The sequence below is a fragment of the Anopheles nili genome, chromosome X (assembly GCF_943737925.1).
Source record: "Anopheles nili chromosome X, idAnoNiliSN_F5_01, whole genome shotgun sequence".
Taxonomy (NCBI): Eukaryota; Metazoa; Arthropoda; class Insecta; order Diptera; family Culicidae; genus Anopheles; species Anopheles nili.
Window position 1 is genome coordinate 4,051,342 of NC_071293.1, and position 58,583 is coordinate 4,109,924.

Consider the following 58,583-nt stretch of genomic DNA (forward strand, 5'->3'; position numbering starts at 1 on the left):
ACTGTAGGGTCCTCTGACGGTAAAAAAAAGTCTTCCAGAAAGTAGCGGATCGTCGTTCTAAGGATGAATATGTTTACAGTACACTTAAAGAGCTATTGTGAGTGTTAAATTGTATCAAAATAATATAAACACGTTAAATCAGCAAATCCGCACAGTTAACAATGAGTAAAATTTGCTATCAATAAGACGTTATTGCTCGTTCAGTAAGAGAGAAAGCGTGGTCACCACGTGCCTTTGAACATAATTTGAATGATTTGACAGTTTGGCGTTTTCGCCATTTTGAATTTTTAGCGTCATCACGTTGCGGCGGATCATGAACGGAGCATTCAGAGACAAACCATTGGAGATGTTTTCAATCTTAATTTCGATACGAATTGATGGAGAAAGGCAGCAAAAGCTGCTGTTTCGGTAAAAGATATGATTAGCGCGAAAAATCAAAGAAATTCAGAAAAAGATCGATCCTTGTAGGCCTTCCAACACCGATCGAAATTGGTTCAGATGTATTGGAATAAAATACATTGAAATCGTCGTGAACGGCAGCAGTACAAGTATTTAAAACCAAGCAAACAAAATCGAAGAGATAATTTCACGAGTACTTACATGTTGAGGGCCCGATCGTTGGAACCGCTCTGGCTCTGGGTGTTGTCGTGACGACGCTCCTTGTGCACGATCCCCATCAACTTCATCCACGGGTTGTTTTGGGACCCGTGGCCCATACCTCCACTCTGCCACATCGTCATCCTGGCGCCGGTTGATGCGCCCGGTGCCGGGCGGCTTCGATTCTACCGTGCTGCCTCCCCCGGATTGGTCACCTGGATGACAATTTGATCGGCGCGGAATTGACACTCTTGCCGCGTCACAGGAAGTGGCTGCCCACCAAAAAGCACACTACACACTAGCCTCTTTGTTGCACAATTGCACTCTCTCTCTCTCCCTCTCTCTCTCTCTCTCTCTCGCGCGCGCTTCTTCTCGCACTCTCTTTCTTTTTGCTTTGGCTACCGGAACACGCACGAACGAGAGTTACATTCGCGCGCGGTAACCACCGGAACCACCTCTGCACGGGAAATAACCTTAACGCACCTGCACAACACCCACACTCACGCACCGCACACACTACTGCCGCCCGGTACGATTCACCCCCTGGACGCACGTCACTCGCGGGCGGCACGCACCCAAACCAGGCCGGCAACCGTGGACGGTAAGGACGGAGACAGCACGCACGCACGGCATCCCCAGATCGGTTTCTATCGCCTGCGGTTGATCGTCGGACCGGACGCCATTTTCCACGCCATCTTCGGCATCGTCGGTGCCGCTGCCAACGATGCTATTGCCGCCATTGCACACGCTAGTCGTCGCTTCCGGCTAAGCCTCCATTCGTTAACGCACTCACTATCTACTGAAGGTTTATTATTATTTTTTTCTTTTTCTCTCGCTGCTCCTTTTGCGAGGGCTAGTTCACCTCACGGATTCTAGCAAGCACGGGCAGGAAGTTCAACCTAGCCCATGTGTATGCTGCATTGTGCGATCACCATCAACTCACGGGGTCTGTCTTGCTTCTCGCGCACACTAGCCACTCTGGAGCGTCTCTGCTGCTAGGAACATGACACCACAATGGAGAAGAACGCAAATAAGACAAGAGATAAAATAGAAAAAAAGAAAGAAAATGCCAATCACTATCACAGCCACCAAGCGGGGCCTATAATCGATCACTGTTGAGTTCATGCAGGGTGTGTATTTGCTCATCTCTAATGTATAAAAGGTCGCTGGACGTGGCTCATCAAGGAAGAAGACTAGTGTTTGTGTGAGACCCGCTGGGATATCCTGACGAGGTATAGGGAGGTATTACGTCCAGAAATCCCGCTATATCTAGTATCCGGACATCATTAGTGAATTTGTGCACGTCATGGGATGCTGCAGCAATTTGCAGCACAGGTTGGTGCATGATCTTTCACATATCTGAGCTGAATCTATCGATCTTCTCGGTATTCATTCTCGTTTAATTTGGAACCGGTAGAGAGACAAGACCGAACCAGTAAAGTCCTGATAATGCAATATATAGCATAGTGCAACCGGATGATTGGGGAAGCAAACGTCTCTGGAGCTATTGTTTCTCGTTTCTAACATCTCTCTCTTCCCCATTTGTACACGTTGCAATCACTCAAAATTCCGCAGCAGCATTAAGCACAGCACCAAGAAGCTTTAGTACCACCGATAGCGTTTCCAACATCTCTTTCACACTCCGTCAGGTCGGTGAGACCTTTCAAATCAATTCCAACATATGCGACGGGACATTCCCACGGCTTGTATTTAAGCACACGAAAACACACACACACTCTAGCACAGCTTCACATAACCTAACGAGCGTTAGACGTTCAGGTCCCAGCGCCCAGCGGTACCTCGGTTGATTGCGTCTTGGATGCGAGTTTGATTGGAGACCAAGGATCCATCGTCCGTGTGAAGGTTGGTTGGAGTCACCGGATGGCTGCTCTGGAGATTTTTCCCAGGAACACCGCCGTTGCTATGCGTCAACACCAGACTCGGCTCGGTACCACACGCTTCCGTTCGCTCAGTCAATCTGCTTCACAATGCCACGGTAGTACGTCAAGCGGCCCCTATAAGTCGCTGTGCACTTGCACGCCCTCCAGCTCTCCTGAGGAATGCAACAGGAGGCGACGTTTTGTGTAACTATAATTGCCTCTTCGCCGCAAGAGCGATTAACCAACCGTGTGCTTCGGTTGGGGCAGCCCAGGCGACAATTTTAAAGGCCCACGTGTGATGGCGTTGCTGTCGAGCGCCCTTTTAATCAACCTCCCTCTCTTTCTCACTCTCTCACTCTCCCTCTCTCTCTCTCTCTCTCTCTCTCTCGTCTCTGAGCTCGAAGGTACCCGGGGGCAACAATTATTCCATTTCAATCAACGCGGGCGAAATCGCGCTCACAACCAACTGAAAAGGGGCAATTATTCTGCGTCCCGGTCGCACTTCAATCCCACCTCCCAAACGCGTTATGTGGCACGTGAGGGCGTCCTGCTGACCCCAAAAAAAAAGGAAAGAGGTGGGAAAAGAAGGATATATAGCATCATTCACCCGCAAGCGCGAGCTCCCGAGCGGCTGGATACACTCAACAGGTTCCATATAGCCTCGCAAATGCGCCTCACTACCGGTGACAGGATCTGTCACTTGATGCGGGTGATTGTTTGTTTGTTTGCTTCTCTGCTTATCTCTCTTGTGGGGGTTTTAGCTTTTATTCGTTTGTTTATTTGCTAATTTATGGTGTGGTTGTTTTATTTAGCACTCATGTTAAAATGTGTGTTTTTTACTCCATTCTTTTTGCTTTTTAATCAACGTTGTGCGTGTTACTGAGCACGCATCAGAGTCCAGCGCACAATTGGCACATCTGGAAACAATCAGGACCCACGCGGTCACCCTAATGGGCCCATCGTTCGTCACCTCCGATCGGGAAGCGGGCTCAGTTTGTGGCCCTCCCAGAAGATCAACACCGGGTTCGTTGCGAGCAACGCACAGGTTCGCCAACTAACGCACCAACTATTTATAGTCCGCCCTCGCCGCCATTGCTGCTGCACCGTCGCGTCCGAACCCGAACCGTCTATAGAACCGTAATAAATCTAGCCAACCGGCCCGGGGCCACTTTTCGGGGCTGTCCTACGCAATTTCGACGGCGAAATTGATACATTCCGCGCCCGCAGCAAGGCGACAGGCGAAATAGCCAAAGCGACCCCGCAGGCAATAACACTTCTAATGATGATGAATCGTTTACTAGCCGCCACCCCAACAACGAGTGGTGCAAAGCACACAGACACACACGCGTACTCATAAACCAACACCACTCGTAGCAGAATAGCCAAAACAAAACAAAAAAATTGTAAACAGCAACCCCCAACAAACGATCCCGTGCACGGTTAGTGACGCTGGTGGAGCATACGCACACGTACCGTCCCGAGTAGGAGTTTGCTCGCGAGAGGGAGAGTGAGAGAGGGAAAGAGGGAGGGGGGTTGGAGGGGTCACCCACACGCGGGGCGAAGGCGACAGCTTGAAACAACAAAAATGGCACAACAGCATTCCTTCACACGCGCGCTACACCTCTTTCCAAGACCCGCTCACAAAATTGGGGGGCTGAGCATTTGACGGCGACAAAAAAAGGGGGGAGGAGTGCTTTGGATAAATTTATTTGACAGATCGAAAAGAGCACGCACTCGATCGGTTCGTGTTGAGCGCGTTAAGCACACGTACAAACACACTAACGCGTGCGAGTAAGTCTCTCCGTTCTGCTGCTCCTTCACCTGACACTGTCGCGTGGCGTTGGGTGTGTTAATGATGAAACGATGCTGTTCTGTCGCGATCGTGCAACGATCGGCACTACACCACTCTTGCTCCTGAAAGGACTGTCAAATCGGGACGCCACCAGGATGCCGGGATGTCACCGTGACAGGCTCGCAAAGGGTAATGGACGCAAACGGTTCAACCACGTACTGATCACCTACACTGGAAATGGCAAACGAGAAAGAAAGAGAGGGAAAATTTGAGTAAAATGTCAGCCCTGCATGCGTGATGGCGGCATCCCTTTCGCGGTGAGGGCCGGCTTTTCCGGAGCCATCGACCGTGAGTGTGTGCGTGTGTGGGTTCGAAATCAATAAAGGTTTTTAAAAGCAGTCATTAATGAAGCGCTACATGTCCCTGACGAGTAAATGGCTTCAGCACGCGCATGTGAAGAGGTAAGAACATCACTCGACAATGACGCTCGCCATCATATGCGAGTGTATGTGTGACTGTATGTGCCTGTAATCCAGCATCCATTCTCACTCGCCGTTCTGTGACCGGATTTTTAATCAACTTGCAATCCAACGATTTCCTCTCATCATCCCTCGGATCGCGCCTGCTCTCGCTGTCTCGTTCGCTTCGCTTTTCCACTTGAGCGTGATGAAAAACGGCCCGACGATGGCCGGCGAGCGTTCGATCTTCTGGGGGGGCGAATATTGGCACACAAACGGGTTAATGGGAGTGTTTGATTTTTGTTGCTCGCGTTCTGGCTGCTTTTCGCGCTCTAAAAATTCACGCTCGACGAGCGGTGCATTTATTTATTTATTTGTTTTTTTTACACACACTCCTGCCAGCCCTTCATCATCCGCGGATGCTTCTCTCTGCTTCGCTTCTGGCAGCGGTTGTGGCATTTATTCGAAATGAATAAAATAAATCGGCGACACGTCAGCGGTAGCCGGTCCCGGCAGGTGTTTGCGGCCTTCGCCTCGCGGACCCGGTGGACAATGGTAGCGTACGACAATCGTACATATGCAATCGTAATTAAATATGATAAACTCAACCCCCTTCCCGGCAGCCCCATTACCCCCAACAACCCCCGTCCCATTCGGCCCGAGGCGCTGTGGAAAAGGTTTTCCCGGGCAGAGATGGCACATTTATAGCCCTCACGCGCCAGGAACGTCGCAATCGAGCACCGGTGAAGGGTGCAGGAGGGAGCAAGGGAGATGAGCTTCTCTTTCCACTCTTCCCCCTCCCCCTGCAGCTGCAGGAGGTAATATGATATTCATTACGGAATTGGAATATGGAACAATTACTTCCCCAAGCCCGTTGGAATGTGAAATACCGCAGGAGTCGCCGTATCGAGTGGTGGTGATTTAAAATACATAAAACAATGCACTACCAAAGCCACCTACCCCCCCTCTCTCACCCCTTTACCATCTCTCACCCCCAGCATTGGTGATACCCCCTCCGGTTAAGCCAGACAAATAATTAACTGCATCCATAATTAAAGCACTCCCAGTGTTCCCTTTACGGCCATGATGCTTGACGTCAGTGTGCGTGTGTGTGTGTGTGTGCCAGCGTGCGTGTATGTATGTTTGCTTGGCCACGTTTCTGTTTCTGTTCCATTTTCGGTTTGGTTTTTGTTTTATTTGCGTGAAATCTAAAATTTATGCCAGCAAATTAATTAGCCGCACCGAGCCCGTCTGTTTTCGCGCCGTTTCGAGCGCGATGGTTGGGTTCCATCTTTTTTTTCGCCTCCTCTTCGCCTTCTTCTTCTCCTCCATTTTCTTCTCCGCCCCTGGGTACACCCGTTTTTGGACACGCAGCTTAAGCATCTCGCCCCGCTCGGGTGCAATCGTCTTCAAGGGCGCATTAAAACAACACCCCAGCTGGAGGCCACCCTTCGTCCGGTGACAACCCACTCCGTGTTCGTGGGATCGTGGTCGGGAAAACTGTCCCTCGTTCAATCCGCTTCCGGCAATCGGCCGGGCTGCTTGAAATATTCAAAACCACGCGGCCCCGTGCCAGGCGTTTCGGTGAAAGCGGCCTCGTTTGAGCGGCGCAACTGCCTGGCAAATGGTTGCCATTGCGATTGTGTTCATTAATTAGAGCCGAAGGGGCATGCAAGGGAGGAGTGAGGAGGAGAGAGAGAAGGAAGGAGATCCGGTGAAGGGACGAAAACAGCCACGATGCCTGATGTCTCGGCGAGCGTACCGAGATTAGATGTTGTCTTTGCCACCGGTACCACCGCCGTGGGCGGATGAATTCGCAATGAAATGGTAGAATAAGATATGCCCGTGATAATAAGCGCGCCCAGCCCGGGGGGGGGGGGGGGGCAGTAAGGGGAGGTTTCAAGTTTCGGCACAATTTTCCCATCTTTTGATGCCTCCCACCGGAGCGCGTTTTCCATCCACACCGGTCCGGCTCCCAGCCGTTCCGAACGATGTGCGTATTTCGTTGCCTAAGACCTTAATCTGAAGACTGCTAGCTCAATCAGCTCCGCTCTGGGACCTGCGCTCAGAATGCCACCCTTGAGGGAGTGGAGGAGGGGACGCCTGCCACCTCACTCCCAAGGCGCGAGAGTAAATGCTTGCAGCTCCGGGTACACGTGTGCCTGCGTGTGACCGGTGAACCGTTGCCCAAATACTCCGGCAAGGACCTAAAGGGCCGACTGGAAGGGATGCAGAAGGGTCGGAAGGGCTATAACGTGTTCGCTACACATTTGCGGCACCAACGTTTGGGCAGTTTTCATTTTCCCTCTCTGAAGGACGTCCATTCGAGCGGATTCCGCCACGGTTGGACAGGAATGGTCTTTTCAAAGCGTGCCGTACATCCCGCCGGTTCTGTTCGCGAGTGGTTTCTGGTTGCGACATTGCAGGGCAGGAGGTTCCGGAAATGGTTGCAAAGAAGCGAACAGGAATTCGCAATTAGAAGTGCCCGCTTTTTTTGCCGCTTTATTTTTGGTTTGCTTGACAGCTGAGCTCAGTACCTCGGAAGGGATTACGAGTCCAACTGAGCGCATGTTCCGCTAGATGTCAATACGGTTAGACGAGAAATACGACTCGGAAATAGGATCTAAAGTTTAGAGCTGTAACGTGTTGCAGCAGAAAACTTATTTGACTTACGAGCTACGTAGACAACGGGCGCCATTTTGCTGTCAAACGCCGTTGTTCTACTTCCCCGTTTTATCCGTATGCTGCTCGCTAAAGCAACACCGTTTCCTATTTATAAGCCACGATTTATAAAGGAAAAACAACTTCAATACCCAATTTCATTTGCCGTCAAACCAGTACTCAAACCAAACCGTTCCCGTCACCGGGATATCGGTGGTGCAACTGCAACGTGACAGAAAGGAAGACGATTAGCAGCGCAATCGGTCACGCTTCGAAGGCTGCCTGCCTATCCTGCCGACCTACCAGACGTCGAAACTGATGCGACCACGTAGCGTACTCTGGTTCGTGACTACTACCGACTACGGACAGCACTCGTCACGCCCGGGACGCTTGTTTGTGCGTTTGATCTCGACCCGCTTCACGGGACGCTGATGTGCTGCCACTGAATCAAAGACCTTACACTCGCAGAAGTTGAGCGAGCAAAGAAAAAACCATAATGGCACGATTCGATGCGTATCCAAACACCGGCACGTGAACATCGCGAGCGTTGATGTACGCACAACCAGCTCGGTTCAGTGCCTGGTGCGTTTCCCAGCGATCCTGCCGTGTCATGTGCTTTTGTGTCGCCGCCGTGACATTTGATCCAATTCGGCATGTGTCACTCGCTACTGTCAAAAATGCAAACTAAGCGCCGGTGTGGAGCACTCTCGAGGCCATTTGAAAAATGAAAACCTACCTCACCGCCACGCACACGCACAGTTTTGACAAATTATCGCACCAAACATCAAACGACGGGGCCCCCGATGAGCTCAGCGGGTGAACCTTTCAACGCGGCGCGCTAAACGACTGGTGTTGACCTGCCCCGTTGAAAAAGGCGAAAAGGAGGCGCGAGGATTGATAATTCAATCGATCGTCTACGACGCGGGAATACAACACCGAAACGCCGAAGAGCGTCCTCGACGGGCCGCTCGAAAACAATCAATTCGTCACACTTTCACATCTTCCATTTCGGTCGACGGTTCTCATCGCAGCATAAACATCGTCTTCGGCAAATGGAAACATCTCTCCACTCCTTTACGGGTGCTGTGCTATTTTATTGATTGCCCGCCAGAGGGACGCCCTGAGGTGGGTTCTAAAATTAAGCGAACCTGCCGCAGGTCCGGAAGCTCGCTAACCCGGAAGGGTACGGCTCCGAGCGAGCTGTTCGGCCAGGTTCGCAGGTTGTTTATTTTCCCCACCAACCGATCGAAGGTCGATCGAACAGTGCGGGCGTGAAGCAACACTAGACCGTGGGATTGCGATCAGGTTCGAATTGAGACCATCGAAAAGGGCACCGTCCGGGTCCATATGGTGGAGTGAGAAAACAAAAAAAAAAATAGAGTTGGCCACGAGAACAGCGGTTCCCGCTTTCGACACTTGCCGGCGTTGGCCCGTTTTGATTCCACATAAATAAACAAACAAATACTAAACACTGTCGAAAGACCATCGACGATGCTCAAGAATACCCAGAAAGACAACGTGTGTATTATTGGAGGGAAGTTTTGGGACTACCAGAAAGAGCTCGGTACATCTTAATTACATTCAAACGAGGTTCAACGATGAGCGTCCTAATTTTATCGTCTACAATATATCAGCAAGGTATATCATTAGGCTATGTTAGGTACTTCAAATATAGCTCTTCTAAAAGGAATACCAGGAACAAAGGAATTGCATTCAGTTCCTTTTTCAGGCTAGCTCTTGTTTCTCTGCAAAAAAAAACCCAAGTGAATAATTTCTGAGAATCGACTACATCACGCCCTGGTTGTAAACCATTAGAATATGTTATACCTTTTCAAAGATGTCACTAAGATCCCGGATGACCTGCAGTTAACAGATCAGCGTATGTTATTGGCCATTGTCCATGTTCTCCGCATCATCACGTACATCAAGTACTCTCCAGTCCCAGCTCTCTGGATTACATGCACTTTTCAGGCTCGTTTGTATCCCAACCGAACCCTAGCGGTCTTTGTGGCTCTCCAGAATTTGCAGACTTGTCGGGCTTCAAAAATATCGCCCTAATACACGAACACTAACCGATGCACCTTGTGTACCGGTTCCCGTAATTGCTCGCTCAATTCGAAGCAACCTTTTGTTACCGGTTGTACCGAATAAAATGTGTCACGTCAGGAGAAACAGATCCAGCACGAACGCTTCCGAGCCACATTAAAGCGAACCGTGCGCTTTAATCGGGGTAAAAATAAAAGAATAAAAAACAGCCACCTCTGGGAAAACGATTGTCACTGGCCGGGATGCCCGGAAGCAACGCTCGTGTTGGAAAAGTGTTGCAGCTAGATGCAATTCGGCACATTCCCACCCTTTGAAGCGGAAGTGAAGGGCCAGCAGCTTGTTCTCTCCTCCACCGCGTATGGTGGACCAACATTCCACTCGAGTGCACACCGGCGACGTGGTTCGAGAGGACCAAACCGTTAAGCCACCCTGCCCAGGGATCCATCGCTGGCGAACCGAGGCCAGGCCCTTACGACCCATCGATGGTGCTTTGGGAGATGCTGGAGTGGATGTTATTTCTATTAACTTCTCCAAACCGGTGCTCGAACCCGTGGACCGAGTGGCTTCCCCACTCGGCAGCTTTATGGTCTCGCAATCATTAACGGATGATTATGTCCCTTTTTGCCTTCGGTCGGTTCGCCCGGTGAAGATGACACTCTATTTTTTTTTTTATTGCCCACCCCACCGGGTGTCGGGTTTATACGTATCCTCGAGGCATTTATTGCTTTCAGACGGGGTCGCCCCTTCGGGAAGGGAGCAAATTATACATTAATGTGGGACCATTTTCAGCGATATATGCTCCCGGGCTTGAGCCCTGCGAAAGAAAGCCACCCACTCCACGGTGCGGACGGTTCGCGTTACTGTTTCAATATTCAATTTCAATTAAAGCCTGCAGACGTGACCCTCGGGGCTTTTGAGCAGGTCGGTGAAGCTCATTTACGTCCAACGTTCTCGTAACACGACCGTACCTCGTTACAACGCGCGGGCATCACCCGGATACAAGATGGCGGACACCGCCATGTGTGACATCTCGCATCGACCACGAATACCCTGGCGAATGCACGCTGACGATGAGATCGTAATCTCCGCACGTCGGCGATTTATCGCAGTGGGTGTGAAACAGGATGATGGCAAGGATCTGGTCGAACCAGAAGGCACATCACAACCGGGCCGTCACGTGCAGCCGGGTTGCGGTTGGTGAAGATATTTCACGCAAAACAGGACGAGTTGCAACACGGAAGACGTTTCGTTTCATCACGCATCGCGCAGTTTCGCAATTTGGCGGTATTTTCGAAGCAACAAACACACGCCTGGCACTGGGCCGTTTGGCAGCCTCTTCTCGATCGGTTTTGACCGTGAAACGGATCGCACTCATGGCAGAACGCCAAACCATGCTCTGTGTTGAACCTTTTCTGAGGTCTTTCGGTTTGGTTAAGACCCAATTGAGCCACCCGGGTGTTGCACCTGTGACAACCCTAACCCGAAGGTATGCAACATGCATGACATCGGACATGGAGGAAGAATCCTGGCACCGGAAGTGCCACCGGAAGCAACTACTCTGCTTTCGGAGGGCACAAAACCAGCCTCACTCGCACGACCCACGGCAGCCACTTCTTGTTAAGGGCTAGTAATGGTACAAGAAGAAAATAGGACACAGAAGCAAAAAAAAAAACGAAACACAACAAGAAAAAGGATGAGGAAACGAAAACGATGACAGATAAGAAGACACCGAGGACTGCCGTTTTCTCGACACATCGGGGTAAGGGACATTGAGCACAACAACATCGGCCCTTCGAGTACCGGGAAGCCATGTCAAGATGGCGTCTCCTGAGCGACTCCTCGCTCGCACCACCCCCTCCCCCCCCCCCCTCCACACCAGGGACATCCGGTAACGGCGCGAGAAGATGACGAAATAATTCGCCACCGAGGACGAACGGAAAGACCACGGAATAATGGTAACAAATTACATCCGCTCTTATCAAAATCTGAAGGAAGGAAACGAAAAACGTTTCCACCCGCTGGGCGCTTCCCCGTTCGCTTGGGTTTGACGGTGGAGGATTTTATTTTATTTATTTCTTGCTCTCGCTCTCTCTCTCTCTTTTTCTCTCTCTCTCGCTTCCACTGTCCCTTTCACTGGCTCAAGCAGGGCAGGCTTTTGGTTCGTTTCCGCTGACCAGAAAAGCAAACTGAGGGCTTTGGGCGTCATTCCCTAGAGAATGGCGATATTTATTTGCTCTTCTCGTCCTGCCAAGACCTGCCGAGGATCCGATCGAGTGCCACCCGGACCTGAACCAGGATCGATAGCCGAAGGTGGACGAGTGAGTGAAGCAGCAGGGAAAGGACGAAAAACATCAACAACAGCAGCGGACGAAGGAAAAAAAAGCACTGAGCAAAAAATAAATAAACAAAACACGAGTAAGTCACGGGACGCCACGGGTTTCGTCCTGAAATCGGACTCCGAGAGGACTCCAGCCTAGCCACGCCACGGGGGTGAGCTGCAGGTATTGGAATCCTGGCGCGTGCACCCCCACCCCTTTCCTCCCGCCCAGCACCCTGCCCCAGCCGTAACAAAGAACACCGGCAAAATCGGATTTCATCCGGAAAGGATTTTTTTTGTTCGCTCTCGCAGCCCTCGCTTTGCCTGCTTCGAAACGGTGGACGAACGAAAATTAAGCCAAGCGCAAAAAAGTTCGCCTTTCGACCTGAAGCGAACCCTCCCCTGAACATTCCCTCTTCGTTCGCTAGCATTTCACCCCCTTTCCATGGGGAAGGGCGCTTTAAGTGGTTCGCAATTGAATTCGCGTACCGGCTCCTGCTTTACGGCGTTCCTCGCCAGGTCGTGGCGATGACAGCACGGAGCGTGAAATATATGAAGCAGCGTGAATAAGGAACGCAATAAAGAACGAACGAACGTCAGCATAAAGGGAGGGTTAGGAGAAGAAAAAAGGTTAGGAAAGAAAAGACGCGGCACAATTTCAATGTAAAACAAATCGAGAAATTATGCTCTCGCCGTGGGGATTCTTTGCTTCGTTTTTTTCGGGCCTGCCGGAAATAGCCTCCAGCCAGTAGGCGGCAAAGGTTAAGCTAGCTGGCTCGTTTCCGGCAGCACCGTGCGTGGTGGCTCGTATTGTTGCTTGCCACCTTTCCCTGGCCCGCTGTTCGTGCTTATTCGAAGCAATTTCAATCAATTCAGCCCCACCGAAGAGTTGGAGCCTATTTTGCGATGAAATGGTGATTTCGAAAAGGACGCCACCACCGAGCGCATCCTAACGATCAGCCCAACGATGCCGGAGTAGGCTCGTTTTCGCATTATAATTGGGATCGCACACACGCGCACGCACACGTACACACCGCGAATGGCTAGTGGAAATCGAAGGTTGGAAAAATCACGAGGAAAAGCTCGAAGGCTCGAAGCAAACGGAAACACCTGTTACGAAGGCGATTGGGGCGAATCGGATCGGTAACTCAACACCTACCCCGCTTTGGTGATTGTTCTCTCGTTTCGCACCCATCCTCGCCCCATCCCCCATCCCCCCTTCTCCCATTCATCGCCCTCAACCCCTCTTGGGGAACACATCCAAGCGCCAGTGGCGCTATTTATCTTTCATTATTTCAATCAAACCTACCGGAAACGATCCAATACCAGCCACCGGATACGGGAAACAAGGGGTTTGCAAGCATTCCTCTTCTACCCCGTATCCCTGTTTCCCCCCACCATACAACCCACCCCGCTCAGGGTGTGGATGTAAATCAGTTTTTTAATTAATTGAGAAACCGTACCGTTGCCATCGCGATCGATCCGGATGTGGAGGGTTTTATTTCATTTTTTTTTAGTTTTGTTTGCTTCATACCCCATTCCAGGCCGCTTTCCATCGACAATGTGTGTGTGTGTGTGTGTGTGTGTGTGTGTGTGTGTGTGTTGCAGCGAATGTGGAAAGGGAAGCCCCATAATTTTTCATTCGCGTCAGCATCTCGTACCGCACAGTCCTGAAGCCCCTCAAGGAAGGCGTTGCGTGCCCAAGAGAGAGAGAGAGCGTGCAAGAAGTGGCTGTGAGGTTGAGGAAAGGCATGGAATGGAGAGATAGAATAACACACATACACACACACACACGCACACACAATGGCGTCAAGTAATAAATAAACGGACCTGAATGGCGCAGCTGAAGCCCGACTCCATTTTCCCTTCTCAACCGATCATCGACGGTCGAAGGAAAAACGGATAACGAACGAAGAAAACGAGCAAGAGAGAAAGAGAGAGAGAGAGCGAGTGTGTGTGAAAGGGAGAGAAGGCAGCGTGGTTGGCTGGCTTGGGGGGGGGGGAAGAAAACAAATGAAAGTAAATGCCACCGACAGCAGCTTCGCTTTTCAATTTTCTCCGATCCTCGAGCCCGGCGAGATCTCGGACCCGGCGGAAAACGATGGGAAAGCCCTGAAAGGGGACAATGGGTGGGGTTGGTAACTGATGCCTTTTGTTTCATATGAGCGCATTTTCCTGCGTTACCTCACCTCCTCCCCCCTCCATGCCGCCATAAAGTTCGATTCCGATTCGGACGAAATTTGCAGCAAAAAGAAAATATTCATCCGTAGCACCGGTGCTTGAGTTGGCCCTCCCCCTGGGCGGGTGGAAAAACTGAGCCTTTCCCTCACCCGCTGCGGGTATTGGCCGGCCTCAGTAGGGAAATATTTGCTCTTCCTCAACCGCAATCTCGGGCCGTGCAAATTGCTAAAAGCCCGCGTCCCGAAGCTGAGCCGGAAAATAAAACGCCCAAAAGCTGGGGAAAAAAAAACTGGGCCGCAAGAAAATCCGACACGCGCCCGCTTTGTTGCCGTGGGTTTCCCAGCACCCCCCCCTCCCCTCCCCTTCTCACACCGGTTGGGAATTTGTACTAACAGATGAAAGGGACAAAAAAATTGAGCCTCAGCTTTCGAGTGGAAAACGGAATTTTGTACAAAACAAATGAAAAACGAAGCGCGGAAAATAAGCCGCCGGTGCAGTCGGTGAAAGCCGACGTTTGCTGTGCGCATTATTTGCCAGCCCTTTGGTGTGCCCTTCTCGCCTGTCCCATTCTGGCCTGCAAGAGTGCGGGCTGGGTGCGTTTTTTGGTCAGCAAATGCAATGTTAGCAATGTGGCGCGTCGGTTTCGACTATCCTTACGGGAAGTTTGCTAGAAAGCTGGCATTCTGCCCACCCCAAACCACGCGGAGTACTTCGTCCGAAGGGTTTTCAAGCCCCTCCGCGAGGAGAGGGCGCATATTAATCATTATTAATGATTTCGCATTTCCCAGCGCGGAGTGTAAACATAAATGGCGCTTAAATAGGCGCACTTTTCTCTTTTCCCAACCGATGTCGGCACCCTGGAGTGTTCCGTGATGGGGAAGTGAAACCCATGGGAAAAAGGGACACAACCAAATGCTAATTGACGGTGAAAGAAAATTCATTTTCCCACACCCACCCACCCAGCTCTACACCGCCCTTTGTTCCTTGGTTCATCTGCTCGTCGAGCGAATTTGGGAGGTCGTCGCTGAACTTTTCCAAAACAATAAATTAATATTTCATCGGAGAGAAGAGCGCGATCGTCATCCCCATCCTCTTCACCCCTATTCCGTTCAGCTCATCCTCCTGGAGAAGAGAAATTTTCCGAAGTTCCGCTTCCGGCAGCATTTCAGCACACATACACACCGCTTCGCTTAGAAAGTGATTAGCGACGCAACCATGCTGGACGGAGCAGTAGAATAAAAAGTGAATGGCATCGAGGCTGCTTCAAAAAAAAAAAGAAGATGGACGGGCTTTCCTGATCCTTCGTCCTTGCAGCATCCCGCACCATCGCAGCACGACGAATTCTGACGAAATAATCCGCCCCGAACCAGAAGGCGCGTGAGGTTTAGCCCGAGATGGGCAGGTGGGTAGTGGGGGGGGGGGGGGGAGAGGAGCAGAGAGTTAAAGAATACATACGTATAAAAAAAAGGTACGTTATCGTTTCGCATCTCCTGCAGCGTCCTCTGTGCGCGCGTCTCGGTACCATTCGGTTTCGTCTTCATTTGCATTTTTATGTGCCAACCACCGGGCGACCCTCCGGGAGGACGGCAAAACGGGGGGAAGGCGGAGGCGGGGGAAGTGGGAGTATGAGGAGAAAGGAACCGGGATCGTTGGTCGACGTCTGGTGACCTTTGCCGGCAGGCGATAGTGCCCCGGTAGCCGGTGCTGAGTCTCACGCATTTCTGGCCCAGCAAGCAAGGACTCGTGGGACTAAGTTTCCTTCGAATCCTGTGGCTTGGAGGGTGGAAGGTACGAGGAAAGGACGGGACGCCTCAGACGATTGCTTGCTCGGGTGGCCCGGGGAAAATTTACATCCCTCCAAAACACCTCCCAACACCCGAGATGGGGGAAAAAGAAAGCAACGGCACCCGGAACAAGCGGGAAGGTCCTTATTTGTGTTGCATTTGGCTGCGTACGCTTTTCCGTTTGCGTTGGTGCGAATGTGCCTCTCTTTTTTTTGTGTGTGCTTCCGTCCCACTCAAACAAACATCCCGGTTGCCTTTCTTGGGAGTTCGTTGGGAAAGCGTTCTCAACGAGCCTTTTGAAGGATTGAAAATCGAAGAAGAAATCATCTCAACGGCTCTGCCAGCGAGCAAGCAACCCGTGTGGTGGTAGAGCCGTTTCGTTGACGGCGAAACGTCGAAAAGTTTGTTAATCAAAGCGACAGGAAGCGAACGAGAAAAAAGCGCCTCCCCCCCCCCCCCCACCATTCCCTTTGCCTCGAAAAGAAAAACGCAGGCTCAAGCCAAAAGTCTTAACAAAGACCAAATTATAATCGCTGGAAGTTTGAGGCTTGAGCTGGTGTGGAACAGTGGATGTATATGGCCGGAGGCGATACCTTCTCGACGCCCAACAACCCTGAATTTTGACTCTACCCAGCCACCTGAGGAGTTGGAAGGAGTTGTTCGGGTGGCTTCTGGCAGGTTGTACATCAGGAACCGGCGATGTACAAACCATCGGCGGCAGGTCGAGTCAGCCCTCCTCACTGCTCGAAACAGGTATGGCGTTGTTCAAAAAGTTAACGTACTCAACCTCAACCAACCGACGATTAGACATTAGAGGGAAGCCTTTGAGAGGGTGGAAAAAATTCCAGGAATTTCCCAACCCAAGCGCCACGATACACACATTTACTCGCATCCATGCTCACCCTCGTACACATTTGGCGATGTTCAACGCGAACACCTGCACCATGTTCCGGTCTAACAGGCGCCCTATGGATGGGTGGATTGAAGGAACACCGCAATAATGCGGACGGTTGATTGCTACCGAGAGCGTCCTGATCGATCGTGAAACTCGATCGAGTAAAGGCTCGTACAAGCACTTCTATTTGACGTTAGGGATCGTGCGGATTCAAGCTCATACTCACTCCAACAACGATCCCCAGCGTCACGGAGCTGCTGCTAGATGATGTCTTATTGGCTCGTGAAGAACAACCCTCACAACATCGATCAAAGCTGACGAATGGCGTTGTAACACAAAACAAAAAAACAATAGAAAGTAAAAGAAGCTAGCAAAGCACGAAACGAAGCACTCAGAAGAAGTTTAGAAACTGCGTGCAACAAATGGAAAATCAAAAAAAAATGAAAGCGAACTCCATTACAAACTGACTGAACACGGGTCGCCGGGACATACCCTCTACACACACACAAACACGCACTTAGTATACACACCTACGCACGCACGCACGGCCACAGGAACCACCTGAACTGATTGTCCACTCTGGCATCAACCTACCACTGCACCTGCGACGGAGGACGCGTTCACAGCCGCCTCGGGGTTGCGATCAAGCCGCCGAGTGAACCGGGAAAAATGGGGTTGGAAAAACCGCGCAGGGAATCAAACGCGCCAGGGTAAGGAGGTTGAAGATGGACAGAGGAAAATGGGACGGGCACGGGGTGAGCCGAGAGGTGAAAGAAAACTAAGGAGAACACCGAAGGAGACACGGTCACAGTCACACAGAACCGACGGTGCTGCTGCTGCTGCTACTACTGCTGCTGCTGCTGCTGCTGTCGCTGGCCGCGCTGCTGCTGGGCAACAATCCTAACATAACGGCGGCTGAGCTGCAACTGATACCGATACAGGCAGCGACGCACGGCAGCGACGCGAACGCCCGTTTCCCCGTTCGTGAAATGGTACTACTGCTGCTGGTGCTTCTGCTTCTGCTGCTGCTGTTGCTGCTGTTGCTGCTGTTGCAGGTTGCTGGGTGTAGTCGGCAGGATGAGGCACGCGGCAGATGGCAGCAGCAGGAGTAACAGGAGAGGCTTCATTCCACTGGTGTTGGGACGCTGTTGCTGCCATCGCTGTGAGTGGCCGGTGAGAGAGCGTTAGAGAGCGACGGTCACTCACTTCGTAAGAAAGGTCAACTGGGAGCGTTCTCGAGATGAGGTCGACGCACGCAGATGAAGAGAACGCACGGATGCTGCAGAGAGAGCGAGAGAGAGAGAGAGGGTGATAGAGCTGGTATCGAAGGAGCGAACGGTGGAGTCGCCAAGCGGGAAACGTAAACACGCCACAACGGAGAGCGAGAGCGCTGCTCTTGAGGATCATTGAGATGAAGACGAGGACCCGTTCAACACACGGAGCAACATGTGTGTGCATACAGGGTGTTACAACGGAAGTAATGCCCGCTCGCAGGATGTCCCGGGACCGAGCACAGCAGCAGAGCATAGCGATAGTGATGCCGTTTATGGTGCCGGATCGAACGATCTAACGGAGCGTTGACAGGCGTGTGCGCGTTGCTTCAACCAGCCCGGCGTTTCGCTTCGCTCGAACGGTCACCCAGTAAGGGCGAACGTTTTGCCACTTTCCCTTTCGCTCGTGGGTGGGTGTCCTTACTGCGGAACTTCGCGGGTGCGTCACAACGCACTGGAGGACGCTCTCACGGGATCGCTGGTAACGTTTCCATGGTAACGCCGTGCCAGCCTTCACGGACCACCACTCATCAGGTACTCAGCCCGGAGAGTGCCCAACATCCAACCGGAGACAAATTGTTGCATCTCCGGTGTGTGTGCGCGAGCCTTTAGCCAGCTGTAGCGAGAGTGCCTCGGGTTTTCCCGCATTTTCATCCGCTTCTGCAACCGCGCATTCGGCAGGATTGCTTGAGAAGAAAAACGGGACCTCCCCATCTCCTACTCACCCACACCCACACACACCTACACATATGCACTATACACGCTTGAGCGCTTTAGCCGTGGAAAACTCGCCTGGGAAATTCCGGTCGCTCGAATGAAAGCGACAAGCGAATCGAATCTAATTAGCAAGTATCCACACGGCCACTGATTCTGGGAAAAGCCGGGTAGGGAAAGGAGGTTTGGGGGGAGAGGGAGAGGATGGTGGGAAAATTCGATCTCTTTTTTCTTCGGAGGGAAAACTGTTGAATGCAGCATGGCGTTGGGAAGGCACGGGAAATGAGCGACAATTTGGCTGTCGGCGAAATATTCCGTTTCATGATTTGCGAACGGATTGTCCCGCTGGTGGTTCCAGAAAGAACGCTGTGAGCGGAAATGGAATGGAGGTATCAAATCACTTACTGCAAGCAGGCGAGCCAGCCAAAGGGAGGATGAGAGAGAGAGAGAGAGAGAAAGAGAGGGAAAACGATCAAGGATTGTCCTTAAGCGATTGGCAATTAGCTTGAACCGTGAGTGGAATGTGTTTTGTTTCTTTATTTGTACATTTTCATTTTCCGATTTTCCACCAGAAGGAGACGATGTTTTCGAGCTGGAATAGACTGTAGTACTATGCCATAGGAGAATGTCCATCGTCTAGTGCTAGAAGACAAAAAAAATCTGTCGTATTGAGAAAAAAACAGTAACAAAAACTGTGCTCTGCCCGTACGTTTGCTACATTGCTACATTCTGCGCAACTATTACTGGGGAGAGCTAGTAGAACGGAAAAAAGTCCAAAAGAGGTAAGATCCTCCAGGCGTACATATTCAAAAGAAAAAAAAGGATACTCCACGATGAAAGGAAGGAAAACAGAACGAAAGCATAACATGGAAAGAGACAGAGGGTAAGCCACGAAGGTGCGAACGTAATGAATAAAGCAATCACTCACCGCCGGTTGCGCCACATCGCCACCGGAAACGGTACCGGACTTGCAACAGGTCCTTCGCCAGGACAACGGGAGGGATCCCTGCGAGGCATAATAACTGTATTAGGCAAACCGTCAGCCACCCTGGGCTTGAGCCGGGTGTGCAAACAAGCAAACAAGCGCACAGTAGCGCCTCCACCGCACGCTTCAACAGCACGGCCACAAATAAAGCAAAACCGGAAGTCAAAGCAAATTTAGCGCCGTAGCGCAAACACACGCAAGAAGGGGCGTGCAAACAAAGCTCGTCCTGCCATCAACACCCTCGCGTTCCTGCGAGATGCATGCAGGATGTCCCGGGAGCTGGTCTGGTGAGCCTTGTGCCAGCGAGAACCCACCTGTGTTTGTGTGCGACGTCCCTGCAGAGTTACTGCCGCTCTCCTTAGCACTCTCCCTCTTCTCCTCCCAAAACCGTGTGCTGCGGGATGCCGCGTTTCAGGAGCATGGCCAGGGAGGAGGAAGTACGTGCAAAAGTAATGCTGCATCCTGTGAGAGTACGACGGGAAGCTGAAAAATGCCGCCATCTTCTGAGCCCCAAAACCGAAACACCTCCACACCGCACGAGTTCGGCACTCAGCTCGCTGGAGCTACCGGGAAGAGAGAGAGAGAGAGAGAGAGGGAAGGGGGCACTGGCACGGGGTGGGGAGGGAAAGGACGCTAGCGTGATGGCGCGTGCGACTGCTGCGATAGCGCTGATAACGCTTGCGAGTGATACGGCGCGCGCATACACCAACGAGAGCACCTCTGCAGATACCGAGTCCGAGATACGGTCGAGTAGAGCCACCGGTGCGGGTGGATGGCTCCGGAGGTTCAGTTTTACTACCGGAGAGTGAGAGCGATGGCCACGGGCTGTTCAAGAGCAGCTGGGGTTTGAATGCAAGCGCAGACACGCTACGACGCCATGATGCGTGTGATTTTGATAAGTGGTCACTCAGCGCCCGCTCCGGGTGAGTGATCAAGCGAAAGGACGACATCTGCAGAGCGCCCAGTGGCAGGTGAACTGAGCAGTACCGGACGTCCGGTGGGATCTGTGAACATCTGCATTCGACCGTGCGTGGTCATCCCACTCGTCTGCCAATTTGTGGCGTCCTGGGAATCACCCAAATCCCGAATTTTCGCACACAGGGTGACCACCAGAGACCGGTCACTGCAACAGGTGGCCAATGGGTGTAATTATCCGCATCTCTCTAGGGAGATACATATCCCCTTGGCTCAGGGTGTTTGGGAAATTCGCACGACATCCTCACGTACACGCCATAAACCGGCCTCTGCCGAGATGCGTCTGGATGGAGCGAAAAAAGAAGCAAAAAGCACAACAAAAAAGATCCGCATATTGGTCCGCAGATCGCCCATAAATCACCCATTTGTACCACCGCTGGATCTGGACGGGTGTGTAGAGTGTCTACGTCTTCATGCTTTTTTCGCTATCTCTTTCTCTCTCTCTCTTTCGTCTGTATCCCTCACCATTTCTTGTCTTCTGCCGATTTCACTCGGTGCTGGTAATCTTCACGAGCTGCTACTTCGCGGTTTAACGACCAAATCGCGCGCGCCGTATCCATTTCTCGGAAAGTGTCTCCCGGTGGTAAGGCCCACCTACCCCCCCCCCCCCTCTCTGTCGATGTTAGCGCCCTCCCATATCAACCCAAGAAGCTCCTATTTATAGCGCACACCCTGGATTTGGGGGTTGAGGACACCATCCCAGCCTCGATAATGACGATCGTAAACCCGAACCCTGCCAGGATGGCGAATGAAAAATGTCCGGAAATCCGACGAAACCGGCTGGATGCCGCGCTCTCCGATACCCCTCCTCCGTGCCAAAAAAAAAACCCCCACCCGAAATGGGTTGGGAAAACGTCGCATCCGTTCGCACCCGGCACTTGGCACGTTGTTTCTATTGCTCCAATTTCTGCAATTTGGTTTTATTTTCGTTTTTCGACTTTTCCCCCCGGCCGGTCGCTGCGAGGTGTTGTCGTCAGAGCGGCCAGCTAGATTAATGGCGCTCATCACAGCGGTACGAGGGGCAGAAGATGGTCGGTTGGCACCGTGGTCGCATGTGGCAGCGAGTTGGCAGCTTGGGGGATGATTTCAGAACCATTGCTTGGCTGCCAGCCTCTCAGCTAGGCTGTGGCTAGCGCATCCACCTCAATCTGTCATCTGACACCTCTGATTGACAGCGAGAGATGAGGCGGGTTCGTGTCTGGCAGGCAAAATTGGCCACGGATTCGTTCAACGGTAACTACTGATTTGTCGGGAACTACTCGTTAGTTGTAGCTTGATTTGGTGCTTCTTTTGGTCAGCCAATTCCAGAACCAATCAGAAGCTAGCAGCTTAAAAGCTGCAGCTTTCAAACGACTCCTCTGGAAAAGCTCCCCGAAAGCTCACTGATTAAAGGACACCGAAGAAGCCACTCCAGCCGTTAGAACCTTCACTTTCCCACAGCCCAGTGCAACGGCACACAACAGCCAAGGCCACACGCGGGTTTTAGCACAAAATTAGAAAACCCAAGCGCAACATTTCCCAACCATACCCGATTATTTATTTGGGCGCGAGAAAACAGGAATACCTCACCGGCGACGGCCAGCTTCTGACGCACTGTGGCACCCATGTGCGTGCGTGTGTGTGTGCGATGCGTTCAAAACCGATGTCGGCCTATAAATAAATCCATTACCAACCCAACTCGCTTATTAATAAACTCGCATCACTCCACCACGTTGGGTCGTCCTCGTGGGTGAGCATTTCCGCGTGCCAAAGCGATGTCACCAGCAAGCGCTGGTCGCAGACAGACCAACTGACTGCACCGACAACTACGATACCTGCTGCTGCTGCACCAGCAGGAGTCACCCCTGAGCGCATGCGTCACATTCCCGATCCATTCCATCTCCCCCGCCATCTTGTTTTCAAAACCCACCCCCAAGAGGCTGACGTTTCCGTACGCGACAGCACGTGCTGCAAACAGTTGGCTTTGTTTATGCTCGGTTTCGTTTCGGTTCCCGCACGAGGTGCTGCAGCATAACAGTGCGTCCTCCACCGCCTGGCGTGGGACTGCGCGATGCGTACCAGTTATATATAGCCCTCCCACCCCAACGTGACGGAGTTGCAAAGTGCATAAGGCGCAGCGACACAAATGCAGCTCGGTGAGTCGTCGGCTTGACGATGCCACGATGCCGGTCAGGCAGACACCGGAGGGGCAACCGATTGATCGACGCAACCGATCGCCGGGACGAGCTGGTCGGTTACGACCGTGTGACAGCTTACATAACCTCACCGGGTGCGGTGAATCGTGCAGAATCCGGCATTACGTGGCCGGCAGCCGGGCGCCAGGTCCGTGCGCGTGTGTGACAGTGGGTAAAGGACGAACCTCCAACGGCAAGGACCTCAGTGGCTTCAGTGAGTGCGTGCGTGTGTGTGTTGTGGGTACTCCTCGTCACCAAGGAGGTGTTGGGGGGGTGGGTGGAGCCCGTGAGGTGCTGAACGGTTTCCACCCCACCAACGGTGTGAGGATAGCGACAGGATGGACTTCCTGCTCGGTGGGTGTGCGGCCACATGCGCTGGATTCTTCAGCAACCCGTTCGACGTGATCAAGACGCGCCAACAGCTGCACGGTGAACTGCTGGAACGGACCGGATCTACGACCGGACCTGGCCAAACAACGACAACCCGCAACCCATACGGCTCCGTGTTGAGATCCTTCCGGTCGATCCTGCGCTCGGAGGGTGTACTAGGGCTACAGAAAGGTCTGGTGTCGGCGCTAGCCTTCCAGTTCGCGATGAACAGCGTCCGATTGGGCATCTACCAGACGGCGGAGAATTGCGAATGGACGCGTGGGGCCAACCCGGCCGGTACGCTGCTCCGGTCGATCGCCTGGGGCGGGCTGAGTGGTGTGATCGGCTCGACCGTCGCCTGTCCGTTCTATATGGTGAAGACGCAGATTCAAGCGCGTTCCCATGGACAGTACGCGGTCGGTTACCAGCACCAGCACACAGGCACTCTGGCCGCCCTCAGTGGGATCTACCGTGAGCACGGGGTGCGCGGATTGTGGCGCGGTTACCCCGGTATTGTAACGCGAACCGCCATTGGTTCATCTGCCCAGTTGGCCACCTTCTCCACCTGCAAGGAGCTGTTCGCTCAGCTTGACTGGTGCCGCGAGTCGGTCGCATTCACCGCGTTTGCCGCCAGTATGGTGAGTGGGTTCTTCACCTGCGTGTTCATGTCTCCGTTTGACGTGATCGCGACACGGCTTTTCAACCAGGGTAAGTGGCTTACGCTCTGCTGCAGGTGTTGCAGGTTGAGCATCACGCGCTAACCGGTCTGTTTTTCATGCAGGTGTTGATGCACGAGGCCGTGGGCTGTTGTACGGGAGCGTGCTGGATTGCTTCACGAAGACGCTACGAGCCGAGGGCCTACACGGACTGTACAAGGGCTTCGTGCCGAACTACTGGCGCATCGCACCGCACACCATTCTTAACCTGACGATCTGGGACCAGTTCAAGGCATGGCGAGATCTCTACTACGGCTGACAACCAACTTGCTTTCCGTTCCGTTTCACGTTCAACTTTTATTACTATCATTATTTGCAACATCATATGCTACTACTGGCGCTACTTAAGGATAGAAGCTTCTATTTAGGGAATAAACACAAAATAGTAAGAAACTGAAATCACTAACTCAACGCTCAACCCCGCCGATGTGGCGGTCTCTGTACATAGGGCCGGCGTGTCCCTGCATGTGTGTTTGTCTGTGTATGTGTGAGTGTGTGCTAACTAATGCTAAATTACTGCTGATGCTGTTCGTCCTTGCCGGGGGTCTGTTTCGGTCGTTCACCACCAGCCTGTGGCTTGTAAATGCCAAGTGTCTGCAGCAAAGCTGTCGGCGAAGGATCACGCCCTCGGAATCGACGGAACACCTCCGCCGGGTGTGTGCCGCCACCAAGCGCAAGGAACGTCTCCCGGAAACGACGCCCCACCGCTGCCCGTGCTTCCGGTTCTTTGGCTTCCGCAAACGCACTGTACACGTCAGCCGCGATCATTCGCGCCCAAAGATGCCCATAATAAGCAGCTCCCCAATCGCCGGACGCAATCGCCAGTAGCGAGCAAGGATGCGCATCCTTGCGATCCAACGGGAACGGATGGTACTGCGGATAGAGCGCACGAGTCACATCCAGCCAGTAGTCGCTGCTCAGGTGCAATTCCAGGTCGAGATTGGCGTGATACAGCTCGCGACACAGCCGATAACCAGCAAGATGCGAACGTCGGCGTTGGATCGCTTCGACACACGGTTCCGGCAGTGGATCTTCGTTGGTGTAATGGCCCGAAATGGCCTGGATGGTGGGCGCGTCGTACAGCAGGTGTGTCAGTACGTGCCCGCTAACTTCGACGGCATCCCACTCGACATTCGAAAGTCCTGCGACGTCGCTGTATCGGCAATGCGTGAGCAGGTGTTGCAAACCCCGGCCGAAACGGCTGAACAACGTCTGCACGTCGTCGAGCGTCAGTAGTGACGGTTTTCCATACAATGGTGCTGGGAAATTGCAAATGAGGGCAGCTAGTGGGAGAGCCGAACCAGCCGCTACACTGCGGTTTCCAATTCCCACCATCCAACCGGTGTGATCCGGTACGGCTAGTTTCTCATCCTCTCGCGAGTAAAAGTCGGTGTAAAACCCAGCAATCGGCTCATCACCAGTCGCTTCCAGCACGTCGTAAAAACGCACATCCTCGTGCCACACGTCCACACCAACACGCTCGACAATGCGCACACCAAACAGCTCCTCAGCCAGCTGGAACAACCCAGCAAGGACACGTGGCAGCGGGAAGTAGTCCTTTAACGCTTCCTGATCGAACTGATGTACAGTGGCAAGATGGCGCCGCTTCCAGTACGGTACGTCGTAGATGTCAAGTGGCCCACGGAAGCCCTGTTCGCCCGCAAATCGCTCGAGGGCACCCAACTCGGTGTCCGCAGCAGGTCTCGCGTATCGGTGCAGCTCCTCTAGCGCGTTTCGGACCGTCTCCACCGAACCGGCCATCTTCGTCTCCATCGACATGTGCGCGAAGGTTTCATATCCAAGCAGCTTCGCCTGTCGCTTCCGTAGTGCCCGAATCGCTTCCAGGTGCGAGCTGTTTTCAAGCGATTTGTCCGTGTGAATCGAACACTTGCGCGTGTCCGCTTGCCAGAGGTTCCAGCGGTGTGTTCGGTCACCGCAGTACTCCAGGAACCGATGAGCAACCGCCGGTTGGAGCGTGATTTTCCACGGACCCTTCATCGCTTGGCTGGGGTCGGTTGCGAGCGATTGCAGCAACGTTGGCGGGAACTCCTTCATAAGGGCCGGATCGGTGATCAGCTGTTGATACTTCTTCACTGCCACGTCTCGCTTGCCCTGGAACTTGCTGCGCTCCTGCGCCAGCCTTTCGAGTATTTCATTCAGCTCGAGTTTGGACGAACCATCCACCTCGATGCCGCTCAGCTTCGCCTCGAGCACGTACTTCTGCAGCAGTCTACGCTCTTCACCGCTGAGACCGTCCTTAGGGGTGGCCACATCCTGCTCGAGCGCACCCTTCAACGTCCGGTAGATGGGCAGGCTGTTAAACTTCGCCCGTCGTGCACCTCGTGCACGTTCATGGATCGTGAGATAGCTCTTAGTGGGCATACGCGAACTGTTCCCAAGGTAGAGTGTCTTTGCGATGCCCCACGTCGTCTCGAGTGGCGCTCCAGTCGCCTCCAGCGGCATGATGATGTCCTTGATGACGTCCTCGAGAGCAGGCGCGACACCGGTTGTGGCCTGCTCCAGTCGCTCCTCGATCCCGCGTACGCTTTTCTCCACCGCTATCGCCTGCTGGCCAATCGCTCCAACGCACTTCTCGATCGTGACATTATTAAACTCCGGCAGCCCGTGTGGGCTGGCGAGTGGGTTCTTCTCCGGAAGGTCCTCGCCGATCTCCGGTACGCTGGGGATGATAGAAAAGGCGCATATTAGCTCGGCACACATTTGACCTTGGTGGGAAAGGGGAACTTACAGCACGATGTACCCGTGACGTCGCGGGTTCGCGAACAGATTCGATCGCGTGAGCAGCAGGCGCTTCCCACAGAAGGATACGGCCATGACTGCGAGTGAGGGTAGACAGGAGTGATTGAAGGAGCGGACAATACGGATGGTTGCTGCCGAAATTTAAATGATCCGCATGTTTTTCCCGGTTTTGACCGGTCAAGTTGTGCCGCTTACTCCGGATGTGGTGCGACTAACGGCTAAAATCCTGGCTCAAGATTCACGTACTTTTTGTCGTGCGATGCGAACAGGAACACGTCGTAGGGTGCGAAAATTTCCTTGATTGCCGGTTGTTTTCGTAATTCCTGTGCTTTTGCGTTTTTTCTTTTTTTTTAAAGTTTTTTACCCTTTTTCCTACTTCTGTATATTTTTTTTATTTTTTGCTACCTCACTGTCAATTCGAAAAATCTGTCAAAATTAACTGTCAAAATGGTGTGCGTTCACAATCCTGGAAAACGCAAATACACTTTGAATAGTGGTATTTTTTCATAAATTTTCAATAAAATAAACTAATATTACACTATAAGGACAATGGAAATCTATCTCTTTGTTTTCTGTGTATTATTTTTTAGCTTTATTACTACTTAAGCTCAAAGCTTTAATACTAAATGTAACAACATCGACAAATGAGCAGATGCACACTTACTGTGCAATGTGCCATCGAAGAAATTCTTTCTTTACTACAAATCAAATCATTTTAAATTATTCACCTGAATAATATTCTACCGCCTATCGAAAAAAAATTATTAATGATCATATGTGAGATTTGCTCAGTAGAACGTACTTCATCTACTAACGCATGTGTGTCCAGTGTAGGATTAGAGTAATATACCAGATTCTGGTTCTTTGTGCATGAACTGTAAGACAATTTCTATGTCAAAATGGCCGATCGGAGGCTACCAGTCAAACGAATGTAATAGTGGTGAAGAGTTTTGTTTTGGCTTAAATGCGTATAAATAGCAACGCCGGTTCTAGCAAGCTTGTTAATGTTTTCAAATTTTGATCAACGTTATTGAATTATCGGTTTGTTTCTTAAAATATTCGTAGATCAATCCATAACCGAAACTGATTTGTGAGTGTGAGTCAGCATTTTTATTGCGCTTTAGATATTTTGCATCGTTAAGATTTCACGCTTTAATGTAGAAACAGTTTTACAGTCGTTATTGGTTGTTTATTTACAGAGCATTTGGCTACATGAAAGTGGCGTAATATATTAATTGTCTAAAAACAGGAAATTTATCAAAGCAAAAATTTGATAATTTGCTGGGAATTTTGTTGGTAAAGGACAATCATGTCACCATACGTTAAAAAAGTCTGCCGGCTTTGTTTGACCGAAAAAGATTTGCATCAAAATCCTATCGATGAGAAAACTAGACAACTTTTATATAGATACTTTGGTCTAGAGGTTAGTGGAATTGATCAAACGTTTGGCGTGTATTAGATATATCTAGTTTTCTTTTTTTTTTCATTGTTAGGTCGATTACAATCGAGCGGATGCTTCAAAGTTGATCTGTCTGCCTTGTTATAACAAGGTGATGGATATCGACAAATTTCGCCTAACAATTTGGCGCAATCAATCAAAGTTATTTGACCGCGTAACTATTACTATAGCTCCAAAAGATGAAGTCATCGAAGAACCGCCGGAAAAAAAGGGTGTAATCCATATGTGGTGTGAACGGGTGCCTAAGGAAGTCCTACCACCAAGTATTGAGAGAGGGTTTAGTGGTATACCGACTGACGGTCCTCCTCTCGTTCAGCAAAATCCATGTTTTAGAACCGTTTGGGAAGATTTGACTGAGGAGTTTGAAGCCCTAGATCAGGCACAGATCAAGCCTCAACCCGTCAAACAGAAGGAAAAGGTTGAGACGATTGAAATGGAAGTTTTAAATTCCAAAGCACGAAGCTCTGCCGCTAGGCAGCAACCAAGCACGTCCAAGCAGGCATTAGCCCAACAAGCTGCATTAAACAAGCAGAGACGAAACAACAAAATCACGGGCAAGGAGTTGTATAAATCCCTGCTAATGCCCTGCCCTATATGTGGTAAGAAAATTGAACGTAACCGCCTCGAGGGACACCAAAACAAACACTCTGGATTACGTCCTTATAACTGTCCGATCGAAGTATGCAAAGCCAGATTTTACTGCAAACACGCTCGTCGTCTGCACGTTCGTTGTCGACATGGAACAGATTCGTTTGCTTGTGGCCTGTGTGCCAAGGTATATAAGGCAAGACGTGATCTTCTTGGCCATATTCGCGAAACCCATGCCGAACCACGATTTGAATGTGATATTTGCCCGAAAAAGTTTACTACAAGGTAAGTAAATGTTTAAAGTTGTATGGAGAAATTAACTTGATTTTACATTTATTTTTTTTTTCTCTATCTCAGGTCCCGTCTCAAGCAGCATCAGTATTATCACAGTGGAGAAAGAAAATATCCCTGTGGAGTGTGCGACATGCGGTTTTTCAGTAACTTCCAATTAAAGGTGCACATGAGAACCCACACCAAGTCATATCCGTATACTTGCACCATTTGCAAGAAAGACTTCCGCTATCGTCATATGGCAAAGGACCATCTCGTCCAGAATCATGGCATTGATATAACGCTTCAGAAGGATTGGGTCATTCAACATGCGGAACCGGACCCAGAAGAAGTCGGTGTGGCCGATAATGATCAAAACACTGTGGTCTACAACGTGCAAATACTAGAAACAGAATCAGAAATGCAAGCAGAAAAGTTTAAATTGAAAAATCCCACTGACATGAATCCTGACGTTATTAAACTTGACATGCCTGACAATGTGATAGATTAGATTACTCTTCAAAAGAAACACCAATTTACATAAGAACATGTATTTGCCAGTATAAGTCAACATTTTTTTATAACTTTTTTATATTTCACAATATTATTTAACTGTAATGTTTATGTCCTGAACATAGTTTCATTTTAACGAACAGCCATCACAAATTAGTTTTTTAATGAATTAGCATGCAGTTTTACGAAACCATAGCTATTCAGCGTTTCTACAAGTTGATGAATTTTGATAAAATTGCCCAAACCACGTTTAACGAGCATTATAATTGATTATAACTAAGAAAATGTTTATGAATCTCTTTATATTATACTTCAGTAACAACTTCCTTAATATCATAATTTATAAATTTTCAAATTCATTTTGAATCATCATTATTTAGAAATAAGAATGTGTTCTTTATCTTATTTTTCATTATATATCTTCATTATATTTTTTTCACTTCAGCATTTTGCAGTAATAAGCATTCAATTTCACATCAACATATTTTTCATGAGCGTTATTAATGATGTGCCACATGTGCCTTACTGTATTAGCAAGAAAAAGGATCAATAAACGATTTGCTATTGAAACGCTGTGCATCAATTTCAAATCAACATATTTTTCATGAGCGTCAATAAAGATGTGCCACATGTGCCTTACTGTATTAGTAAGAAAAAGGATCAAACGATTTGCTTATAAAACGCTATAATTCAATTTCAAATCAACATATTTTTCATGAGCCTTTTTTAAGATGTGCCTTACTGTATTAGCATGAAAAAGGATCAATAAACGATTTGCTAACAAAACGCGATACTAGTCTACCTTCAAGAACATTGAGAATCGAAAAATGTAGATCCATTTTCAAAAAAAATCTCAACTGAAAGAATCTGTCTATAAAATCTTAAGCCGTGTCAATTATTAGGTTGCGTCTGTCTGTGGAGATCAACACATAGCGTTGCAAATAGAGACGCTACTGAATAACTATTTCATTCGAAGGATTAAAAGTTAGTCTGAGTTAATTCTCACGTTGGAGGATATCACATTTTAAAGGATAACGTTTGGATAAAGATAAATTTAAATTTTTGCTACTAACCCAAATCGAATATAGGTTATTTTGTACGAGCTGCTTCTTTCTCATAGCTTTAATATACTAATTCAATCCATGAAATTAAAAAAAACCTTCTTTCGTTTTTCGTCGTTGAAAAATTCATTTAATGCTATACTGAAATTATTTCAGGATCGCTATAGTGAGTACATTTTGAAAGCTGATGATATGATTTTCTCATTCGATTCATCGGTATTAAATGTCAAACGTGTCATACTGCTTGCGTCCTGACACGGGCACACGTGTGGCGGGAATTGTTTGGGTTTGATCGTTTCGAATGAAATTGTTTCGCGATGGAAATTGATGAGAAAAATGAACCGGCTATTCACACGGTGCAGGCTCGCTTTTTGTCGGACGCGGGTGAGGAAGCAGGCCCACCACTTGCCCTGCCAGTGAATGTGACCAAGGAGCAGCTGGAACTGATCTGCAACGCTTTGCTCAAAAATGTATGTATCCTTGTCAGCAAACAAGCAACCTGGTCCGGTCTCTTTGTGACTGTTCCGTCCACGTGCTAGCTTCTAAGTTTTGCGTTGCACATAAACCTATCATGGAGGCGAAAAACTTGAATGAAGTAATGATAATGAATCTTGACAGGAAGAACCGACGCCGTACCTGTTTTTCGTCAACGATCAAGAGATCCAGCAATCCATTGATCAATCGGTTGACCGACAGCGGCTCAACGCGGAGGATGTGCTGGATATCATCTACCAACCGCAGGCCGTGTTCCGGGTGCGAGCAGTTTCCCGTTGTACCAGCACGATGCCGGGCCACGCGGAAGCCGTAGTATCGCTCGCTTTTAGCCCGAACAGCATCCACCTTGCGAGCGGATCCGGCGATAAGACACTACGGCTATGGGATCTGAACACCGAAACACCCCACTACACCTGCACTGGCCACCGGCAGTGGGTGATGTGTGTGGCCTGGGCACCGGATTCGCTGAAGGTCGCATCAGCGTGTAAAGCCGGCGAGATTCGTATCTGGTGTCCGGACACGGGCAAGCAGCTTGGTCGGCCACTCGTGGGCCACAAGAAGTGGATTAGCTGCCTGTCTTGGGAGCCGTACCATCGGAATGCGGATTGTCGCTTCCTGGCAAGCGCGGGAAACGATAATGATGCGCGGATTTGGGACGTGGTGCTTGGCACCTGCGTACGTGTGATCGCGGGTCACACGGCGTCTGTTACGGCTGTACGTTGGGGTGGTTCTGGACTGCTCTACACATCCTCCCGTGACAGGACGATCAAGATGTGGCGTGCTGAGGATGGTGTGCTGTGTAAGACGTTCACCGGACACGCTCATTGGGTCAATAACCTCGCCCTCAACACGGATTACGTGCTTCGTACGGGCCCATTCCATCCGGTGATGGACAAAAATCTGATGCATTCCGGCAGCGACAAGGACACGTTGAAACGGATGGCCCTCGAGCGGTACGAAAAGGTTTGCCCGGACGGGATGGAGTCGTTTGTATCTTGCTCGGATGATTTCACGCTGTATTTGTGGCGTGCGAATCAGAAGCAGTTTGTCACTCGAATGACTGGCCACCAGAACGTGGTGAACGACGTGAAGTATTCCCCAGATGTATCGCTTGTGGCATCCGCTTCATTCGACAAATCGATCCGGCTTTGGCGTGCCAGCGATGGTGCTTTTATTTGCGCTTTGCGTGGCCACGTGCAGGCGGTGTATACGGTGGCCTGGTCAGCGGACTCGCGATTGGTACTGAGTGGCAGCAAGGATTCCACGTTAAAGGTTTGGAGCGTAAAGGAACGCAAACTCGCTCAAGAGCTGCCTGGCCATGCGGACGAGGTGTATGGCGTCGATTGGGCCCCAGACGGGTCACGTGTTGCCTCAGGTGGCAAGGACAAGGTGTTGAAATTGTACGTAAAACCATCCATTAACTGTTTTCTTCCTCTCGAGTTGACTTTTATTTGCTTTTTTACTTCTTACAGATGGGCATACTAAGCCAAGAAGGAGTGAGTAAGATTCCTCTCTCGGGTGAACGCGTTACGCCAACTCGAAATTAAAAGATTTATTTCCACACTTTAAAAACAGCGTTCGAATTGTTTGGCTAATATCACAATATTCTGCCTCGTACACGTTCTCGAACATGCGTATAATCGCTGGGAGTTGTATGCGCACGGCTTGCTTCTGATTGCCCATGCACCAAAGGATGCTCACGTGAAAGGCACGATCTTTGTAATATAGCGGAAGTTTGTACTTCTGCATGCACTCGTCTAGACTACCGACTAAAGCTACGAGTGGCCGGAGAGATACCTCAGCCACACGCAAACCCACGAATGTTCGGGTGCGCTCCTTGTTCATGTATACAATGGCACGGGAGAATTCCAACACGAAACGTCGATGTCCGGCCAGACGCTCCCGTAGGTTATCAACGAAAGGAGCTATGTTGTGGCGTCGAATTGTGAAGTTTTTGGTCAAGTTGAGATGGATGCGTTTGACCGGGTTAAGCTGCAGTGTGGTGGTTGTATCCAAATGCTCCTTCCATTGCTTTTGTAGCTCCAGCAGGCCATCGCAGTCACCATCTTATAAGGAAGAGAGTGAGTATACAAATTTATTTTTCAAACGAGCGAAACCACGCGGTACTACTTACAGTCTACGTAAACAAAGCTTGCCCGGATTCCTCGCTCACGAGGAAACGATCGTACACGGCCCTGGTGCTGGCTGATGTCGTCGTCGTGAACATTCCCATCAGCTACCGATTGCAGGGCAGGGGATGGCAGCTTTTTATCGCTGGTCGCCGTCGCATTTGCATTTGCTTTAGAAAGCTTTCTCTTCATTTTTCCGGGCATTTGTAATAAAGAACACGTAAAAGCTGTGATTGGTTGATCTATGTGTGCTATCGAAAAATGCCGGCCGAGATTCAAAGTACTTCTTCTTTCTTGACAAGAATTTATCACGGTAGAATGTGAAAGTCAAGCTTCCTTGGCTTATATTTTTTATTAGAATGATACTCTTCGACCTTAGTTAGTTGCAGGAGCAGAAACTTTAAGCCGCACGTCCTATTTCAAACAACTGTTGTGATTATTTAGCTTTGCTTTCGGTGAAGCGTGAGACATCGCTGAAATCGAACGTCAAAATTTGTTAGGTTATGAAGCAGCCCTAGTGAGAAATTGTCCAAATACGTGAGACAGGGGAGGAGTCTCAAAGTGCGTTGTTTTGTAAAAATATCGAGAAAATTATTTGAACTCACTCACGTTATGTTTGTAATTGGTTACAGATCTTCGGAGCGCTAAAGAAACAGTAATGTACCTACAGAATTGATATCGATAAAGAAAGTATTTTAACCTGTATATTTTGCGTGTTTTACGTTAAGGGATTTTCAATCGGATCTGAACACCGAAACACCCCACTACACCTGCACTGGCCACCGGCAATGGGTGATGTGTGTAGCCTGGGCACCGGATTCGCTGAAGGTCGCATCAGCGTGTAAAGCCGGCGAGATTCGTATCTGGTGTCCGGACACGGGCAAGCAGCTTGGTCGGCCACTCGTGGGCCACAAGAAGTGGATTAGCTGCCTGTCTTGGGAGCCGTACCATCGGAATGCGGATTGTCGCTTCCTGGCAAGCGCGGGAAACGATAATGATGCGCGGATTTGGGACGTGGTGCTTGGCACCTGCGTACGTGTGATCGCGGGTCACACGGCGTCTGTTACGGCTGTACGTTGGGGTGGTTCTGGACTGCTCTACACATCCTCCCGTGACAGGACGATCAAGATGTGGCGTGCTGAGGATGGTGTGCTGTGTAAGACGTTCACCGGACACGCTCATTGGGTCAATAACCTCGCCCTCAACACGGATTACGTGCTTCGTACGGGCCCATTCCATCCGGTGATGGACAAAAATCTGATGCATTCCCGCAGCGACAAGGACACGTTGAAACGGATGGCCCTCGAGCGGTACGAAAAGGTTTGCCCGGACGGGATGGAGTCGTTTGTATCTTGCTCGGATGATTTCACGCTGTATTTGTGGCGTGCGAATCAGAAGCAGTTTGTCACTCGAATGACTGGCCACCAGAACGTGGTGAACGACGTGAAGTATTCCCCAGATGTATCGCTTGTGGCATCCGCTTCATTCGACAAATCGATCCGGCTTTGGCGTGCCAGCGATGGTGCTTTTATTTGCGCTTTGCGTGGCCACGTGCAGGCGGTGTATACGGTGGCCTGGTCAGCGGACTCGCGATTGGTACTGAGTGGCAGCAAGGATTCCACGTTAAAGGTTTGGAGCGTAAAGGAACGCAAACTCGCTCAAGAGCTGCCTGGCCATGCGGACGAGGTGTATGGCGTCGATTGGGCCCCAGACGGGTCACGTGTTGCCTCAGGTGGCAAGGACAAGGTGTTGAAATTGTACGTAAAACCATCCATTAACTGTTTTCTTCCTCTCGAGTTGACTTTTATTTGCTTTTTTACTTCTTACAGATGGGCATACTAAGCCAAGAAGGAGTGAGTAAGATTCCTCTCTCGGATGAACGCGTTACGCCAACTCGAAATTAAAAGATTTATTTCCACACTTTAAAAACAGCGTTCGAATTGTTTGGCTAATATCACAATATTCTGCCTCGTACACGTTCTCGAACATGCGTATAATCGCTGGGAGTTGTATGCGCACGGCTTGCTTCTGATTGCCCATGCACCAAAGGATGCTCACGTGAAAGGCACGATCTTTGTAATATAGCGGAAGTTTGTACTTCTGCATGCACTCGTCTAGACTACCGACTAAAGCTACGAGTGGCCGGAGAGATACCTCAGCCACACGCAAACCCACGAATGTTCGGGTGCGCTCCTTGTTCATGTATACAATGGCACGGGAGAATTCCAACACGAAACGTCGATGTCCGGCCAGACGCTCCCGTAGGTTATCAACGAAAGGAGCTATGTTGTGGCGTCGAATTGTGAAGTTTTTGGTCAAGTTGAGATGGATGCGTTTGACCGGGTTAAGCTGCAGTGTGGTGGTTGTATCCAAATGCTCCTTCCATTGCTTTTGTAGCTCCAGCAGGCCATCGCAGTCACCATCTTATAAGGAAGAGAGTGAGTATACAAATTTATTTTTCAAACGAGCGAAACCACGCGGTACTACTTACAGTCTACGTAAACAAAGCTTGCCCGGATTCCTCGCTCACGAGGAAACGATCGTACACGGCCCTGGTGCTGGCTGATGTCGTCGTCGTGAACATTCCCATCAGCTACCGATTGCAGGGCAGGGGATGGCAGCTTTTTATCGCTGGTCGCCGTCGCATTTGCTTTTGCTTTAGAAAGCTTTCTCTTCATTTTTCCGGGCATTTGTAATAAAGAACACGTAAAAGCTGTGATTGGTTGATCTATGTGTGCTATCGAAAAATGCCGGCCGAGATTCAAAGTACTTCTTCTTTCTTGACAAGAATTTATCACGGTAGAATGTGAAAGTCAAGCTTCCTTGGCTTATATTTTTTATTAGAATGATACTCTTCGACCTTAGTTATTTGCAGGAGCAGAAACTTTAAGCCGCACGTCCTATTTCAAACAACTGTTGTGATTATTTAGCTTTGCTTTCGGTGAAGCGTGAGACATCGCTGAAATCGAACGTCAAAATTTGTTAGGTTATGAAGCAGCCCTAGTGAGAAATTGTCCAAATACGTGAGACAGGGGAGGAGTCTCAAAGTGCGTTGTTTTGTAAAAATATCGAGAAAATTATTTGAACTCACTCACGTTATGTTTGTAATTGGTTACAGATCTTCGGAGCGCTAAAGAAACAGTAATGTACCTACAGAATTGATATCGATAAAGAAAGTATTTTAACCTGTATATTTTGCGTGTTTTACGTTAAGGGATTTTCAATCGGATCTGAACACCGAAACACCCCACTACACCTGCACTGGCCACCGGCAATGGGTGATGTGTGTAGCCTGGGCACCGGATTCGCTGAAGGTCGCATCAGCGTGTAAAGCCGGCGAGATTCGTATCTGGTGTCCGGACACGGGCAAGCAGCTTGGTCGGCCACTCGTGGGCCACAAGAAGTGGATTAGCTGCCTGTCTTGGGAGCCGTACCATCGGAATGCGGATTGTCGCTTCCTGGCAAGCGCGGGAAACGATAATGATGCGCGGATTTGGGACGTGGTGCTTGGCACCTGCGTACGTTTGATCGCGGGTCACACGGCGTCTGTTACGGCTGTACGTTGGGGTGGTTCTGGACTGCTCTACACATCCTCCCGTGACAGGACGATCAAGATGTGGCGTGCTGAGGATGGTGTGCTGTGTAAGACGTTCACCGGACACGCTCATTGGGTCAATAACCTCGCCCTCAACACGGATTACGTGCTTCGTACGGGCCCATTCCATCCGGTGATGGACAAAAATCTGATGCATTCCGGCAGCGACAAGGACACGTTGAAACGGATGGCCCTCGAGCGGTACGAGAAGGTTTGCCCGGACGGGATGGAGTCGTTTGTATCTTGCTCGGATGATTTCACGCTGTATTTGTGGCGTGCGAATCAGAAGCAGTTTGTCACTCGAATGACTGGCCACCAGAACGTGGTGAACGACGTGAAGTATTCCCCAGATGTATCGCTTGTGGCATCCGCTTCATTCGACAAATCGATCCGGCTTTGGCGTGCCAGCGATGGTGCTTTTATTTGCGCTTTGCGTGGCCACGTGCAGGCGGTGTATACGGTGGCCTGGTCAGCGGACTCGCGATTGGTACTGAGTGGCAGCAAGGATTCCACGTTAAAGGTTTGGAGCGTAAAGGAACGCAAACTCGCTCAAGAGCTGCCTGGCCATGCGGACGAGGTGTATGGCGTCGATTGGGCCCCAGACGGGTCACGTGTTGCCTCAGGTGGCAAGGACAAGGTGTTGAAATTGTACGTAAAACCATCCATTAACTGTTTTCTTCCTCTCGAGTTGACTTTTATTTGCTTTTTTACTTCTTACAGATGGGCATACTAAGCCAAGAAGGAGTGAGTAAGATTCCTCTCTCGGGTGAACGCGTTACGCCAACTCGAAATTAAAAGATTTATTTCCACACTTTAAAAACAGCGTTCGAATTGTTTGGTTAATATCACAATATTCTGCCTCGTATACGCGCTCGAACACGGGTATAATCGCTGGGAGTTGTCTGCGCACGGCTTGCTCCTGATCGCCCAAGCACCAAAGGATGCTCACGTGAAAGGCACGATCTTTGTAATATAGCGGAAGTTTGTACTCCTGCATGCACTCGTCTAGACTACCAACTAAAGCTTCGAGTGGCCGAAGAGATACCTCAGCCACACGCAAACCCACGAATGTTCGGGTGCGCTCCTCGTTCACGTATACAGCGGCACCGGAGAACTCCAACAGGAAACGTCGATGTCCGGCCAGACGCTCCCGTAGGTTATCAACGAAAGGAGCTATGTTGTGGTGTCGAATTGTGAAGGTTTTGGTCAAGCTGAGATGGATGCGTTCGATCGGGTTAAACTGCAGTGTCGTGGTTGTATCCAGCAGCTCCTTCCATTCCTTTTGTAGTTCCAGCAGGCCATCGCAGTCACCATCTTATAAGGAAGAGAGTGAGTATACAAATTTATTTTTCCAACGAGCGAAACCACGCGGTACTACTTACAGTCTGCGTAAACAAAGCTTGCCCAGATTCCTCGCTCATGAGGAAACGATCGTACACGGCCCTGGTGCTGGCTGATGTCGTCGTTGTGAACATTCCCATCAGCTATCGATTGCAGGGCAGGGGATGGCAGCTTTTTATCGCTGGTCGCCGTCTCATTTGCATTTGCTTTAGAAAGCTTTCTCTTCATTTTTCCGGGCATTTGTGATAAGGAACACGTAAAAGCTGTGATCGATTGATCTATGTGTGCTAACGAAAAATGCCGGCCGAGATTCAAAGTACTTCTTTTTTGACAAGAATTTATCACGGTAGGATGTAAAAGTCAAGCTTCCTTGGCTTATATTTTTTATTAGATGGATACTTCCGACCTTAGTTATTTGCAGGAGCAGAAACTTTCAGCCGCACGTCCATCTTCTTCTTCTTTACTAAGGTTCTAAAACGGTACGATGCAGAAGTCTAGCTGCCTGGGCCCTTCTGTATTAATCCGTATACTGACTCCACTCAACCTTAGTAGTAAATAGGACCGGGAACTAATGGCCATATGACCAACAGCCGCACGTCCTATTTCAAACAACTGTTGTGATTATTTAGCTTTGCTTTCGGTGAAGCGTGAGACATCGCTGAAATCGAACGTCAAAATTTGTTAGGTTATGAAGCAGCCCTAGTGAGAAATTGTCCAAATACGTGAGACAGGGGAGGAGTCTCAAAGTGCGTTGTTTTGAAAAAATATCGAGAAAATTATTTGAACTCACATTATGTTTGTAATTGGTTATAGATCTTCGGAGCGCTAAAGAAACAGTAATGCACCGACGGAATTGATATCGATAAAGAAAGTATTTAAACCTGAATATTTTGCTTGTTTTGCGTTATGGGATTTTCAATCGTAACGATTGATTCAATTTCTTTTGATAGTTACAGTAGCGTCATCTGTTGAGCTTCCTATAACGCAAAAAAGGTAATGCTGCGGGATAAATTATTTTTTAACTTCATTAAGGTGCAAGGCGTAGCGCTGCATCACTACTATAGTATTTATAATTAGTTTTCTCGTTTTCCTAATTGATAGATTCAAAGCTGTACATTCAAAATGAATTTTGCTCAAATTGTCGCTGTCTTTTAGACAGGAAATAATTCTATTCCTATACATTTTTAAACTACTTAAACATATATTCTTCATAAATAAGTATAAAGGATCATACAAAACTGAGAGTTGAAGATGATCAAATCGTTATTCCGTGAAAAATGTGTTGTAAAATGGAAATTTAGAAAGCAAAACATACAGGCCATAAAGGTAGGACATATACAAAGGAATCAATTGGTTGAAAAGGCACTAGTGAGCTTATAGATAAACTCACATAAGCATATGGGTTCCAGAGTAAATACTTCAAAAGTACTTTCTTGTTTTGCGTTATTGTTAGGATAAAAAAATCATCCCATTGCTAGCACCGTGTATTAAAAATCTCTCTGAAACCAGTGGAGAATTTTTACTGTTGGTCATAAACTAACGGGCCTATAAAAACAGATCGTATCCTTTTTTACTCCCATCAGCAGCACGTGGTGTATTACCGTACAACGGGTTTGGCAAAGAGACACATCAGCTGGGTCTGGACAAGGGATTGAAGACATTTCTGCCGTGCGCTGTGTTGACCTTTCTCCCTCATTGCGTATGCAGGTGAATGCAACGTGCTTTTTATTGTCGCGTAGAGAGTGTTACCTCATCTCTTCTTTTTTGCTACTACGAACACCTGCAGCGACCGGATGCAACCGGGCCACAACTAGACCAGGCACGAACACGCAGTCCGGTGGCTGTCGAAAATTAAAAACAAAAAAAAGACCCACCAGGGAAGGCAATAAAACGTAAATAAATAAGCCCGAATCAGAGGGCGAACGAAAATGGGAGAAAAACTCGGCCATGTGCTAGCCGTTCCATTACGCCGGTGTTCCATTGCCCGGTGAAAATTTAATATATTTATTCTATTAATTTCCATGCCAAATATTTGGCGAGTGTGCAGCTCGCTACATTACTGCTCGCAGCCGGGCACGCGTGCTGCACCATCGCCGAAACGATGCAGTAATTGTGTTCATGCCTTTGGGCGTCCTCTTTTATTGCACCTTGTTTTGAAGGGTTTTCCGGAAAAACCGAATAAAAAAATGGCACCCCACTGTGATGCACCCTGGGGATAGGAGTCGATGTCGTACCTGGTCGCTTTAAGACGGCACCGGAAGCTGGCTTTAAGTGAGTGACTGACTTCTTACTGACGTGCGAGGTCCGTTAATCGAGTGTACCAATTAGAAACTCTCTCTACCTTGCGCCTTTTCCGCCCTAATCCGCCACGCTTGGCCCAGAGAAGACCGAGCGATAAGTGTGAACAGGGATAAACTAGTCGCTTAATAGTACTTACGAGCCGGACGGTGATCAGATTTATCTTCAATCGTCGCCGAGGGGTTGCACCATCCAGGTTGGGCAACGTGTTGCCCGGCACGCTTTCCTCCTCGGTTTGCTTTCCATAATTCAATTCAATTACCGCCCTCGGTCATGCGCCCCCCTTTCCTCCCCCTTCCGGCGCTTTTCCACGGGGTGTTTTTCCTCCCAGCTTGATCGACGCTCGCTGCGACGCGTCATCTTCCAGCAACTGGGCGGCTTCAGTCGTGATTGCTCCAATTACCAACCCCCGGCAAGCGCACAAAGACCTGCGTGTTGCTTTGGTTTACTTTTCAACTTCGTTACCGCAAAACCTGCCCCGTCTGGTTGCCGGAGTCGTTTGGAGGATCTTTTGGGGGTAGGGAAACGCTAGTAGTGAGGCGACGAACTCGCTCAGTTCGCCACCGCGTGGAAGTGGACGAAAATTTGATTACTTGATTTGATTTAGCCGCTCGTCTAAGGCGCTACGAGACGTCCTGGATCCTGGAGGTCGTCCACACCAACCTCGAACTGGTCGTGTGTGTGTGTGTGTGTGTGTGGAGGGGTAAACGGTCTGTCCGAAGTCTTAATGAGCGTCCTCGAGTGAGCATCGAGCTGACCAAACACCAGCTGTTTTCATCACACATGTCTAGGAAGGGGCTTGAAATCGATGTTATATTTTAGCGTCTTTCGCACGCAGCACGTGGGTTCTGTCACCGAATCGCTCGACAGGCGAATCACCGATGCGAACACATAGTGATGCTGCCGATGACAGGTGCCGTGACGTAGCGAATCGTATCTTGCGCTCTCTGAAACTCGCAACATGGCCGCCACCACGGTCACTGACGATGGTTTGCCTCATTAAACGCACGAGCAACTCTTCACGAAGCCATACAACAATGATAAACATGGTTCTCGAACTTAAGACGTCTTAAAGTGAGAGTTGAAGCTTGAAAAGGGGTTTCTAAGTCTCTCAAAATTTGCCCAACTCTCGCGCTTGAACGGATGCAACTAGGGTGCCTTATCCTCTGCACAGTCTCCCAGAAAGGTACTATATCAAGTGAAGTTTTGCAACCTACCCAACCCCGGCACCGGCACTCGATTGGTGCCGTTTTTAGTCTGCCACTGACTGACCACTAATAACTCCCCACACCGAACAGGACGCAAGCCGGTTCCAATTGCAGTTTCCATCCGGTCTGTCCTGTTGAGATTATGGTCCGGGTTTGAGAGAGGGTGGCTTGAAATTACGGATTGAGCCCGTATCATCCGGTTGGTCGTGAGGTGAAAAGGCTAGCAAGCAGCAATATGATGGTGCATAGCCCCGACCTCGTCCTGGAAGTCCTCCCGGTCCCACAAAACAGCAGGCAGAAGTTTTGCAAGAAGCCTTCACTTGAGCGTTTATGTTTGTGGGATCATCCTTAGCCCGGTCATGCATTATGGATGAGAATTAGGGCCATTGCCAGTACCCGGAGTCCTTGCTGGTGGCGCGCGAAGACGCTGCGGAGATGTGTGCTCTCTCTTTGCCTGACCGGAAGAAAAGTCATAATCGAGTGGTTGGCTGATTTATGCGGCCGAGCAACTCGGTGTATTGTAAATCCGCTCGGTGAGTTAAACACCTCCGGCGACGTGCGAGCGAGTGAATCGTTTTGTGATGGATTCTGACCTCTGGTTGGAGAAGTGCTTGAAGGAGAAGGTTCATCAAAAGTGCTCTTGATGGGATGACTTCAGACGCAACTATGTCTACAAGTGATCAGCTTATACAACTCGTAAAAATGGCAACAGAGTGCAAACCTCCCGCTTGTCTTGGGTAACTCTTCTTGCGGATAAACTAGAAGATGTGGAATGTCTGGCCTGTGGTTGGAGCTCGTGGAAGAGACTCCATTCGAAGAGTAAGCTTTGTAATTGGACGTCCCGGATATACACGGATGAGGATCCTTCATAAGCGTGTAGCTGAAGTATATCACCACTCTCGGTTCCTCTCGGAGCTCACCTGACATGTAGTTCCTGGACTCCGACGAGCGACCGACGAATAAAACTCCACTTAAGACCCAATTGACTTGAAGCAAATCGAATAAATAAGCGCAACTTTAAACCGTACACCTGATTGCTCTGGGGCGCGCTCGATAGTACCGGGCCCAACTATTACCAGCTAGCGTTCATGTTTGATAATCAATTTCTAATCTCGACGCGAACAAACAAACACAAAACACTCCCCCTCGTGACACGCGCCTGGGTGGTAAATGAAATTTTCCACTTTCCCCGACGAGACGAGCGTGGAAATGGGGAGCCAAAAAAAAGAAAAGAATCCAAGCCTGAACCTTCACTCCTGAAGGTGACGGCCAAGGGGCGAATCGCCGAGGACCTGCCAATCGGACGGAGGAGGCCATAAAATTCCAGCGCACGTACGTGCAGTTCCTCGCCGAAGCGAAAGCGCCTCACCATTAAGCTCCCGGACGAGGCCAAACCCGTCAGGATGCGGAAGTGCCGTCACGCCGGCAGGGCACGATAAGCTTAATTTAATCTCGAGCACATAATCTTCCGAACGAGGAGCGGGCCCCATCCCGACATCAGGGCCGATAAGGACACCGCTCTCGTTGACGTGTTTACCGGCCGGAATTGGCTTGCTGACACCCGCTGTCGCCTGCCACAAAACCCGACGCGTGAAAGGCCTCCGGTGAAGGAAGCAAAACATTGTCGTGTGGCATTTTTTTTCCTGTTTTGGACAAAACGTCGCCTGGCGTGCGTTTGCTGGGTGTTTGAGGGCGCGTTGTCCCCACGGCAGGTGTTGGTTTTGTCTCGCCTTTTGTGTGCTGGGTTTCGGAAGGACGAAAGCAATGGCAGACTATATATATATATATAGGCAGCACGACGTCACCGGCGAGACCGAAACCAACACGCACGCAATCAGAAGAGTCCGGTGTTAGGTGTGAATCACAATTTAACGCCTTGCGAGCGGAGGCTGCCATCATCCTGATTGTGGAGGGTTTGGTTTGACTTTTTACGAATTCGGGAGAAGCGCGTTCCACTTTCGCTGCTTCTTTCATCCATTCTGCGAGCCTTCCGGAAAATGGCGTCATATTCGCTGCCGGGCACGTGTGCGCGCCTCGCCTGTTTGCTTTGCCATCTGAGCCCGGTTACTAGACGTGTCGAGGGCGTCTGAATGTCCTTGGGTACCATGCAGCCGACTATAAAGCGGTGAAAGTGATATAAATTTACGCCTCCCAACAATCAACGGTTGTGACACGAACCGGCTTGACCTTTCAATTTGGTGCGTGTAGTGTAGAGGAGGAATGAGAGAAAGCCCACGGGAGTTGTGGAACGACGGTTTTGGGGTTATGGTTCCGGTGTTTGGGGTGCTTCGGCATCTATGATGAGTACCTCGACGAAAAGTCGCTTCTTAAAGCACACCTAATTGCAGAGTTTACTCTGCGGTGAAGGTGTAAAGAGTAGAGCGCTCAAATTAACCTTTTTCCCGATGATTAAACGTTTATCCCTTACGAGAAAAGTTTTCTCACAGAATCGCACGGTCGAGAGGATGGAGAAGGCAAATTATAATCGTTCCGATCTTGAATCAATACAGCCGTCCGTGTTTCAGAATAGGAAACGCCTTTTGGTAAAGCTAATTCTAACCTATCTGTGTACTCCCAACACTAGTGTTTAGTTTACTTTGGGTTCTAGTTAGAAGGAAGTCTCCTCAAAGGATGAATACTCCAGCTAGAACACAATTCAGGCTCCAAGGCGCATATTTATTGTTTCGCTCCCTTTCCAATTGGTTCGACCAGCTACACAGGACTCTCGTCCTAACAGTAGGGGGAATTGAATTATTCTACGCGTGCCCGATCAGCGATTTTCGCGTTCGCGTCCGTGACTTCCCTCTAGCGGCCAGCAAAAGGGGGAGAATGATAAATTAGGAGAGCATGGCGCTGGTAGCAAAACGGCAGCAGGACGAAGCTCAACAAGCGTGCCAGGGCCGCATTCCGGATGCAGCATCCACCGGAAGTGAGCGTCGGGAGAAACGGACGAGAGAATTAGGAACGGCTCCCAAGCGCTGACAGTAATTAAGTGCCAAATGTGTGCTGAGTGAATTAACTCCACACGGGGTGGCTTTTGTTGTTTGGGGATGGAGACCACCATGGATGGATGGGCCGAACTTCTCTGGCCGTTCAGGTGAGAGTTGAGCGTCCGAAATATGACGAAATAAGCGAACCATCCTGTAGTCTCTACAGCCCCACGCTTAATGAGGACCAGAAGGTCCGCGAGCTGAGTAAATCAAGCCACCGACATTCACCGTTCCACCGTTGGGCAAATAAATAAAAATTGCTACCCCTGGTGGGTGTTTTGGGTCGAGGAAATTTATTTGGGCTGATATACGCCCTCGATGAGTTATGTGGGTATTATTTAGTCTTCTTCGTGCACCATCACCACGTTAGCTGATCGAGAGTTGGATCAGCTTTATTTCGACTTTATGAGCAAAATGTAGCTTAAACCTTGATGGTGTTCAAATTCAGCTCACTTCTGGCTGCAAAGTAATTATCTCGAATTGAAAAATTGAGCCTAACCATTGTCAGGCAGAACGCATACAAATCGTTCTCAGTTTGTGGTTTAATTTTTAACAATTTTCACATAACTGTTACCCAAAACTAAGAATAAATCAGCCGCTCTGTCACTAATATGCTCATTATTCTCCATCGTCCATCGAACCGAAATGGAAGCGGACTTCTGCCGCAGCTGAAGATATGCTGACGTGCGTGCAAGTACGTGCACCACCGGATCCACCGTACAGCGGTACAGTGCAAGCAATGAAACAACTGCCCATAATTAATTACATTCATTCTGCTGATATTAAAATTTATTCCGCTGTCTACACACAAACACGTACGCCCGGCCCAAAGTGACCGATGCGCTGCTGTAGTGTGTTACCTTTTTTTTCGGGGAGGATTTTATTTAGCTTTTTGTGCTCTGATCCTGAGCGAAGCTTCACGTCGGTAAAGCGTCCATGTCCTTTGATGAATTCGTTCACCCAGTGGGCAAGCGTAAAGGTCCTCCTGCTTCCTATCACCCAGCGTAGGCATCATTCTGCTCAGGTGCCAACCGTTGATGACGACTAATGACCGGTGGATGCATACGTAAGCATTTCTGGCGGTCGCCGATGGGCTCAAAGAACATTGAGCGGAGGATGCCAAAAATCCAGCAGCCCACGGGCTCGGAACGATGTAATAAATTATTATTATCGCACTTTCCTTGTACGTTTCTCTTTCTTTTTTTTTCTTTCGTGCGCCCGTGCGCGTGTACCTTCAATGCCCATAAATTATTTTCTGAATATCAGATATTATAAAACCGTGAAGTGAGCAATAAAATACGAGTTATTTCTTCCCAACTATCCTGGTGGAGGCGATGCTCAATATACGGGTATTTGAAGGGTTTTTTGAGTGGTGTTTCGAATAGTTCGATAATGATTTTTTTATGTTTTTAAATAAAAATTCACTAGGTTGTAATAGGTCCTTTCATCATGATGTTGTATAGGACTAGATTTCTTTCTAAACATTGATAATAGGGGAAGTAGTATACGATGTCTGGAGCTGTTTACTTGACACTCTTGAGAGCGAATGTTATCTAAGATGTTCTGTTTCCACTTGACAGAAGCCCGCTCCGAAATGCCCCAGCTCCCATGGAAGCAAACGTTTTTCCCACCACGGGGTGCTTCAATTGCCACTTCGCTGATACAGTAGATTAATTTTTCCCAATGATTTCCACCCGATGATAGTACTCAGAAGCCAGGCAACCCTTGCCTTCCTGCTTTGCTGCATCCAAAATCCAATTAAAACTAACACCCACCCCGAGATTACGATGCATTGCTCGGGCAATTTGCTCGTTGCCGCGTGGCTCTTCCCAAGACATCCCTTTGTGAGGTCCTTAAGGGATTTTCCGGAAGTGTTCGTTCTTTTCCGCGTGATCATTTTTATTGGCCTGCTTCCTCGAAAGCCACACTTCCCTCCACGAGAACCGTGAATGCATGTGAACTTGATGGAAATTAGTTTTTCCTTTCTTTTTTATTAATTTATTTGCTTAACGCATCCGTTCCGATTTCCCGGCCATCCCCAAACGGGACCAACCACCGAGAGGTGGCGGACGGGGCAAATAAAACTGACACAATCTTAGATTAACTTTCTCGCCCGTGCGCGCGTGCCGCTAACGGGAAAACTTTTCCAATATCTTCACGCGGCCAATCGAAATCGAAAAGTAACAAGTGCGACGAGTTGTAATTGATAGGACGCGATAAGTCCCGGTGCGATGAGTGTTCGCGCATCGTGGTGTGGGTGTGAGATGGCGCGTTAATTTCCACCCACCCTAAGAGAAATGGAAGCGAAAAGACTCACAAAAAAAAATGGTGGCAGGGTGGAAATAAGGAAGATAATTCGAATGCCACTGATTAGACGAAGCTGCGAACCGCGCGCGAGTAGCTGAATAACGAGCGCATTTACTCATCATAAAGCGCCCACCTGCAGGGAACCACTGAACTGAGCTCTGCTAGTGTGGTGCCCTTCTGACAGCTGGCCCTAAAGCACACGTATATCGTTCACTTGGTGTGATGCTCGTGTGGGAGTTCACCGAAATAGAGCACACAACCGTTCACCGCAGGCACATTGACGCCTCTCGCAGGTGCGCCACTGACGGCAAGGGTTGTGATTGATTTCCGGCTAGCCCGCCGCTTTCACCTGGCGCTTTTTCCGAACCGTTCCGCTGGGGGCTTTCCCCCGATCATTTGAATGGAAATTTTGAATCCCCCTCCCTTTGGGGCCTCGGGTGCACCGTGCTTTGATCGATAGCATCTCCGTCAACCCGAGCGGTGAGGCCGAAAATCGAGCACACCCTGCCCAGGTGAACGAGCTGCTGAGCTGCTGAGCTGGCGAGCGACCGAAGCGGGAGATCAATCTTCCTAATTAAAAAGGATGCAAAAGAGGTCGTTTCTAATCTGCGAATCCTTTCTCGCAAATGAGGGTTTCCCGGGTGCCGGTTCCCTTTGCCGTAGATAGGGCCGAGGTTCGGTCGCCTATCCACCGGGGGAGACTTGCTCGATAAGTGGTTTAACAATTCGCACACCTCCGTGGGCTGGAACCTGTACCTTTAACACCGGGATCGCTTTTCAGCTTCGGTGTACCGTCGCTTAATGCGGTCCGTTAATGGATATTGAAGGCTCGCTACCGTAGCACTGGACCGTAGTGTGTGGTTTAGTTTATTTTTATTAGTATTTGCATCGATCTGACCCGGACCGAGAGTTCCTGACGTGTTCGAAGGAGCACGATCCCAAGCTGCTGCCACTTGCCGTGATGGTGAAAGAACTGTGACGGAGGATGGGTTAATGCTATCTAACATATTAACCCCCGGATGCTGGATCCGGGTGAAGGTGTGCTTCTCCGATGTGTTTGAAGTTTTAGGCGATTGGTTCAGATCAACTGCTGCCCTACAGCGAGTCACGTGAATGTATCTTTGGTTTGGTGCAAATTTTTTTAGAGCAAAAAGTCAAATGGGGTTCTTTGAGCTAGAAATGATACTGTTATTCACCAACATGCTTACGATGTCTCGTTATCAAACAGCAAATTTCGCTATATCGATTTAACATAAATGAGAACCAGCATATCTTCTTTTGACATGGTCATATTTAGATCCTGCTGCATCACGTTTCGTTGAAATGCTTATGAATGCCGCCACTAGTTGGCGTATACTCGGAGTTACCGAAGTCCAAACGTATTCTACCACCTGTATCAAATGAAAAATCGAGAACAAGCTGAAAAGGTAGTTTTCACCGGAATCAAAGGGTAAATGCTAATGCTGATGCGAGGATACCGTTTCATGGTTAATTGTAGCCGAAGCTTGCACCAACTTCCATTAGTTCTGGGAATGGTTGTTACGCTTGGGGGTGTTTGAGAGCAAAGTGCTCAGGATGTTTATTCATAAAGTGTTTTCAAGGTTGGGGAGGTTGAACTGCTATGAGTTTTGTGTTCTAAATAGCTATATATCTGTCGTAGTAGTTTTATATATGTTTTGGTACATTATGTTAAAATATTGTCCCTAAAATCTATATTTAGTCCCTAAAATACAATTTGGACCTTAAAATAGAATTCATAATATAAAGACTGCTCAAACTTGTCAGCAGCATCCGTAAAAATATACGAAACAGTAATATTTTTTATTCTCAAAGAGCGAACGAACAGGCTGTGAACCAAAATGGGCGCAACTACCCAAAAAAGCGCCATTTCTATTTAACCTTCAAACCACGGGCAAGCCAATGGATACGCGACGCTAGGAACAAAGCCCTCTCCAGGGAATGCCTGCCGTAGCTCGAAAATAGCCCTCCGTTTGGCTGCAGACCCAACAGACCCGTTGCATATTCACGGTTTCCGCAAGCATGATTGATTTTACCTTCCAAACCAGCTACAAGAGTCGACGGCAATGCGTCGTTGCACTAACCACGCCTGTCGTAACCTATCCTGCACCCTATGGTGTATCGTTCCGTTGTTGGTTTGAGTTCTTCCTCCCCTGCTCATGCCGAGAGGACGCGCCAGTAGACTGCTTCTTTCACGCGGGAATGTAGGAATTCCAACCGACCATGGATCCGCTAGAGCCAACGAACTCCACCACGAATGGTAGCAGCATCCTTTTTCACCAACGAAGGGAGCTTAGGCAGTCCTGGGCAGCGTATGCTTAACTAATGAATTTCGTGTTAATTTTCTATTTAGTGAATATACACATATTAAATTTAAGCGCACTCTCCTTTATTCGAGAAATTTACAATAACCACAACTGCGCCCCCGAGTACAGAGGTGTGTGTGTAACCCGGGCACGTACCGTGCACACATACACCCACGCGTTTCGGCACGGGTTCGAGGCGCTCCTGGCTCTCCACCGGAGGGCTTCGAGAGCCATTGACGTTGAAGTGCGGTGTAGTAATATACTGTCGGCACTTTATTATCTCCTGCGCCTCGCCGAAAACGCTTCGTTGGCAGGGAGCTGCAGGACTCGAGCGTGGTCGCGCTTTAGCGAAACCCATTTCACTTTTACCCTCGCACATCTGTACCAACCTCGCAGGTTCTTGTCGCCAAGATGCCCTTCCCGAAAGGACGAAGAGTTCATTTAGCCAGGAAGCCGTGGAACCGTGCGAACAGGCAAACTCCACGCCGTGGATTGGTTTTCCAGCCGATATCGAACCAGGGCACTCTGCAGCAGTAGAGCATGCTGCACACACCCACGTGGATGTGCCTGCAAGTTATGCAAAACGCGAGAAATCGTTGTGACTACTACCTACTGATCCCGTGATCTCTTTGGACGCTGTTTGGAGCTTCAAATCGGCGCACGACGTGCCAGGGTGTATGACGATGTTCAAAATATCGTCACCTTCACCACAGGACGCGTGGACGTTATCCAGTTTGTCGATGCCTCACGCAAGCCGGCTCTCATGCAGAGACGCTTTTGGGTGGAATTGAAATATGTGGCGCGATTTGTCAAATCTCCCCCCGGGCACTCGCTGTTCAGCACCACCCTGTGTCTGCGAGGGTTTCCGTGCCGTTATTTTTCCAGATTGTTTAACTAGGGCGTCCCGAGTCCCGTGCTGCTCGAGTTCATCGCTAGTCCCGGCCAGACAACGAAAGGATGCCTAACATCTGAAAGGCTGCTCGATGTTCGAGGAAGTCACTGTGTCAGCGCCGGTCCACCAGCGTCTGATTGACGGGCTGCGTTCGGCACGTGTCCGGTCACGCCTGTCACGGTGAATACGTCCGTGTGATACGTGGCACGAGCATGCTTGGTGGACGTTGGTTGCATCGGTTCGCCGAAAATTTTGCCAGCTCTAAAGCGCCGGCTAGAAGAAAGACGAAAACAATAACCGTAATGGCGCTGGACGGACGAAGTTGGTGCATTCATGGGACGATACCACAAGAATGGATAGCAACGCCGGAAAAAATGGTCACCCTGTACTGGATCCACCGCATCGGCGTTGTAGATGAATGCAGCACGTTTGGCTGCTGGAATGGGTAACGCGCAACAGGATGGAGAAAGATGTCCAGTTAGTCTCGCTCTTCTCCAGAGCGTAGGACGAAAAACCCAACCGTTATACATTCCCGAACGCGCAACACCAGGAGGTACAAGAAATCGGCAGGATACGCGAGCCTTGCTCCACGGTGGTTCATATTTAATTCCGCTACCTGAAGCTGCTCGCGCTGGGAAGCTTACAGCGTGCAGTTTAAACGGTTCACAGACGCTGCAAGCGAGCTAGTGTGCGTGATGGTGGCCGTATGGAAATTTCTTTTTGGTTTGCTAGCTTCCTTTTGCTTTTGACACGGTACGGTGGAAATTTGAACAGCTTTTCGTGGTAGCTACCAGCCACATCAACATCAGTTTTCAGAAACTGGACGAAAAGCTTCGACAGCGCACCGACAGACTTTTCAAGCTGATCCCGGTTTTCAAATCCTTGCTTTCGATGGAAGCATTGTATGCATGTGCCTTAAAAAATCTGACATGAATGCCAAGGATAGCTCAAATAGCTCCCATTTTTTATTCATTTACAGAATATCACTCACCAGGTTCAGTATACATTTAGCTGAATTTAAAGATCGTTATATTGAATAATTTATAAAAATTTGCTCCAAAAAATGAAATATACATTACGTAAAATAAAGCACAAAGACTTCCGAATCTCCTGCTTGAAAAGATCAGGCATTCCGAGTAAACGCCACACACTGCTCTGCTTTAAATACTTCCCACCGTTTCGCATCGCTAAAATTCATAAGCCATGTAAGGACCAAGAACCCTGCCCTATTTGTCTAACACCCGTGAAGCGTGCGAGTGCCCCTCGTGGAGGGCGAAAAAGTAGTTTGCGCTCGGTGACATAAATCATTTCCCAACGTCATAAATACCCTCGCGCTCGCGCCAAAAAGAAGTTCATCAATAACCACCGACCGCGGGGTTTCCACGCACCGTAGGGAAAAAGGGACACGATTTTATAGCTTGCCATTTCTCCACTCCTTACGAGCGGATCGGTTTCTCGGTCTCAACCCACCGAGTCGAAGCGAAACGGAACGGATTCACACATCGTCGTATGATGCAAGGTACTGCGTTCGCCTTTCGATGAAGGTATGCTAAACGGTGGGTATGCTTTCGCGAACAGGGATGGCAAACGTGGTGGTTGTGTATCCTTTCACGCTGTTGACTATCAAACAATTGTCTGTATGGATAAGTTAAACCCTTAGAAGCTGTGGAAACAAGGGAAATTAAACACTGCTTAAAACCATGTAAGCAGCCACTTTTCTCTCCGTTGTATGATATGAAAATGCGCATTATCTCTCATTTGCTTCACGTGTTGCCTACCTTTCAGGGGCTGCAAAACATTAGACAGCCCTGAAAGCAGCCGCAGCGCGTCGGTTTTCGATACACCAGTGACGGTGTTGGGATGCCAGACTACGTACGCTGAAGCACCGACCTATACGCCAGGATCGCGGTTTGATCTCCTCCCCGTCTGCCCCGTATCGGCCTCTCTCCCCAACCCCAATGGCGGTGACGCACGGACGGAAGAATGATAGCGCCGATATATTTATTTATGTTTGAATTAGGGATAGTTCAAACTGAAATGAATGTTTGTTTGTACCGCCATTAATGGGCTTCCGTACCGCAATGCTCGGGGTTTTTGCGGTACGTCACCGGGTGGTGAGGATACCCCATCATCAAAGAGCACCAGCTGGGTGAGGTGCTGGAGAGGGGGGGGGGGGCTGGGGAAGAGGAAGAGAGAGAGAGAGAGAGGTCAAGGGCGTGGGGTAGAAATCGGAACCGTTTGTTTTGTGGCTAATATTTACGTTAGCGGCCGTCCCTTTTGCACGCAAAGTGTGAGGTTGTAGGTGAAGGTGGCACAAGCTAGTTGGAGGAGTAGTTCGGTTTTTAGCTTCCACATGTCGGTGTTATCCGCGGTGTGGATGGCTAACTCCTCCCCGTAAACCGCAGCTACCCCGTAGCTGGTGGAACCGCGGGAATCGAACGACTGTTTGCTAATTGATTACTGCCCACTGCTTCCGAGTGTTTGCCACCACTGGCGGCCTCATCGTGCGGCCAGGACACACGGACCGGGCAGGACCTGCATTCCGGGGGATTGACCCCGTTTAAAGCGCTCGCTTCACTACACGGCGATCAGCGCTTTGGTTCGCCGCAAAACGCGTTAATCGATGCAACGTCGAGTTGGTTTGTGGGCCGTTTTTAAGCATAACGCCTCCATCGTCCGTTGTGGAGTTGTCGGTTTTTCGTCCTTTCGCTGTGTCCCGTGAGATGGAAATCGAAATATTCCCGCGTTGTCTGACCCCGTTCGGTTCGACTCCTCGCGGACGTCAGACAGATTGCGTCGCGCCCTCTGGCGGGTGCATCTCTAAGCACCACTTCGGTGGTTGTTCCGAAACATTGATTTCATTGTTCGCACTAAATCGCCAGTGGGGCCACCAGCCCGGGCGCCTATGAGGCGGCAAATTGGGCGGCCATTGTTTTCGATTGAATTGCATAAATATTCACTTTTACACGCCACTTCCCAGGCAGCGAGTGGCGCTCGTGGTGAGCCCCACGCCATCAATCAGATTACGTTTATTATTGTAGCTGGCCCTCGTCGCCGTTGCCCCGGGTGAGTGGTTTTCCATTGTGCCGGTTTTTCCTGGATTTCGGCTCGGCTCGGGAGGAGAGTTTTGCGCACGGGTAAGTGGCAACGTGCATCAGGCCGCACATTGTTCGCGTGTGTGCTCCGGAAAATGCGCTCACTTTCCCACCGGTACGAGCTCCCGGAGGAGTGGCACTAGTGTGCAGGTGTCATCACTGCATATTGTGCGGTTTTTCCGCGCAACGAAGGGGCTTTTCCACCCGGAATCTACTTGTGTTTGCTTTCCATTTTCTCCTCTGGCACTGGTCGGAAGGGTAGGTCCCGCATCGCGCGTATGCCTCTGGGTGTGGGCTTTCGCTTCTCGATGGTCGTTAAACGGTTTATGATTAGATCGCTCTTGTTTCGAGTGAGCTGGCGAACTGCTGGTGGATAACTCCCGACCGAGATTGGGGCTTATGTTATTGGCTGGATTAAAATCAAATTTGTTCAAATTGAATGGTTTTTCTTTTTGGTTATTTATTTTTATCATTTTTTGAGCATACATTTTTCATCACTACATGAGAGTAGAAGTCGCCTGCTGCTCAACGAAGGTAGAGTAAATATTGGAAAAGCTGTACCAGTTGTGTTAAAGGACATTCCTTATGCCATGAGACACTCTCGCCCCGTTGCAACCGTTATTTCCATTCCATTTGTAAGTCTCCGTCTGTATCTCTCGACGCCTGCAACCGTCTGAGGCTCCCGAGCACCGGTGCGGGATAAAACCAATAAACACTGGCAAGTTTATCCGCAGAACGGGAAGGATAGCGAGAGGAGCGTACATGAACAACTCGAATCGAATCGAAATTCACTTTTGTTCCCCAGATCCGTAGCGAACTTCGAGCGGACTGGGACGCGGCACAGGTAATGGCATTAATCCCTCGGCCAAACAACATCCCTGGTCCGCCAGCTGAACACCGTTGTCACCGGATGACCTGGAGTCAACGCACGCCCAAGCACTAGAGGATTTGTGCCCAGGATGTGAAGCTCGAATTTTAATATGCTCCCCATACAGCACGGTTTCGACATTGTTGTCCTCGTCCAGGAAGAAGATCCGGACTTTGGTCTGTGGAAACTTCGACTATAACCGTGGCAACTACCACCAGCTCAGGTGGAGTGGCGTATCAATGCAGTCCAGCGTGGCGTCCCTTTGTAATGCCCGAGAGCATAGCCTTTAAATTCCTAATGATAAACGCAAGGCTCGGTGTAGCATTTTTTGTGGACAGCGGCACACCGAAACCGGGTCTCGTGCCGCACACAGTTTAGCATGTCAATATCATCAACACGCCATCCGGAAGAGCGCCAGCAGAAGTTTGCGCTTCTTCCACCGTGCCTGACGGACCTCCTTACTGAGCTGCATTTTCCGCTTTTCCGACGAGCGCAAACTATGGATACAATCCCAATGGGAATCGGTAGCAATGTCGTGTTGTACGCCGTACAACCTGGTTGAGCTGTGGTTGTGGGTTGAAGACAACGTCTGCCAGTATGCTGTGCGGTTAGGATCTCGCATCCTTCTTCGCACATTCGCACACCAACATCGGAGATGCTCGTGGACCCGAAATTATCAGTAAAATAAACCCTAGTTCGAATCGAACACGGATGGAAATCGTCAGCCGGAACTCCTTGGACGTCTGCCCCAATTTGCGAGCACTCTGTGATTTTGTTCTTTGTTTTCTTGTCTCTCGTTCTAACACACTTTCGGGGTCTTCACCAAATAAGGCTAGCGCGCTCGAACTTGAGGCCGATTTGTTCGATCGGTATTTTAATTAAATTTGCCGACCGTACTCCGAGGCCGCTGGAAAGCCTACTCGGGGCATTGATGCCTTCCTTTTTTTCTTATTTTAAAGTAATCACACCAACCAGTCAATCCATGCGATAGCGCATCATTTAATGAAGTGCGAGCCGCACCAAAATTTCATGGTGGGGTTCAGGTTTTGTTATCAGGCGATTGTGCCGACCACCACTTGAAGGTTTTTGGATACGCCCAACCCTCTGACGGGTTGAGAGCGATAGGCAGTTCCCGAGTTCCCGGGGCGGCATTTGTTTGCTTGATTGAAACCTTTGACAACCGTCAAGCGTGCGGCCGGAAATTAAACGTCAAGCGCGGAAGGAAGATACCATTCTCTGTCGCCCGGTGGCGGCCAAACAATCGAATATGGCGTAAGACGCTGCGGTAGAATGTTTTCGCTTTCCGTGCCGTTCTTGACGATTTCTGTTGTCGTTTGACTGTTTCAATGCGTCGCGAAAAGTGTTGTAAGTGGTGTAAGGGAAAAAAACACCCCTTAAAAACTTTAAATTGATATCACCTCCGAAACGAGTCTCGTGTATTGCTCTCCAAAACCCGAGTTCCCACACGGGTATTGATTGTTGGCCTTTTATGAAGTTCGAAGGTACAAAGCAAAGCACTTTAACAGCTTACAATCCAGCTCACAATCGAGTTGTAAATAGCGGCTGAGACTCTTTCATTCCAGTGCTGATTCGAACGCTGAAAAAAAAAGAGAACGGGGAGAACAAATGTCTGCTCGCGAATCTCCATTACAGAGGCAGCTCAACCCCTTCTGATTTGGTGCGACTTCTTTGAAAAAAAAAGAAACTAAAACAAAGTTCGTCCAAATTTTCTTCCTTTCCACCCGCTCTACAGCGAAAAGGTCACGAAAAGTTACTCACAGCAGTGAGGTGGATAGGCACGAAGGGGAAACAGTACAAAATAAAGCTAGTAAAACATCGATCGAGTCAATCGAGATCGATTTTGGGTGATTTCTTGGGCGCTTCTCGATTGTCGAAACCGTGGCCATAATTTAGCAGCCAAAATTGAGGTGGCATTTCTTCGTGGAAGCAGAGGTTAGAGTTACGGTTAAACAGAACAAGAAGCGAATAGAGCCGAAACAAAGGCGTACCCTTTCCGGTGGGAAGTGTACGAGGGCTCGTTTTTTAGCTGAATTTATTTTCGCCCACTTTCAGCAACCCTTTTCAAATTTTGTAACCCTCAACCTCTTGAACTCGTCGTGCCTGGTTCTTGAGCTCTCATTTTGGTGTTGGGATTTTTATGCCACCTGCCAGCGAGTGGAAGCGACGGTTCAATTTGTCACGTGCCGACGTCAAGGAGAAGACGACCGCTGTCTGACAGCACAGTGCCAAGGTAATGTCTCGTACTTCGCAACGAGCTTTGGTAGGAAGAGGGCTTTACGATCTCCCTCACCGTCCACAGAAGCACAGCTGCGACATACGTTCGGTTGATCAGCTTCGGGCAGGATTTACGATGCCCCATCATAACAGCTATCTGTGCGACCTTCACCTGTCGGTGTAGTTCTCGTAGAGGTTGATGTTTAACCTTCTGCAGGTGTACGCCCGAAAGCGTACTTTCGGGAGGTCGGATCCCAACCGGTCAATAAAACTCTGACTATTGCAATTCCGACACCACTCAGACTCGCACCAACAGAGCCAATAATTCACCGATTTGATTTGATGTGCTGCTCTGCTGCGTTATTACAGTTTCGCTCAACTTCTGAGATGTCCGCAACACGTCTGATTATCGGATGGGGCGTGCGAGAATTGGAATCCGTTCCATCGCACACGGATTCAATTCTCGTTAGCGCCCGAAGCAGTAAGGCCAAGAGTATAAACGCTTGCACAAATAAGAAACCAAAAAGCGAATCCCCATTCGTGGCGCGAACGAATCACAAGGAACAATAGCAAAAAAAAGTTACCCATGCAGAGCAAATCTGGTGTAAAGTGCCCCGATGAGAGGCGATAGTAAATGATTCAGCAGTGGCTCTTCGCAATCAAAGCGTCGCCACTTGCTGGCCGTTTGGCGTTGTCCGATGGATTTGCACAGGTTCCAGCTGCCCGGATGGAGCCCACGGAACAAGCAAAACTTTCTCAATTCGCCTAGCTGTGGATGGCTCGGTCCACACGGGTGTATGAGAGTGATAGCTGGAACCAGGCGGCGACAGCTGGTGCTGCTAAACCGCACCGGTTTTGTGCCGGACCGAAAGTGGGTAATGAATGTTTGATTGCTGTCATTACTGACACTTTCGCCAAGTTGCTTCATGGCTATTTCGGGTAGGCAATAGGGGAGAGGTTTTAGCGATCCGGAAAGCCAGATGTTGGGTGAAGGGCCACGAACTGCACACGGCTTAGTCGGTTCAGGTCCTCCACAGGATCCTCAATATCCCGACATGAGCTGGGAGGTTCACTTGACGGAGCAATAATAGGATCTAGGTGAATTTTTTGTCATTTTTATAACGACTCCCCACGCTACGTACCGAGTGCGGGAAGTTTCGTATGTGGTTTTAATTTTCAAAATGGCTTCTTTTATGCGAAAAACGTGCACCACAACTTGCCCATTGTTTGAGAGACATTGACGCCAACCCGCTCATTTAGGGAACGGCGATAGTTGCGTACGTTCCACAAGCGAATCGTACTCCACGCACCACACGTCCACCGTGTCTTAATCTTTTGCCACGACAACTAGCAGCAGTAGTTCACATTCGTTGCCCCGTACAACGCTCAATGACATCCAACGGCAGTCTGGTGATATTTTTCGCTTCCATCCAGCACTGCATTTCCGGCCGTTTCTGCAACTCGACTGCCGTTGCATTTTGTCAGTGAAATGCGCCACATTATGTCTGCTCCCTTCCCTCTTGCTTACTCCCTGCGAGTCGTCGCCTGCAGGTGTTCGGGAGGTGCAACACCCCGGGAAGAGATGATCAGCACCTGGCGGTTGGTCGCGGGACATCGCGTTTACATTTTCCCTAGCCTGCGTGACGGAGCCCCCTGGTACTGCATTAGCTGATTGCACCGAGTACCAGCGAGTACCCGCTGCCCGTGGAGCTTATCTTTCGGTTCGATTCACGCGATCAGAAAACGAGCACCGGCAGAGGGCCGTGCGAGATATGGTTGTTTGCGCAAATAAAACAAAAACCCGCCCGAGCGAACGCTTGCACACAAATCAAAGCGCAGGATCTCGAATGTAAGTGCAGCTGCTGGTGCGGGTTCGAGGAAGGGGGAGGGGGGGGGGAGTACACACAAAAAAAGTTACTCGTCCGCAAACCCGAGCCGAGAGGCAAACCTAGAATGAATCTCGAAAATTGGAATCGCAAATGCTAGCTGGAAGCGTCGGGCGGAAGTTTCGGCAGTGCGGATAAAATTTTATTTCCAACAGTTGCAAACATATAAGAGAGGGGGGAAGGGGGACTGATGGGGGGAGTGATGTACCTACCACGAGGCTAGTTGTGTGGAAATTTTGAGAAGCAAAGCAACTAACCCGCGCTTAGCCTAAATCTCTAACTCGCGTATCACTTTAGTTCCGCTTGTCAGACGAGACTCGTATGAGTCACCCTGTGCCGGGTTCTCGGGATCGTGACTTTCCCGCTCAATCACCATGGAGGTCCTCGTTCACCTTCACCAAAAGGCCTAATAATGGCTATTTTCAATAATACTCCACCGACCAGCGCCAACCAG

General features: G+C 49.7%; 10 protein-coding genes across 10 annotated transcripts in view; 5 read left to right on the top strand and 5 right to left on the bottom strand.

The window, feature by feature from the left end:
- The window catches only part of LOC128728591 (potassium voltage-gated channel protein Shaker), a 107,862-nt gene extending 107,122 nt beyond the window's left edge, over window positions 1-740 (bottom strand). Inside the window, exon 1 of the mRNA XM_053822219.1 lies at window positions 601-740. Within this exon, the coding sequence (XP_053678194.1) occupies window positions 601-740 (140 nt within the window). The remainder of the gene's footprint in view (window positions 1-600) is intronic.
- Window positions 741-22,939: 22,199 nt separating this feature from the next.
- LOC128728590 (solute carrier family 25 member 35-like) lies at window positions 22,940-24,074 on the top strand. Its single transcript, XM_053822218.1, has 2 exons — window positions 22,940-23,807; window positions 23,881-24,074. The coding sequence occupies exons 1-2, from the start codon at window positions 23,069-23,071 to the stop codon at window positions 24,072-24,074; spliced, it is 933 nt and encodes a 310-aa protein (XP_053678193.1). The 5' UTR covers window positions 22,940-23,068.
- Window positions 24,075-24,245: 171 nt separating this feature from the next.
- On the bottom strand, window positions 24,246-26,919 carry LOC128728589 (uncharacterized). The gene is made up of 2 exons (XM_053822217.1): window positions 26,565-26,919; window positions 24,246-26,495 (listed from the first exon to the last, which is right to left on the bottom strand). The coding sequence occupies exons 1-2, from the start codon at window positions 26,648-26,650 to the stop codon at window positions 24,329-24,331; spliced, it is 2,253 nt and encodes a 750-aa protein (XP_053678192.1). The 5' UTR covers window positions 26,651-26,919; the 3' UTR covers window positions 24,246-24,328.
- Window positions 26,920-28,467: 1,548 nt separating this feature from the next.
- Window positions 28,468-29,403, top strand: LOC128728470 (zinc finger protein 782-like). The gene is made up of 2 exons (XM_053822096.1): window positions 28,468-28,907; window positions 28,980-29,403. Exons 1-2 carry the CDS (start codon window positions 28,468-28,470, stop codon window positions 29,401-29,403), a joined length of 864 nt encoding a protein of 287 aa, XP_053678071.1.
- A 1,380-nt stretch (window positions 29,404-30,783) lies between these two features.
- On the top strand, window positions 30,784-32,525 carry LOC128728702 (protein Notchless-like). The gene is made up of 3 exons (XM_053822337.1): window positions 30,784-30,936; window positions 31,085-32,361; window positions 32,434-32,525. The coding sequence occupies exons 1-3, from the start codon at window positions 30,784-30,786 to the stop codon at window positions 32,444-32,446; spliced, it is 1,443 nt and encodes a 480-aa protein (XP_053678312.1). The 3' UTR covers window positions 32,447-32,525.
- On the bottom strand, window positions 32,489-33,282 carry LOC128728472 (U6 snRNA phosphodiesterase 1-like). Its single transcript, XM_053822097.1, has 2 exons — window positions 33,096-33,282; window positions 32,489-33,027 (listed from the first exon to the last, which is right to left on the bottom strand). Exons 1-2 carry the CDS (start codon window positions 33,280-33,282, stop codon window positions 32,489-32,491), a joined length of 726 nt encoding a protein of 241 aa, XP_053678072.1.
- A 69-nt stretch (window positions 33,283-33,351) lies between these two features.
- On the top strand, window positions 33,352-34,932 carry LOC128728474 (protein Notchless-like). Its single transcript, XM_053822099.1, has 4 exons — window positions 33,352-33,370; window positions 33,723-33,750; window positions 33,819-34,847; window positions 34,920-34,932. The coding sequence occupies exons 1-4, from the start codon at window positions 33,352-33,354 to the stop codon at window positions 34,930-34,932; spliced, it is 1,089 nt and encodes a 362-aa protein (XP_053678074.1).
- Window positions 34,933-34,974: 42 nt separating this feature from the next.
- On the bottom strand, window positions 34,975-35,768 carry LOC128728475 (U6 snRNA phosphodiesterase 1-like). Its single transcript, XM_053822101.1, has 2 exons — window positions 35,582-35,768; window positions 34,975-35,513 (listed from the first exon to the last, which is right to left on the bottom strand). Exons 1-2 carry the CDS (start codon window positions 35,766-35,768, stop codon window positions 34,975-34,977), a joined length of 726 nt encoding a protein of 241 aa, XP_053678076.1.
- A 69-nt stretch (window positions 35,769-35,837) lies between these two features.
- On the top strand, window positions 35,838-37,497 carry LOC128728476 (protein Notchless-like). The gene is made up of 4 exons (XM_053822102.1): window positions 35,838-35,856; window positions 36,209-36,236; window positions 36,305-37,333; window positions 37,406-37,497. The coding sequence occupies exons 1-4, from the start codon at window positions 35,838-35,840 to the stop codon at window positions 37,416-37,418; spliced, it is 1,089 nt and encodes a 362-aa protein (XP_053678077.1). The 3' UTR covers window positions 37,419-37,497.
- On the bottom strand, window positions 37,461-38,254 carry LOC128728478 (U6 snRNA phosphodiesterase 1-like). Its single transcript, XM_053822104.1, has 2 exons — window positions 38,068-38,254; window positions 37,461-37,999 (listed from the first exon to the last, which is right to left on the bottom strand). The coding sequence occupies exons 1-2, from the start codon at window positions 38,252-38,254 to the stop codon at window positions 37,461-37,463; spliced, it is 726 nt and encodes a 241-aa protein (XP_053678079.1).
- Window positions 38,255-58,583: the final 20,329 nt, after the last annotated feature.

What these genes read in the sequence shown, in the direction of transcription:
- LOC128728590 (XM_053822218.1), top strand. Translation starts at nt 23,069, where the DNA reads ATGGACTTCCTGCTCGGTGGGTGTGCGGCCACATGCGCTGGATTCTTC. An exon ending in GACACGGCTTTTCAACCAGG is followed by an intron (nt 23,808 to 23,880) that starts GTAAGTGGCTTA and finishes TTTTTCATGCAG; the next exon opens with GTGTTGATGCACGAGGCCGT.
- LOC128728589 (XM_053822217.1), bottom strand. Translation starts at nt 26,650, where the DNA reads ATGGCCGTATCCTTCTGTGGGAAGCGCCTGCTGCTCACGCGATCGAAT. An exon ending in CGTCACGGGTACATCGTGCT is followed by an intron (nt 26,496 to 26,564) that starts GTAAGTTCCCCT and finishes TATCATCCCCAG; the next exon opens with CGTACCGGAGATCGGCGAGG.
- LOC128728470 (XM_053822096.1), top strand. Translation starts at nt 28,468, where the DNA reads ATGGAAGTTTTAAATTCCAAAGCACGAAGCTCTGCCGCTAGGCAGCAA. An exon ending in CCGAAAAAGTTTACTACAAG is followed by an intron (nt 28,908 to 28,979) that starts GTAAGTAAATGT and finishes TCTCTATCTCAG; the next exon opens with GTCCCGTCTCAAGCAGCATC.
- LOC128728702 (XM_053822337.1), top strand. Translation starts at nt 30,784, where the DNA reads ATGGAAATTGATGAGAAAAATGAACCGGCTATTCACACGGTGCAGGCT. An exon ending in GCAACGCTTTGCTCAAAAAT is followed by an intron (nt 30,937 to 31,084) that starts GTATGTATCCTT and finishes GAATCTTGACAG; the next exon opens with GAAGAACCGACGCCGTACCT.
- LOC128728472 (XM_053822097.1), bottom strand. Translation starts at nt 33,282, where the DNA reads ATGAAGAGAAAGCTTTCTAAAGCAAATGCAAATGCGACGGCGACCAGC. An exon ending in AAGCTTTGTTTACGTAGACT is followed by an intron (nt 33,028 to 33,095) that starts GTAAGTAGTACC and finishes CTTCCTTATAAG; the next exon opens with ATGGTGACTGCGATGGCCTG.
- LOC128728474 (XM_053822099.1), top strand. An exon ending in AGCGCTAAAGAAACAGTAAT is followed by an intron (nt 33,751 to 33,818) that starts GTACCTACAGAA and finishes TTTTACGTTAAG; the next exon opens with GGATTTTCAATCGGATCTGA.
- LOC128728475 (XM_053822101.1), bottom strand. Translation starts at nt 35,768, where the DNA reads ATGAAGAGAAAGCTTTCTAAAGCAAAAGCAAATGCGACGGCGACCAGC. An exon ending in AAGCTTTGTTTACGTAGACT is followed by an intron (nt 35,514 to 35,581) that starts GTAAGTAGTACC and finishes CTTCCTTATAAG; the next exon opens with ATGGTGACTGCGATGGCCTG.
- LOC128728476 (XM_053822102.1), top strand. An exon ending in AGCGCTAAAGAAACAGTAAT is followed by an intron (nt 36,237 to 36,304) that starts GTACCTACAGAA and finishes TTTTACGTTAAG; the next exon opens with GGATTTTCAATCGGATCTGA.
- LOC128728478 (XM_053822104.1), bottom strand. Translation starts at nt 38,254, where the DNA reads ATGAAGAGAAAGCTTTCTAAAGCAAATGCAAATGAGACGGCGACCAGC. An exon ending in AAGCTTTGTTTACGCAGACT is followed by an intron (nt 38,000 to 38,067) that starts GTAAGTAGTACC and finishes CTTCCTTATAAG; the next exon opens with ATGGTGACTGCGATGGCCTG.